We start from the raw sequence: 72,089 nt of genomic DNA, 5'->3' as shown, positions 1-72,089 counted from the left end.
GTTTAACTAGGGTGACCCTATGAAAAGGAGGACAGGGCTCCTGTATCTTTAACAGTTGCACAGAAAATAGAATTTCAGCAGGTATCATTTGTATATATGGAGAACCTGGTGAAATTCCCTCTTCATCACAATAGTTAAAGCTGTAGGAGCTATACTAGAGTGACCATTTTAAAAGAGGGCAGAGCACCTGCAGCTTTAACTGTTGTGATGAAGAGGGAATTTCACCAGGTTCTCCATATATACAAATGACACCTGCAGAAATCCCCTTTTCAATACAACTGTGAAAGATACAGGAGCCCTGTCCTCCTTTTCATATGGTCACCCTAGTTTAACCTTGCTGAAATCAGTGTGTGTGTGTGTGTGTGTGTGTGTGTTTCTACTCATGATTGCAGCCTACAAACTTTATAATAATGATTAGTAATAATATCATAAGCAAAACCAAGGGAGGTTCAACATTATATATAGTTAGAGCCAAATGGATTTAATAGAAGTTTGCTGCCTAAGCATAAAAATTAGAAAGCCAGCATACTGTATAGATTTAAAGGCTAGATGTTTTCACTCTTTGTATCTTTCAAGAAGGAAATCCCAGGCATATCAAATTTGCTCTACCTGAAGAGGATGGATGGAGCACAGTGCTTCAGCCTGTGGTACCCAGGGCTTCCTCAGCTTCTCCTCATCTCCCAGTGCAGTCTGGATTCCCAGTTCCTCTGCTGGGACTAAAGTAGTCCGAGGGAGGGGACAAGGATATTGGCAACAAAAGTGATGACGTCGCTGGCTGCATATTTAAGAGGGGTTAGGCTGATGGGCAGGATTCAGTTTAGGCTATTTATGCATGAGCGGGGGGCGGGGGCAGGGGTACGTATTGATTTACATATTACCTTTAGATTCTTCCCAGCATACGGTTGCAAGAGTGCCCAGGAATTTTTAACTAGATTTTTTTCCTCCCAGATTTTTGTTTTTAAACAAGTTTATTCTGCTTCGAAGTGCACACAAGGGGATTGTCCAATTGCCTGGAATGTTCAATGTTCTTTGGGATCAAGGCAAGACTTTACTCAGCATTTCGACAATTGAATGGATTCCAGATTCTTTGCAGTTTACTTGATAAGTGCAGCCACCTGTTGCTGTCTTACATCCTTATTATAGTAGCCTCTTTGGCTTCTCGTGTTCCTGTATGTTGAATTCAAGATAGAACAGCGGGAGCAAAATATTCTTTGTGCTGAGAGATGAGTACTATTGTTGTAATATGCAGAGTTTCGCGTACTCCAAACATCTGTGTATTCACGAGTCCTATTTTACTATTTATCGTATGATCTTACCCTTAACCCATTTCTTAAGATGCATGTTCTAATAATTAAAGTACCACCAGTGTGCATGGCACTTTACAGATTATAATACGATAGGTCCCTGCCCCATGGGGGCTCACATTAGCTGTCTGGTTTGTGTTTTTAATGAAGAAAATATGGGCAGTATCCATCCAATGGTGTCATTTTGCAAACTTAAAGAATGCCAGCAGAGCCCTGCCAAATCTTTCTGTTGCGAAACCAGTTTTCCATTATGCTTGTGCAACTGGTTGTGCAAGCAGATTGTGCAACTGGTTCTGCAATGGGTTGCACAATGGGTCACACAAGAGTAATGCAAGAGTCTCTGCTGTGGCACCCCGGCTGTGGAATGAGCTCCCTAAGGACGTTCGCCTGGCACCTACGCTATATTCTTTCAGACGCCAGATGAAGACCTTTTTATTCTCTCAGCATTTTAACAGTCTATACATTTAATTTTAACTTTGTTTTTTATTTATTTATTTATTTATGACATTTCTATACCGCCCAATAGCTGAAGCTCTTAACTTTTAACTTTGTATTTTTGCACTGCTGCTGCTTTTATCCTGGTTGTGCTTTTATATTGTATTTTATATCATGTTTTTATACTGTTTGTTTTATACTTTGAATGGTTTTAATTTTTGCGAACCACCCAGGGAGCTTCGGCTATTGGGCGGTATAAAAAATGCAATAAATAAATAAATAAAGCACAATGCTTCTGCAACTGCACTTGCACAAATGCTGGTGCAACTGCAGTTGTGCAAACATAACTGTAGTTGGATTCTCTTTTGTGCACAGGTTAGAACCTAGTTCCTGCTAGCACAACGTCATGACACAGTTGGATACTATTGTGTTGGTGTATCAAATGTGTTTGTGTCCATGTGTGGGCAGGGTGTGTGGGGGGGGGGGGGGCGGGAGTTATTCCTTTATTTTTTTAAATAGATGGTACTGCAATGGGGTTGTTTAATACTTCATCTCTGTGCTCTCCACCCCTCAGCATCTGCTGCCTGAGGCCGCGGCCTCACTCTGCCAAATAGTTAAACCAGCCCTGAAAACATGGTATTTATTTACTACAGCACCCAAGCTCATTTTCCATTTTCCAAAGTGACACAGGCTCCAAACCATGTACACGAATGGTCGTGTTGCATTGCAGCCTACTGCATTTGTGTCTCCCAGAGAGCACATTCAGTTCGGTTGTCATTGCTATGTGGTGTTTGGTTGCATGAGCGCCACACAAGCTAATTATTGTTCAATGATATAAGATCCAGTCCCTTCTTTCTATATGCAACTTTGCTAGCCTTTCTTTTGGCGATCCTTTGGAAGCTGTTAACTATCCTGGCATCTCATAGTACACAAGCCCAAAGTCAAGCAGATGGAAAGGCTTTGAAACAAAGTCTGGAGGATCCCTTTGTCAGTTTCAGCTTTGCAATGTATTCACGGGATCTAAAATGCATTAGAAGCTGACTTAGCTCTTCTCCAGACAGTTATCCATTGATTGTTATTAGCCGCCTTGGGAGGGTTTCTGCCCGGAAGGGCAGCCAAAAAATGTTTTAATTCAAATAAAAATAAAATAAAATTATGCACATATTTTGCACAAATTATGCACATAGCTTAAGAACAGGGATGCAAAAAGTGCAGCCAGCCCACCAAGCCATTTCTGGTTGTTCACCAGGCACACACACCGCCCACATGTATCTGCCACCGCCGCAGCACTGCAGGGGTTTCCCTTGGTAGTACTGGCTTATCTCTGCCCTCTGATGAGAGATTGGAGGTAAGGAAGAAATTCCCTTACTAGTGCTAGCGCTATAAAGAGAACCCCAAGGCGTGTGTGTATGTGTTGTCCCTGAAGGTGCCTGATGCCGCCCTTGGGGCCAAAAGATTTGTGCGCTCCTGTCTTAGAGTAACTCCCAGGAAACCAAAAGCCTTAGTAAGCAAGGGTGGCACCTGGTATCCGTGGCCAACTGGCAGGTCTCACTTCTGAGGCCTGCCTTGAATTTCTCTCCTACCATCCTCCCTGGCATTCTGGACATTGGACAGCTAGCTGCCATATAAATCTCCCATGATGCCGCCATTATCCTAAGGCATTATGGGAAATTGAAATGGTGGCTAGACCCAGAGCAGGGATGCAATTTAACATGCAAAAGATTGTGGGGTTGGGGGAGCTGACCCCTCTCCTTCCTTGTCCTTCCCTCACTCGACACAGGACATTCCTCCGCCCCCCCCCCCCCAGCTGAGCTCCAATGCTGGAACTGAGCAGCTATGTGGAGGGCTGCAGAAAGACAAATGGTAGGTAAGGGGAGTATTCATTGCTCCCTACCCACATGTGTTTTGTGCTTTAAATCACATTCATGTACCTTCCACATAATTAGGGGAGACTGATATTTGAAGATTCAGTCCTAAGAACATAAGAACATAAGAAGAGCCCTGCTGGGTCAGACCAAGGGTCCATCTAGTCCAGCGACAGCGGCCAACCACCTGTCGACCAGGGACCAACAAAGCAGGACATGGTGCAACAGCACTCTCCCACCCATGTTCCCCAGCAACTGGTGCACACAGGCTTACTGCCTCGAAAAGAGGAAGTAGCACATAACCATCAGGGCTAGTAGTCATTGATAGCCTTCACCTCCAGGAATTTATCCAACCCCCTTTTAAAGCCATCCAAATTGGTGGTCATCACTACATCCTGTGGTAGTGAGTTCCATAGTTTAACTATATGCTGTGTGAAGAAGTACTTCCTTTTATTTGTCCTGGATCTCTCAGCAATCAGCTTCATGGGATGACCCCAGGTTCTAGTATTTTGAGAGTGGGAGAAAAATGTCTCCCTATCCACATTCTCCATACCATGCATAATTTTGTACACCTCTATCATGTCTCCCCTTAGCCTCCTTTTTTCCAAGCTAAACAATCCCAGTTGATGTAACCTTCCCTCGCAGGGGAGATGCTCCTGCCCCTTAATCATTTTAGTTGCCCTTTTCTGCACTTTTCCCAGTTCTATAATATACTTTTTTAGGTGTGGTGACCAGAACTGTACACCGTATTCTCAGTGTGGTCACACCATAGATTTGTATAAGGGCAGTATGATACTGGCCGTTTTATTCTCAATTCCTTTTCTTATCATGCCTAACATGGAGTTTGCCTTCTTTACCGTGGCTGCATACTGGGTGGACATTTTCATTGAGGTGTCCACCACAATCCCAAAATCTCTTTCTTGTTCGGTCACCACCAGCTCAGATTCCATTAGATTATACTTGAAGTTGGGTTTTTTTGCCCCAACGTGCATCACCTGTACAATTGAACTGCATCTACCATTTGGATGCCCACTCTCCCAGTTTGGAGAGATCCCTTTGGAGCTCTTCACAATCCCTTTGTGTTTTAACAATCTTAAATAATTTGATGTTGTCAACAAACGTGGCCATTTCACTGCTCACTCCTGTTGCTGCCACAGGTGGCTCTTTTATTTATTTGAAATACATCTAGGCCTGCTTTCAGGGCAGGAGCCCTGCCAAGGCGACTTACAGCAATAAAATCCCATGTAATAAAAACCCAGACAATGATAAAACAGCAAGCATTCATAAAAACAAGAAACACCAGTAATAAAACATTTGGCCTAGAAAGTGCTAATTGAAGTTCTATCTTTTGGTGGATGGCGTAGAAAAGGTCTAAGGCAGCCTTCCTCAACCTGGGGCGCTCCAGATGTGTTGGACTGCATCTCCCAGAATGCCCCGGCTGGGGCATTCTGGGAGTTGTAGTCCAACACATCTGGAGTGCCCCAGGTTGAGGAAGGCTGGTCTAAGGCATTCAAGGCCAACAAGATTGATCTACTAATTTCCAAAGTTTCTTATAAGTGACAGGTTCCTGGATCACTTGGGGAAATTTAGTATCTTAAATACTTCCCCATTGTAGGTTTTTGTTTTCCATCTCTAAAACAATTTTAAATGCTCTAACCTTTAAAGAAAATGCCTGGCTCAAGGTCCATTCTAATGCCTTACATATTCAAACTTAAGACACTGATCTATATTTAACAACACTGCATTTGTGGCAAATTATTCTTTGACAACACATCAAGTAGCACACAGTCCTTCCTTGTAATCTTATCTAATTGGAATTCTCATAATGTTGAGGAAAATCAATCAAATGCTCTGAGAACATACATACATACACACACACACACACACACACACACACATGACATACGGGTTCGTCATACTGAATATTATTTTAACATTTTGTCCAACCCCCAATTGTCTGATTGTATATAGCCCTGATTGGCTGATCCTTGTGTCAGTCATAAAGCATTGTACAGACGAGTCCCTGTGGAAGTACTCTCACCACTTTTCTATAAGTATTTTCTTTTTGCCCAGACTGGGATCTAAAAGAACCTGTTCTGATTTGTAGCAGAAACTGGATTTTCACAGGCCTCATTGGCTGGCCCTTGTGTCAATTGCAAGGCAAATCTCCCCTCCTTGGAATGGGATTGTATATAGCCCTGATTGGCTGATCCTTGTGTCAGTCATAAAGCATTCTCCCTGAGCACTCCCAATATTGTGAAAAAAAACTGTTACCATACTCAGAGAACCAACACTGGAATGGATAAACATGGATGCTCTTACAAAAGAAACCAGAAACAGAAATATAGTGTGTATGTGTAAGGATGGCCAAGTATCCTCTTTTACAGAGGACAGTCCTCTAGTTGAAGGGGTGTCCAATTCTTATTTTTAAAAAAAGATCCATAAGAAGTATTTCCCATCTACATATGGCACCTGGACAGCAGGCTTAACAGACAAACACACAGGCCACCTGCTCAGTCTTCCCCACTATGGTGAGATATATTATATCTCTATTTAAATTATAATAATTATTTCTAAATATGCATCTATAGATATAAATTAGCATATGCAAATGCTATGCAAATACCTTTCCTCTCTTTTCCTCTTTTTTTTTTTTTTTTTTTTTTTTGGTGATGCATTTCCTCGTTTTGGGTGATTCATAAATGGCCAACCTAGTGTGTGCAGCAGTCAGCTTTCCGTCTTGGCCAAGGGGAATGTTGTCAGTCCAAGTGTGAGGATGGAAGAAAACAGAGTGAAAATGGAAGAAAACACAGCAAAAACAAACAAACTCATCCAGGTCTGCACACAGGCTATGGTGTTGGAAGATCACTGGAACTAGAGTGTAAATAACTGCAGAGAGGTTCATAGTCCAGGTATGTCTCTGTGAGATTGAACCTCTGTGGTATTTTCTGGTACATTTCAGCAGGCTGCTTCCCATTTCACAGGAATGGGAAAGGCATGCACACAGCTTGATCCTTGGGGACAAGCTGCTGATGAAGTTGCCTTGAGGGAAATCAAGCTCAGAGATAGCATTTACAAGGTTAGATCTCAGAGGAAGCCAAGGCTTATTAGTGACAGAAATCTTAGTCAGTAGAAACATAGGCTGGGTGCAAACAAAATGTTTTAACAGGAGTAGAGGTGGTTATTTTTCACCCACAGGGTGAGTCAGCACCCTCCTGTAATGGACAAATACATATCCCAGATACGTACAAATACTAATGCAGTTTGCAGTCTTGCTCTGGGTGCACTGCCCAGTTTTCCAATATTATTCTTAAAAGTGTCACATTAAACATTCAGTGTTGTTGTTGCTGTTGTTGTTATAATATTATTGTGAGGTAATAGCTAGAGTGTTGGACTGGGAGTCAGAAGATCTGGGTTCTAGTCCCCACTCGGCCATGGAAGCTCATTGGGTGAATTTGGGCCAACCACAGACTCTCAGTCTAATCTATTTTAGACGGTTGTTGTTTTGAGGATAAAATGAAGAGGAGGATTATGTATACTGCGTTGGGTTACTTAAGAAAGAAAAAAGGTGGGATGTAAATGTAATAAATACATTATTATTATTATTATTATTATTACCGTATTTCTTCGATTCTAAGATGCACTTTTTTCCCTAAATAAACAGCTCTAAAAATGGAGTGAGTCTTAGAATCGATGGCATCTTAGAATCGAAGCAATACGGTAAGAGGAAAAGAGGAAGCTCCTGCAGCAGCCTCGAGCCATGCGAGCGAGGAGGAGCTGGTTGGGTAAGCACCTGGTTTTTTGTTAGTCAAATTTATTCGTAAGTCCCATCGATTTCCATGGGACTTACTCACATGTCGTCGTCCCCTGGTGCACAGACAAGTAAAGAGCTGGACTGGAGAGTTAAGCATTTTAGCTCCTTACTCTCCCCGCCCGAAAATATTGTTTACTCTTTGTTTCAACGCCCCCCCTTCTTCCCGCGCAAACGGTGGTTTCTTCTCTCACAGAGAGAAAAAAGAAAAGGACACAATCATTAGAAGAAAGCGCGGAGGGGAGGGGAGGAGGTTGGCTGGGCGGTGAGGGAAGTATTTCTTTGATTCTAAGATGCCCTTTTCCCCCAAATAAACAGCTCTAAAAATGGGGTGTGTCTTAGAATTGATGGCATCTTAGAATCGAAGAAATACGGTATTATTGAAGCATAATAAATTTTAAAATATTGCAGAATTGCTCTTGGGATGGTGAGGTGGTTGGTGATGCCACAGACTTTACCCAATCAGCACTGTGCATATGTGGCTTCTGCTGAAACTTCACCAAACTCTGTGTACACAGATATAAGACCTCAGTATGAGGTATGAGAACATTTTCCCCCTTCTAGGATTCTTTATATAAGAATTTAACCCTCTAGTGGAAAGAAAGAGAGAAAAAGGAGAATCTGATGGTTCTCTCCAGAATCTGCAGATATTTGGTTCTGCTTACAGACTACACAAAAGCCAAGCCTGAAAGAGTTTTGTCTGAGACATTTTCTCAAGGCTGATCTAAATGAGCTGATATATTCCTGAGAGAATAAGCCTGCACTATTTTAGACTGCAGGTGCCTTGCAGATGTTTTGGACTACAGTTCCCAGGATTCTAGACCATTGGCCATGCTCACTGGGGCTGCTAGGAGTTGAATACCAAAACATATGGGGAAGCTGCCTTAAACAGTAAAGGGAATTGGGATATTGGAGTGATCCTGCCCATCCAGGCTACCCATTGACTTTTCCCACCAGAAGAGGCCAATAAAGCTTCCTATTCAGGCTGGGACTTCACAATAACAGTTTTTACTGGGAGTTGGCTTAACTCCCAGTTCCTGATTGATGTTCAACTCTGATAATATCCCCATGACCAGAAGAGATCAGCACCATGGAAAGCTCTGAGAAGCACTGAAAGCCAAACAGAATTATCTGTATGTTGCTCCAACTAGGAGCAGATCAAAACTGAGCCTTAAATAAGAGTTTGACGTGTTTAAGCTGATTGGTTCCACCTCCACTCTGGCTGAAAGGGGCCTAGTATAATTTAGGAGCAGCATCATGGAAGGTGCTGTGCCAGGCTAGTCCAAAATGACAAGGCAACTTCCTTCGGTTGCAGGGATCTAACTCATGGTTCCTGGAGATGTAGAGGCCTGGTGATGCCTTTCCAGGAGCAAATCTTCTCCCTGGATACACAAAGAAAGCTTAAGGAATAAGAGTGGGGAGAGAATCTGGAAGCTAAGCTGTACTTGAGGGGATAGGTACAGTAAATTCACTGTACCAATGTATAACGCAAAGAATATCTAATGTTGACATTCAGTGTGTGCCTGAACATTTTGAGCAATCTGGCCTTGATCTTGAATGTGGCCCCAAGGAATTACAGTATTAATAGAAGGAGGCACTTATTTTTGGTATAGGCATGCAGCTTCTGTCATGTCCTCCAAGCCAAAGTTTGAGAGAAGCTAATGGATAGCAGTCTTATATTACAGAGTGTACGCATAGCTTTAATCTATAGCTGATACTTTCCTAATCCTATTCCATGTGGGGTACAAACAGGGATATGCCAACAACATCGTGCCAAATGTCACAGCTGTGTTTCTCACTTCTCCGCGGCTGATTGTTATCCACCAGATCATGTTGCTACAGTCAAAATGGGAACTCTGTAAGCAGATGGCATATTTTCTTGTATACATATGGCGTTTTCTAGCATACCACAGTTGCTAAGTAACTGCAGGACAAACTCCCTCACCAGCTCTGGCTGAAGTTGGAAAAAGTGGCGGCAGCAGTGTTTCAGGGTAAGAGAGGAGAAAGGAAAGGTTCACTGAGAAAAATAAGCAGAGGAGAGCTAAGACATATTCAGAGCAGAGGAGGAGGAAGAGGAACAGTTATCCTGCAGCTGATTTTCTGCTTTATGTTATTCTATTTGGGGGGGGGGCTATCTTGATGTCATCTTTGCCCCAGGGTTGCTCCAAATCCACGCTGTGTCAGCTAGCCACCCAGGGCAAAGAGGTGTGGCTGAAAAGTCAGGGATTTACCTTGACTTTTCCAGCCATAGTGAGGTCAGCCTGGCTCTTCCACTGGTCTGTCCTTACTCCAGATGCATTCCTGGGCGAAAGGCTACCTATTGGTCTCCGGAAGCCACAGGAGGAGGAGGGGGTGGTCCCAGCAAGCCTAATGGCCGCTGGAAAACCCGCACTGCCTCCCCTCATTAGATCAACTTGCTGCCACCCCGCACCAGCGGAGTGGCACCAACCTGGGACCATAGAGATAGCCCCTGGGTCAATACATATATAGGAATAACAACTTCCACACATTTCCCAGCACTGTGCATGCATTCATCAAGCTTTCTCACAGGTGTGTGTGTGTGTGTGTGTGTGTGTGTGTGTGTGTGTGTGTATATATATATATATATATATATATATATTGACCATAATAATTTGTTACCCGCCTCTCCCTCTGGATCGAGGCGGGGTACAACACAAATGCAAAGCAGGTTGCAGTGGTGAAGAGGAGAAGCAATTCCAGGGAGATCTTGCCCGTGGGACCCTGCTAGCGCATGGGCCCTTGGTGTGTGCCCAGTGATGCTTACCCCTGATGCTGGCCCTGCCCATGTGTTTAACAATTTGGTGATACACACATTGGATTTTATGGAAATGAAGACAGTGGAGGGCAGCTAATCTGGCTGTTGCTTGTCCTCAGTTTGTCAGTATCATCTCAGGGTTGTGGAGTTCCCAGTCTAGGCAATCACCTTCTCCCTGCCTGGAACTTCAACATAAGAGATAAGGAAAAGACTGCAGTAGAACCAAAGAATATAATTTCAGGGTTTGTGTCAGCCAGGCATGTGTTTCATCATCTTGTTGCACTCTTAATTCTAAACCTGTTGGAGGCAGAATGCTGAATCGGCTGTATGAATAATGTTGATTAAAATATGTATGTTTTCTAGAAGGGGGCAATGAATAAATGCATCAATACTTTGGTCATCCATTTTGAAGCTGCTGGTAAAGAACATGAGCTGATACTAGCCCACTTCAGGCACTCCATTCTTAAAGCGTGAGGCATGTGCTCCTTAGGTCTGATTCCCATCACTTGGCCCTGCCATCCTACGGGATATAAATGTAATAATAATAATAATAATAATAATAATAATAATAATAATAATAATAATTAATAATAATAGATTGCATTTCTATACCGCCCAATAGCCGAAGCTCTCTGGGTGGTTTACAAAATTAAGACAATTCAAAGTATAAAACCATAATATAAAATACAATATAAAAGCACAACCAAGATAAAAACAGCAGCAATGCAAAAATACAAATTTAAAATACAAATTTAAAACAGCAAAGTTAAAATTAATTTATAGACTGTTAAAATACTAGGAGAATAAAAAAGTCTTCACCTGGCGTTTAAAAGAATATAATGTAGGTGCCAAGCGAACCTCCTTAGGGAGCTCATTCCACAGCTGGGGGTGGGATGATGATGATGATGATGATGATGATGATGATGATGATAATCCACATGTGCAACCTCCGGGCCTCCAACAAAACCCAATGTGGAAGCTGAAAAGGCTGTGCACCCCTGGTGTAGATAGCACTGAGTTAGATGGACAAATGTTCTAACTAGGTATTAGGCAGCTTCCTATGTTCAATGTGACTTTCCTACGCTTGGATGAGAAGGGTTGCACCCAAATCTCTGCAGTCTAGTGGGGTGCATTTGTTGATGCCTGATTGCCATGCGTTGCATACATCCATGTTGTTTAGACATGTATGGCCGTCCTAACGCTTGGCTATAGCATGATAGACTCCATCTGTGTACAGTATATGAGCTTGGAGAGTATATTTCACCTCCCAACAAAAAATGCTATACTTTCAAAAGCTTCGTGATACCGCCAAGAAAGAGGTGGTGATTAATTTGACATCTTTTCAAGGTGAAGACAGACACCAGCAGATATTTATAGTACAATTGAGGCCATCTGTTTCAACCCATAATCAGACATCTTGTTCTCTACTATCTTGAGGCAACTGGAGGCCCTTAGGAGATCTTTTGACACATTGTTCAAGAATAGTTATATTTCTATGTACTCAGCTTATTATGTTCAGGTGCTCTTCTTGTACAGTCCTTATTCTTCATCTTCCCTCATCGAGCGGACAGCTTGATTAACATCAAGAGGCACTATCATGAGACTCCGAGGGGATGCTGGCCAGTGTGTATGTTTTATTTACATACCAGTTAACATGGCCTACAATAACATTACATCAATACATTGAGAAACAGGCCCCAGATGGCGACATGATGAATCTCTCCCATAATGCCATTCATGCAGTTTCTACTTGTGAAACTAGACTGATGCATGTTCTCACTAGGATGCTCCAAACAGATTTAATGCAGATTAGGGCCCAGTTTCCCAAAGCAGCTGCTCCTGCCATAAAGAGCAGGAAATAAAGTCAGAGAGAAAGAGAAAGAGAGAGAGAGGCTTAATCTACACCAAGCAGGATATTGTACTATGAAAGTGGTATATAAAAGGCAGGAGCCACACTACTACTTTATAGCGGTATTGAAGTGCACTGACAACTGTTGGAGCCCACTGAAACATGCCATATATTGCTTTCATACCGCTATATCCTGCTTGGTGTGGCTCCTGCCATTTATATACCGCTTTCACACCACTTTCATAGTGCAATATTCTGCTTGGTATAGATTAGGCCAGAGAGAGATTAGATTGCCACTTAAAATCTCAGGGGTTGATTCTATGGGCTCATCTACACCAAGCAGGATATTCCACTATGAAAGCAGTATATAAAAGGCAGGAGCCACACTACTGCTTTATAGTGGTACTGAAGTGCACTGACAACTGTTGGGGCCCATGACACAGACCATATACTGCTTTCATACCACTTTCATAGTGTTATATCCTGCTTGGTGTAGATGTGTCCTGGGTCCCAACAGTTCTCAGTGCACTTCAGTACCACTATAAAGCAGTAGTGTAGATCCTGCAGTGCACTTCAATACCGCTATAAAGCAGTGGTGTGGCTCCTGCCTTTTATATACCGCTTTCATACCTGCTTGGTGTAGATAAGCCCTATGTCTATAGAGGAAGCCAATTTGCTTGGGTATCGTGGTCCTGAGCTGTTTAGGGCTTTGGATGTCAACAATAAAATCTTGAACATGGCTCTGAATCTAGTAGGCAGCCAGGGCAGTTCTTTAAATGCAGGTGCAATGTGTGTATTAGCTAGGTGCTTCATGAAACGTCCTAGCTACTGCAATCTATACTAGCTGCAGTTTCCGAACTACCCCTTAACTATGGAGATTCTTTTCTATTTTATATGGGCACATGCAGGCATTCTCAGACCAGTTGTTGATTCAAAGAACCGAGGTGGTAACACCCCCACTGAGATTTTTTAAACCTTTTGGGGGGTGCTATATGACAGCCCAGAAAATAATTGTGGGTTGGACAGGAGTTTAAAGGAATAACACCACAGCCTCATTCAGTCCCACTTCCCTCCTGCCTCTTCGCGACTATAAATCGCCCTCCTGACAGTACTGAGAAGCAGCTACTGAGATCTCTCTACACAACAGCAGCAGCATTATGTGTACTTTGCATCAGAATCGGCTAGAAGGTCAGAAAGTGGCCATTGACTAAATATAGGAAGGAAAGAACGACAAGAGCCTTAAAGCAGGAGGACAGAGATGATTTTCAACACAGAGATGATGTTTACAGGAGCTTTTGTAACTTGACCTACTTATATTTTCTTGAACTAAGAATAGAACATTCCAGGCTTCTTGCCACATACCAGGATTGCCAGAAGTTTAAGAGAGCAAAATCCCATGCACTTTACTAAGGGGGGGCGGGCGGAGGGGGGGCAACGGCGGGTGTTGCTTACTGAGATCTATAAGCAACCTGGATTGCCTTACAAAAAGCCCTGTGTGGGAACTGCTTCCCCTGGTGCAGTTCCCATGCGGCTGCCGTTACGCAGACACATGGGGGCAAAGCTGAGTATGTGGATCTTTCCCACCCATTGACACCCTCCTTCCTCACCTGGTGCCAATCAGGTGGTAAAGACCAATGTGGTTGGATCCACCCACGCAATTGTGTCATTCACACGTGGCCTATAGTGGCATGGCCAGTGGAGTCTGGTGGCGCTGATATCAGCTATCCAAGGTCCTCCTTTCGAGTTCTGGCTGAAACCTGGAGCAGATTCACTGCCCCCACTGACATCGGAGCCACCAGCCCCCACTGGACATGGCTGCCACAGCGCTGCAGTTATAGTCATGTGTGAAGGAGCTCTTGGAGTAGTTCAGCCTTCCTTCACCCTGTTGCCCTCAAGATGTGTTGGGCTTAGGGTTGCCATACATCCCGGAAAACCGGGAATGTCACGGTTTCCAAGCATTTCCAAAATGTCCCAGCCAGTCAGTCAAGAATCCCAAATTCCAACCTCCAAAATGGTGCCTTGAGACTGCTCAGTGTAGTGTAAGTCTCCATACTGAAGTCTCCTCTAGCTTTTGAGAACTAGTGGAGAAATGTAATTTAGTGTCATTTTTTTCTGTTTGTTTGCTTAAACTGTTCTTTGCCTATTATTTATTTGCAGGTGCTTAAGTACTTTAGGATGCAGTCCTACGCATACTTACCTGGGAATAAGCCCTATTTAACTTAATAGGATTTGTTTCTGAGTAGACACACATAGGATTGCAGTGTTAGATAACCAAAGCTTAGATAGCTTTCTTTCTTTTCCTAGACCTTTACATATTGCTCAGGGTGTTGTTGTTATTGTTGTTGTTTTTAAAAATCCTTGCCCTCCCCCCCCCCCAAAAAAAAAATTGGCCTGGTTTTGAGGATTCAGAATATGACGACTCTAGTTGGGCTGCAACTCAGATCAACCCCAGCCAGCATGACCAATGCTCAGGAATGCTGGGAGTTGAGCTTGGAGTCCCCGATCAGGAAAAATATGTCGGTCTTAGCTAAGCATTCTTGCAGCACCTGCTGAAGAGGATTAACAAAGGTCCAGGAGCTCAAGCGAACTGCTTGATCACAAGAGATGATTCTGACTTGATGTTAATGAAGCGTTGAGCTCAAAGCCTCAGGCACGTGCAATCAAAACATGTCTTCTGTCTTTATTCTCCAGTCACAACAGCCTTTGTCTGAGGCATCAGGAGCAAAAGACTGTCCTTAAAAGCATTTTTAAAGACGAATTAAGTAAATTGGTTGCAACTTTCACTGCTGCCCAGCTCATTTGAATTTGGCAATCGCATAACCTTGTTCCATTTGTAGATTTGCTTCTTTAACCACTTAATTGAAGCAAAGAGGAGCTGGGATTTGGTAATGAAAACCTCCGGGGGTGGGTGGGTCAAAATGCCTTCTAAATAATGAAATGCTCTGGGTGGAACTAGGTCTACTAATGCCAACATTTCTGTTCTGGTACGTTTTCTGGACTGTTATTATACGCAGCAAGAAAGGTAAAATTTAGGAGGTGATGTTTGTGTTAATCTCCACACTTACACAAATGTATGTGAAGCACATTGATCAATCTAAAGTGTTATATCAGGGGTAGGGGATTTCAGGCCAGAGGCCAAATCTGGTCTTCCTGGGGTTCCCCAAATGACCCCCCCTTTCCCCCAACCACCAAATTTGATGGTTTCTAAACTTTTGTGCAAGTTCTTTCCCATTCTGAAAGATTGAAATATCTCTCCTAAGGGCTTAGTTGCTGGCAGTGAGAGCTTTAAGCTGCAATATCCTGGTATTTAAAAACGTAAGAGCCCTGCTGGATCAAACCAAGGGTCCATCTAATCCAACACTCTGTTCATACATTGGCCAACTAGCTGTCAACCAAGGACCCATAAGCAGCTCCTACCCATGTACCCCAGCAACTGGGGTATGTAGGCTTACTGCCTTTTTATTATTTGTTTTAGTATTTTTGACCCAACTCCATGTTACCTTTCTCTTCACCTCCTTTGACTTCAACTCCACAACCACTGAAATGTGACCTCTGAGAGCTTTGTTGAAACTGAAAGATGGTGCAAGAGGTTCCCCGCCCCTGTACTAATGCCAATCATCATCATCATCATCATCAATTTTGTTGTTGTTTACCTGCTAAAGATCTGCCTATCATGCGGTTGTTAAAGGACATGAGTCCTTTCACAAAAGAAAGTTGTCACCCCAAGCTTGGGTAGGTCATTGAGCTTACTGTTGGATACTGTTGTTTAACACTGTTGTTTTTATTTTTGATGGTTTTAACTTTTGTATACTTTTAATGTTCACTGTTTTTAACTTTTGTAAACCACCCAGAGAGCTTTGGGTATGGGGCGGTATATAAATTTAATAAATAAATAAATACCCAGAGCTGACATTGGGGTCAGCATTTTTGGCCACCTGCCAAGCCCCACATTGCAGCAGGGGGCCCCTACTAACTTCCAGCGCCATCAGACCATGCTCCTCCTCCTTCTGGCTGTTGATGCCTGCTTACCTGTCTTCTCCAAGCATGTTAATCATGACCAGAACCAACCCGCCCCCCCAAGGCTTGAATCCAAAGATAAATTAACATAAGGAAGTTCACAGAACCTAACTTCTCATCCCATCTTCTCCCACCCTTGCAGTTACCTGTGCAAAATCCCCTCTCTGCAGGATTGGAGGGAGGTCTTCTATTATGATCTGGTTCAGACGACACGTTAAGCTACAGTGGTTAAGTATTTTGAGCTAAACATTATGGCTTAGCGTGCCATCTGAATCATCACTTAGCATGTTATGTGAGCCATTCCTAACCATGGTGACTGCATAACTACAGTTTAAACACACGCACTAACCATTTCCTGCAAAAGGGTTAGTGGCCTAACCATGGCTTAATAGTGTTGCCTGAACAGGCCCAATTTCAGATTGGGTGTAGGGGCTGCTGGAGTAGGGGGAAATCATCCCAAATTGGGCTTGGGTCCTAAGATGTGAACTTACAATTCTTTACATATCTATTCAGAAGTAAGCCCCATTGAGTTCAATGCGCTTTTCTCCCAGGTAAGTGTGTATAGGATTGCAGCATTCAGGAACTTCAGGGGAATATACAGCAGAATTCAACGGGGTGTTTCTGTCCCTGCTGATTCTCCCCTGCCCTGCCAATTCCGTTGAGCAAGTGGCCCCCACCATTTGCGAAATGGCAATTTAATGCTTCCAGGACAACCCAAACGGGCAGAAACACAAGTGTCTGGAAGGAGGCAGGTTGATGGAAAAGGGTTAGTGGTTGCATAAGGGAGCTCCGCCAACCTGGCTCCTTCCAGAAACTAGGGTTTCTGCTCATTTTGCAGCTTCCCCTAGGAATCGCTAAATCTCTCTTGCATAACCTGTGGGTCCAGCAATCAGCAGGACCCACCGCTTGCAGAAGGGAATCGGCAGGGGCGTAAGTGCTCCATTGGATTCTGCCCAAAGTTTCTCAACCTTCATCCCCTCCAGGTCCCATCTCACATTGTTCAGGAGAGGCTTTTTCAGAGGTATAGGTGGGTGCAGGTTAATGCATCTTAGGATCCAAGCCCATGTATATCCAACCATATATATGGGGCAGGGGATCTCATCTGTCTGCTTCAAACTCACATTGTAGTCTGTCCAATGCTATAATTTATGAAGGAGAAGTCAGAAACCAGAAGCAACTAATTGTCAAGCCCTATTAAACTAATGTACAGCCTTAGAATCTGAATTGTATTCCGAGACAGCTCAGCTGGGGCAAGAAGTATATTCCAGAAAGGTTAGATGGAGAGAAATGATTGAGGAGGATTTTTGTCCTTAAACAATTATGCAGTATTAATGCTACAGGCCTCTTTCTTCCTTTTATAAAAACAAGTTGTCAAACGAGATGCATATGATGAAAGGGCAGCAAATATATACCCTTTGGATGCCTACGTCCTAGTTTTATGTATTCGGTTGTGCTCAGTACTTTTGAAGGGGGATGGGGGGGACACAGGTTCAAAGAAATCACAATGGAGTGACATGACAAACTTCGGCTTCTTTTCAGACTTGGCAAGTTGCAGTTACATGGGATCTCACATATCTCACAGCAGAGGTGATGTATGAGTCACCGTTTTGCAGGATGTACCTAGAAGTTTGAAAAGTAGAAGTGCTAAAAATTGCTTCTGCTTCTGCTACTATTCCTTTGAGGTCTGTCAGCATACCCACTTAAATTAGCAGTTATTCCCTCTTAAAAGAGAACATGTCAGTCCTGTGAGAGCTGGACTATAGGTCTTTAACAGAATTCTCTGAAACTCACCAAAATACGATGAGAGTAAGATCTTAACGTTTCTCCCTTGTATGCCAATATCAGTATATTGGCGCTATATCCCATATACTCAGACCCCAATTTAGTGGACATCACAAACAGTGGTGTAGTGGAACCAGGGCTCACAGGGACACAGTACCAGCTCCATTTTATTAGCATGGATGCTGACATCATCTGCCCCTAACCCTTGGTCCCTTAGACTTGCCTGTCTGCTCTGAGCTTAGCTACAATACTCAAAGTAGCTGAGGGGAAATTGTTGTTATTAGTTGCTGGGGAAATATTTTCTCCCAATAACCATATATTGTTCCCTCTTGTAATGCAAAGTATTTTGGGGCGGGGTGGTCTTGAATGGGAGATTAAGACCCATTAGTGTTTCAAAACACCTGTGTCTGGTGGAAATAAAAAGTACTAGAACAAGTTTGTTGATATTGGCCCACGGAGATGCCTCCATTTTTGGACTCTCCTTTGAGATATAGCTATGGGAGATGAGATGATGAGCTGTCAAAATTTACCACTGTCCCCATAGACCACAAAGCATCAGAAGGAAACTTCACTGTGTAGTGGGGGGCTGGGGATCATGGCACATGGGAGAGCAATTGTACAACTGCAGTCATTGTCGTGTTTCCCAAAACCTCCTGCCTTATTGGGAGACAATAAAGAGGTCTGCCACATAATCTACAGCGCTTTATTCAGGCAATAAGCATCTCTTCCCACCCGAAGAGCATCTTAGGTCTAGGAACTTTCTTCTCAGCAAAACTATGCAAACTAAGCGAGACAATTGTCCTTTCAAGAATAACGCAAAGGTCTTTTCCAGAATGCTTTAACTTCAGGGAGACTGGTTCTGGAGAAGCCATTGGTGAGAGGCTAGCTGGGCCGACCTTCTCTTACCTTTCTTTAGCTCTACCCATTTTAGTCTGCAGCGTACTCTGGGATCAGCTGACCTTGAAGTGCCCTCCCCCTCGGAAGAATACTGATTTCCCACAGACTGTGTGTTGTTCCCATTTTTAGAGATAAGGTCTGGCAAAAGTTCATTCCCAGCTAGTGAAGTCACCTCCTCCACCTGCTAGTACGTTTCTGGTGCCGTCTGTTCTGCTTCAGAATCTGATTCTGATTGATCACCTGAAACTCCTTCCTCCAGCCTAAGGGGAACAAGCCTAGTCATGACAGTCATTCAGCCAAAAAAATGATTGTGTGAATTGGTTCTTTTACTTTTGCAGGAAAACCCCGTGTACACTACTTGATCTCCTTGGAAGAAAGGTCACATGAACATGGAATAAATAAACATTGACTAAAGTTAGGGAGACTCAAACAGTTTAAAGATCAACTTATGGAATACCCTAAAATTGCTGATTTATGCCATTCCACCTTTGTTTTATTACTTCAGCAGGAAAACAATTGGCGCCCAAAAATTGGTGCCCAAGTATGGACTACATTATATTTCCGTAAATGTTTTTGAGCATCGTAATTCATATCTCCTTAATGCCCTCTGCTGGCTTCAAGATTGTGCACAGTTAGCTGCGCTGTGCTGCACCCAGCTTGAGTAAACATCAAGCAAACAGAAGGTGTAGCCCACAACATATAAAGATTGATTGACAATATTTGCTGGGGAAGTGAAATGCTGCGGACATCCTTTGATAAATAAAAGCTCTCCAAGGTACCGACCCATATGGAGGGAAAACCCCATCCTGGGATTACTCCGTAAGTGTGAAGTCATATTGAAAAGAAAGCCCTAAAGCAGCAGCATCAATAATTGAAATGCCGCGTAATTAAATATTCATGCTGTTTGTTTATAGCATTGGGCTTGTTTACAGCCTTCCAAAGCACTTGACTGGGGGCGGGGGGGGGGGGTGCCGCTCTTGCTTCCGATGTAAACTGCTTTAGAAATAGCGCAGTGTGTTTCAGAGAGCGGGAAGGTGGTCCTAAGAAGCCTCTCAGTTTGCTAGGAAGAAAGGGAAGGGAAGTCCACCATTGTTTCCGCTCGCCAAATTAGGATCCTTGTCTCAGTGAGTGAAACACGCACATTCCCCTGGCATGATCCAATTGTTCAGAACATGAGGAGGGCCAGGATCTCTTCTCGATCCTCCCAGAGTGCAGGACACGGAAGAACAGGCTCAAGTTACAGGAAGCCAGATTCCGGCTGGACATCAGGAAAAACATCCGGACTGTTAAAGCAGTACGACAATGGAACCAATCACCTAGGGAGGTTGTGGGCTCTCCCACACTAGAGGCATTCAAGAAGCAGCTGGACAAGCATCTGTCGGGGATGCTTTAGGGTGGATTCCTGCATTGAGCAGGTGGTTGGACTCGATGGCCTTATAGGCCCCTTCCAACTCTACTATTCTATGATTCTATGTTTGCATTTGCCCAGTAGGACTAATGAGTTATTCAGGAGAGGGAAGACTGGGCTGGACTTCGCCCTCTTCACCCCATACCCCCACCTATCTACCAAAAAATGGAACTTAAGGTGGCTTACAGGATTACAACAATAAAATAAATAAAAACATATCAGTTACAGAATAAAATAAATAAAAACAACATGCAACCCAACAGATCCACTTATAGGCCAAAAGCCTTCTTGAATAACGTGGTCTTTGCCTGCCAGGGAAGGACAACTGAGAGGGAGCAAATCTAGTTTGGGAGGGAGTTTCACAGCCTGGGCGCAGCCACTGAAAAGATCCCTTCCCATGTTACAGGGACGAGAAAAAGATGACTTGTACATCTGTGGATTCAACCAATAATGTAGGAAATGTTAAGAGAGAAATTAGAGATTTGGATTTGACAGTGATAGAGTAAGAAAAAAATAACAACGTTGTTATATATTTTTGCTGGGGAGAATATTGGAAGAACATTTTATTTTTGTGTTTTTTGTTTGTTCGTTTTTTGCTCTGAAATGTCTTTTATTTATTGGTGTTTGAAAATAATAAAAAGATTAAACCGCCATGTTACCACCAAATACGCCTCTGAAGGTGGTGGTCTTGTATATATGGACAACCTGGTGAAATTCCCTTTTCATCACCACAGTTAAAGCTGCAGGTGCCCTGCCCTCTTTTAAATCTGGTCACTCTAGTATAGCTCCTGCAGCTTTAACTGTTATGATGAAGAGGGAATTTCACCAGGTTCTCCATATATACAAAGGACACCTGCTGGAATTCCCTTTTCTATGCAACTGTTAAAGATACAGGAGCCCTGTCCTCCTTTACATAGGGTCACCCTAGTAATATTTGAGTTTATATACAATATATACAGCATAGGTGGAGGCACATCTTAGCAATTCAACAGACAACAAGATCCACTGTCCTGCATCAGGTCTACAAAGAGACAGACAGCGCCCCAAAACACTTGCAGAGCCCCCAAACTCAGCACCTTCTGTCTCATTCAGTCTCTCAGTCTGACTCAGTCGGTCACGGTCAACCCTGATGGCCAGCTCTTAGTTTCTGTTAAGTTAGCTAGAGGTGATATGTTACCATGGGAACTAAATAGTAACCTAATTGGCTTCTTGATATAGGATTGTTTGGTGAATATTCTGAACATAAAAATCTAATAGAGAAGGGGGCACATTTTCTCCCCTTCCAGCAAACGATGAAGATACTCAAGGTGTCTGTTTATCAGGGTGCAGAATCGCGATGCTGGATTGTTCTTGGGGGCTGCATTCCAGTGGTAAGTTGGGGCCAATGATATGGGACTTTCCCAACCAATGGCCGCCATCTTGTTGGGAAAAGGGATAGATGGAAAATAAGCTTTCAATTGGCCTCACCTGTATGGTTGCTTCAATCAGGCTCACTCCTTAGCAGCATCAGATCATAACAGGAGGAAATAATTTCCCCACCTCTCTAGATATGTGTGATGTGGCAGTGGATCTCAGATGGCCTAAACTGTATAACAGGGACAATTTGGGGCCCTCCAGATGTTTTGAACTACACCTCCCATCAACTTTAACCAGCATAGCCAATGGTGAGGGCTGATAGTAACTCTTGGACAAAACATCTGGAGTGCTGTGGATTACCCACCCTATTCATAGAATCGTAGAGTTGGAAGGGGCCTATAAGGCCATCAAGTCCAACCCCCTGCTCAATACAGGAATCCGCCTTAAAGCATATCTGACAAGATGACTGTCCAGCTGCCTCTTGAATGCCTCTAGTGTGGGAGAGCCCACGACCTCCCTAGGGTCGTACTGCTCTAACAGTCAGGAAGTTTGTCCTGATGTCCAGCTGGACTCTGGCTTCCTCTAACTTGAGACCATTATTCCGTGTCCTGCACTCTGGGATGATCAAGAAGAGATCCTGGCCCTCCCGTGTGACAACCTTTCAAGCATTTGAAGAGTGCTATCATGTTTCCCCTCAATCTTCTCTTGCAGACATATGTCATCCTTTTTCCTTTTAAAAAAATTTCTGGATTTTCTTTTCACTTATGTATGAAGAGTGTTGTGTAAACCAAGCATCGGCTGAAACGATAAAGGTATCATCTCTCTTGCTCTAGATTTAACATTGTTAAGTGAAGCAGAATTGTCAGCCAGTACGGTCAGAGTTCCGTGGCATGTTTATGTTGACACCGTGCATCTGCAATACCTCGGTTTCCTGTTTTTATCTGAGAAGATGGACTGTCAAGCTGGATTAATTTAAAAACCATTGCAAACTCTATTATCATTGTGGAATTTAAAATGCTATGTATCATAGTCAGAAGCAAGCCCTGCTGTTTTTGTTCAATGGGGCTTATCAAGACTGGTGTCAACAACAGGCATAGTTGGGCCCCTGACAAGAGCCCACAGCCCAGCAGGGGCCCACTGGGAAGAACCACCTGGGATTGCTCCTTTTTCTTCACCATGGCAACCTGCTTGTTCCTCTGCTTCTTGCTCTGGCCCAGACAATAGTGGCAGTGAGAAGGTGGATCAGTAGTGCCATTGCCTGCTTGTGGTGTGGAGGTAGACAGAGGAGCCCCACTGAGGGCTTTACAATAAAATTACAATAAAAGAACACTGACATTATTATTTATTCTAGAGAATTCCATTGTATTGGATATATTAGCAATGATGTAGTTTTTGAGCTGACTGGCTCATTAGGGGATTTATTATTTATATTTCTTTCATTTGAAATTTACAGTAAAACAATAAAATGGACACTGACATTAGTAGTAGTAGTATTTATTACATTTCTATACTGCCTCATAGCTGAAGCTCTCTGGGCGGTTTACAACAATTAAACTAGAAGTAGTTTACTCCTAGGGCTTTAGCAAGGCTCATATCTATGATGACCCACTCCATTGGAATGAATTAAATATTTAATTCAACCTATTGCAACTATCTGCAGTCACTCTAATAGTGTCTGAAGTGCACAGTGTCATACTGACAAAACTGTGAATTGCTGTAAATTACGTTATAAAATAAGATTCCTTTTAGAAATTGATCCATAAATTACAAGGGCATCTTTGAAATACGTAAATTATGGTCAACCTAACATAATTTTTGCTGCAGAATCCCTGCGTCGGTAAGTCGGTTTAAGTACCAAACTCAAGAAGAATCTTACAACAAGGGCCAGGTATGGAGGTGAGATCATGAGCAGTCACAAGAAAGCTGTATGTTGCTGGTAGGAATTTTTATGGCCTTATTTTCACAGCTTTCTGCAGCAATCCAGGTGTTGTTTACATGCATTTAGCCTTTTAGCTAAAATTATTTTTCTCCTCTTCAAAATTCTGCAGCCTTTTCCGTCCCACATCACAAATCGCATGGAATCACTTAATTCTGGTGATAGGTGCTTTGTTAAGAGAAAATGGTTCTATGGGTGCCACCTAGTGACCACAAGTTGCTATTACAAAATACTGAGCACCCATCAAATGTGGGATGTCTGGCCCAAGCACATATAAAGTAGGGTGACAATATGAAAAGGAGGACAGGGCTCCTGTATCTTTAACAGTTGCACAGAAAAGGGAATTTCAGCAGGTGTCATCACAACAGTTAAAGCTGCAGGAGCTATACGGCTTGGGACCACAATACCTGACGGAACGCCTCTCCCGACGTGAATATACCCGGTCACTACATTCAACATCTAAGGTCCTCCTCCGGGTGCCTACTCCGAGAGAGGCTCGGAGTGTGGCAACGAGAGATAGGGCCTTTTTGGTGGTGGCCCCCAGACTGTGGAATGAACTCCCTGATGAGGCTCGCCTGGCACCAACGCTGCTATCTTTCTGGCACCAGGTTAAGACTTTCCTCCTTGCCCAGACATATGGCGGCACATCCTAATTACCCACATGTTTAGTTTTTAATCGGTTTTTAATGCTTTATGTGTGTATGTTCTGTGTTTTAGAGTTTTAAATTTTGTATACTTGTTTTTACCTCAATTTTTAGAATTTCTGTAAACTGCCCAGAGAGCCCTGGCTATGGGAGCGGTATATAAGTTTAATAAATAAATAAATAAATAAATAAATAAATACTGCAGCTATAGTGGTTGTGATGAAGAGGAAATTTCACCAGGTTCTCCATATATACAAATGACACCTGCTGAAATTCCCTTTTCAATACAACTGTTAAAGATACAGAAGCCCTGTCCTCCTTTTCATATGGTCTAATATAAAGGGACACGTAAGTTCACATGGTTTAGTCTGGCTGTTTTGGGACACTGTATTACTGAGGATGGGAGTGTTCACTAATAGTGCTAGTGCAATCCTACATTGTGAACTACACGCTCAAAGAAGATATACATTTTCCATAATGTAATGTTGGTGTTTTTGATGTATTCTTGAACTAAATTCTTGTGAATGCTTAGATATATATTTGACATATTGTACTAACCAATCTCACAGGGTTGTTGTAAGAATAAAAGAGGGGGCCCATGTACACTGATGAGCGCTCTTTTGAAGAAAAGCACGATATTTTTTTAAAAGTTTAATAAATTAAAGAGTCCACTCAGGTTGTACTGAATGTCTCTTTTATTTTTTGACCTTTAAACAAAACCATCTTACAAATTAAATTTTCATTTTAAATGTGCTGCCACACGAGTATAACAAAAAAGAAAATCCCAGATTATTTCACTGTTTATTAAACAGCATAACTTTCTGTATAATTTCTGGCATACTTTTCCATTCATATATATTAAAAAGTTTGGTCAGTAAAGATAAACCTTTCACTGGAAGAAAATTCAAGAGCAGGAAGACAGGGAGAATATTTAGCACTTTCATCTAAGCTCGTTTGAGAATTAAGGGAGCAATCCTGTTTCCCAGGAAGGTAGATATGGGACTTCGGCCACCAGTATTACCGCCTGGTGCATCAGCAGAAAGCTCCAACTGCCAGAGGTGCCCCATGGAGTCCATCAGGGGTGGTGGCTGAAACAACAGCATTCCATGGGTGGGGGTGTCAGAGGAGACTAAGCCCCCCTGTGCCCCTGACACCCCTCTGTTCTCCTCCCTAAATCCACAGGTTCCTAAATTCTTATTCCCCTCTCACTGACTTCAAGCAGCATTTGCATTGCAATCCTATACATGTTTAATCAGAAGTAAGTCCCTTTGAGTTCAATGGTATTTACTCCCAGGTATAGGTTTGCAGCCTTCTAAAAGCAGGGTGCAGCTGCCTCTGAATTAAAGGAGGTTGCAGTGTGCCACTGATTGGCAGGTCACATCCCAAATCTTTCACTGGTGAAATGAGGGACTCTTCTCTGATTCTAGTAAAACTGGGATAATAATTTCCCCCACTTATGCATATGGCCTAAAAACATTATTGCTGTGGCATTTGATCAGTTTCAATTACTTATTAACGGTGATCAGTTTGAATCGTTAAAAATATGATGATGTTGACGATGATGATGATAACACAGTTAGAGAACAGGCTGCACAAAAAAACATAAGCAGTTGCTACAACTGATGGGCCAATAAAACAGCCATCTTGTAGCAGGTTTCATACAAGGACCGAGATGGGGAACTTGTGTTCCTCCTGATATTGATGGACTGCAACTTTCATTGTAGCCAATGATGAAGGATGATGGGAGTTGTGGTCCAACAACATCTGGAGGGCCACATGTTCCCCATCCCTGTTCTAGGGACCATCGTGCAAAACCCAAGGGAAGTAGGATTACTCTTATCCAGCAAGATACATCCATAGATGGAAACAGGGTTATATTTGCGGATCTGCCTTTGTACCAGTTCAAAAAGCTGCTGCTGCAGCAGTGCATGGAAGTGGTGGTAAAACCACATATCCAGCACTAGGGGGAGTTCAGGGTAGCTCTGCATCTCCAAATGTCACTGTCACCAAACGCTTCGCTAGTGCCGATTATGAGGGGTGGACGGGCCTCTGAACACAGCCTAGGCACCGCCTTCCTCTAATCCTTCCGACTCTCACAACAGGTGTTCAGGGTTACCCGAACTGATTATGTCATGCGGGCACACAGCCAGCCTCTAGCTGTACTTGAACCTCTTTGCACTTGAAATTCTCCGGAGTTTCTGAAAGAGCTGCCAATAAGCCTTGATCCAAACCACAATGCTTTCAGGGCTACACACACCAGAGTTAGATACTTCAAATACCACTGATAAACTGATTGGTAGAGAATGGAAAACAGGGCCTAAATCCAGCACCCGCTCCCCGTTCTGCATAGCTGGCCAGAAGTATTCAAAATACTTACTGGAGCTGCTGCTGGAGTGGATTTGGGAATTGTGCACCCAGAAGCCTTCTGTGCCTTTTCTGCAGAGGCGGGCAATGTCTGGCCCTCTAGACAGTTTGGACTCAAACCCCCATCAGGCCTAGCCAGTATAGCCAATGGTGGGGGATTATAGGAGCTGTAGGCCAAAACATCTGGAGAGCCACAAATTCCACCACCAGCCCTGCTTTAATTCAGTCACTTAGGATACAGGCATGGAGATCTACATGTCCCAATCCCTAGCTGGATTCGGGCACTAATGTTTATTATGTTTCAATTATACACTTCGTTACAACAGGGCACAAAGAGACAGTCCTGAAACTAAGGATATCTTGTAGTTGCAGAGGTGTTCATCATTAGGCAGTTCTTCAATTAATTGGTATTATCTTGACAAATTAAGAACTCAAGGATTATAATCATGTTTCCAAAGAACGGATCTACGCACAGGTTTTGTATCCCACAAACAAATACACACGATTTACCTGCTGAGCTCCCTGCCACCAAAAGGGGCACAATCTAAAATATATCTGAACAGGTGGGGGACTCTGCGCATCCTTTAATTTAGCTGGGATCAGAAAATGGCACACATGTTCCTTGATTAGCATCACTGCCAATGATCACTGCCAATGTAAATTATACTGGTCTCCAAGGGTGAAGGTGCAATTAAATTATTGCAAAGATTATGTATGGTCTCTGCATGTTCACTGTGTAAGAACAGGATCAATTCACTTTTCCAGGGGAAAACCAAAGTTTTAATCCTCGTGATCTAGTGGTCCGAAGATAGGCATTCTGGATGCTTCGCAGATGTGTTTCTCTCTCTTCCTTTCAGTTCACCGTCTCTCTGACGCTAGTTGTCATCTAAACTCATCTCTATGTTTGCCTCCACTTTTCCTCTCTCTGTCCTTTTGCTAACCTGTTCCTTGCTCCCAAAATTTCCAGTCCTTCAAAGTGTAAACCTTAGAACCGAAGAAATCACTCAAAATAAGCTATTAATTTATTTTGAGTGCAATTTGGTTTTCTTAAGTGTCGATTTTTCTTTCTACAGAGTACACTGTTAGTTAGCCATACTTACTATTCTTCTGTCAGCCCTTAATGATAGAACTCCAGTGAACATGACTTAATACCGGCGACTCAACGAAGGATCTAGCCCTCATTATCCTGTGGTGGAATTCCAGACTTTGGCATGAGCACAGATTCCACCACACTTGTAGCTCCAGCTTATCCGCCCTAACGCAGCATGATGTTCATTATCTCTTGTTTACTGACATTTCCAAGGTAATTCCGGCAGCTGAAAGGCTCCATGTTTCACAACGCTGTTAGTTTTGTCTCTGGTGTGTCCCCCGCCTGACTTTCTTCTTTGTTGTGCTGTGCGGCTGAGCCGAGAGCTGCGTCCAGGTGGTTTTCCTCAATTTTTAAGGCAAAGTTGTCAAACCCCGTGCTGGCTGCTAGCGGCACACTGGTTAAGACAGCCTCTGCGGTGCGGGTTGGTGTGGAGCAATACAAGACGAAGCCCACCATGATGACCACGAAGGACAGGAGATAGAGCACTGAAAACTGAACAATACAAGGGAGAAGGGAACAGACATGTTTTAGAATATGTCTCCTATATGAATACAGGCAAATGTGACTTTGGCCTTGTAGATTCTGCTTCAGCTTGGGCACTACTTAGCATTTTTTTAAAAAAAGTCTGGAGGAAGCAGAGGTGTTACATCCAACAATACCCCTGGATCACAACCATTTACTTACAGTTTAATTATTCCTGAGCTAGCTAAAGTCCTGAAAGGTTTGATGAACAGGAAGAGATGGAAAATCCCAGCCCTTTCCCAGACCCCACTGACTACCTTTACCCCTATTTTTCCAAACTTGTCCCTGTCCTCTGTTCCCCCTAAACCAGAATTCTTCACAGCAATGGCCAAAGGCCTCATGGGGATCCCAATAACCTCGCCACCTTTCTCTCACTCACATTCTCTCTCTGTCTGCAATAGCTACTCTCAGGGCTCATCTCCGCCAAGCAGGATATTCCACTATGAAAGTGGTATGAAAGCAGTATATAAAAGGCAGGAGCCACACTACTTCTTTATAGTGGTATTGAAGTGCACTGCAGGATCTTCACTACGAGTTTACAATAGTAATGAAGTGCACTGACAATGTTGGGGCCCAGGACACATCTACACCAAGCAGGATGTAGCACTATGAAAGCAGAATATGGTATGTGTCAATGGGCCCCAACAGTTGTCAGTGCACTACTTTAAAGCAGTAGTGTAGCTCCTGCCTCTTATATACCACTTTCATAGTGGAATATCCTGCTTAGTGTAGATGAGCCCTCAGTCTCAGCAGCAGCTCTCTAACTTTGCCTTGTTGCGTGCTTTAATGGTGGGCTGGTTGCTGTGATCTGGGCTACTCGAGGAAGCTCCGGGGGGTGGGGGAGGCAGAAGACCTGCTGCTCATCAGCTACAAGGTGGCTGGGGGTGCAGCAACAAGCCAATTAGCTGTCGTGAGAGAGGAGCCCAAGAGGCAAAGCACAACGGGGCTGGCTTGCTTCAGTGGTGCACTGCGCAGGTGGTGCTGGTGAAGAAACTGAATGTGCGGATGAGAGAGCGAGAGCAAGAGCACAATGTGTAGCACTGAGCAGAACAGAGCATTCTCAGTGATGAGAAAAAGATCCATTTAAAACCAGGGACCAAGTCAACCTGTTGGAATTTGCCTCATGGGTCCGAAGGCCAGACAGCGCCTGCAGGAGTCAAACCACTAACATTGCAAACGTGAATTTGTTTGATGGGTGACAGACTGGTGACGCATTGCTTGAAGGGATTTGGGAGGAGAGGACTCAAAAGGCCTCCCCCTGAGAACAATGCACAGCACTGCTGATTGACTAGAAATTGGGGGAAAGAAGGAAGGGCCCAGGTAGCCTTAGCAGCAATGCCTAAAAAAACAAAGTGACTTCTGCTTGAAAAATAGTGTCCTAAACGAAAAATCTTTAGGACCTCCAGGGGTTAACGCATTGTCAAGTCTGCTGGTACCATCCCGCAACTGTTATGGTGCAAAGGGAAATGTTTTGAGGCCCTCTGAGGGGAATTGACATACTATTGCTTTTATTTGAATTCTTGCACACCATCTTGATGACATCTGTGGAAAGGTGGGGTACAAATATTACAACAGAACCAAATAGAACAGGATTTGTTTGCACCTCCTGAATCTAAATCTGAACCTAAACAATTTGGATCCTTATTTTTTCATCTTAAGCTTCCAAGAAGCTTTGGGAGAAGTGTTAGACCTAACAGTGCTTTGCCTTCAAAATTTAATCAAACCCGATTAAACAGTGTGGCCACAAAAGGAAGCTCATGCTGGTAAGAAATTGGTGGCAGCCATCTTAGCTGCCACTCTTAGTTTTAGGGTCAAAGCTGAGGTTTATTGCTTAGATACAGACAAATTTGGTTTCAGCAGACCAAAACCTAAAATAACCCACTCAAGCAACTTCCACTCAAAATCTTAGAGAATCTCTCTGACTAGCAGCACCCAGCTGTCTGGGACTAGCAAGATAATGGACAAAGTCTCATAACACGAGTAAATGGTTATCGTCCTAAGATGCCAAACCTCTAACACACAGAGGTGATACTATATCATCTTCCCATGATGTTCCATAACATCCTAACTGGAACCCATCCAAATTAGGAGACAACATGTGAAGCCATTCTTTCCAACATGATTGGTTAATTGCTGTTGCCAAGCAACAACGCCTAGAGGGCAGCCTTCCCCAATTTGGTAGTGTCTAGAGGAAATTTTAGTGTAAAAGAATGTGTGGTTATGTGTAGGTGTTTATTTAAATACTAGACCTACTTGGGTAGGCCTTGTTTTTCCTTTCATAGGAATATCTACTCTTTAACTGGAGGTGGTGCCCTAATGGGCCACCCCATTTGGTATTCAGTTTGGTAGGTCATAAGTTTGAGGGATGCCTAGTTGATAGACTACATTCTGGTTGTTGGGTTGAAAGTAGTACAGGCTGTTATGAGGGTAGGGGGCATAGCTCAGCGGTTGCATGCAGAAGGTCCCAGGTTCAATTCCCAGCTTCTCCAGGTAGGGCTTGGAAAGAACCCTGCCTGAAAACCAGGAGAGCCAATGCCAGTTAGTGTCAACAATACTAGGTTAGATGGGCCAAGGGCTAGAAGAAACAAACTCAGGATAAGCTTCTTGTGTTCCTATAAAGTTCTCTCATTTGGCTAACAGAAGCTAAGAAGTATAGGAAGTATAGAAAACTAAGTCCTAATTCTCAAAGAAACTCTCTATTTTGACAGTAAGGCCAGATAGTCAACGGTGGGGTGATAATCAACTCAACAGTTGTTTATCTAGGGGTTACTCCCCACACAATATGATAATAATCAACCATAGCATGGATTAGGATCAGGGCTGAGTTGACTATTAGTCCACGCTGAGTTTATTCACTCATCCCCTGCCCTCTCTGCTCCCTCAGTCCTCCTACTAATATCCCATCAGCCATTGCTAATGAAAATCTATCCTGACAGTTGGAGTAGAGCGGCAGCCACCGTTTTGTCCACTCTAACCAATGGTGGCTGAGAAAATAACCAACACTGCCCTCCACACAACACAATCACCAACGATGGTTCAAATAGCCAACTCTGCACAGTGTTGGTTATTTGCATTGTTTATTTTGGCCAAATAATCAACCGGTGGTTTAAAAATTCCCTCCACACAACACAATAACTCATGGTGGGTTAAATAACTAACCATCGGCTAGTTAAACCACCACTGGTTATTGTGTTGTCTGAACCCAGCCATTGGCAGGACAAGCTAGCTTTGAATGCTTTGCCATTAATTAGCTTAATGTGTCTCCCATGGATTTGCCACTTTCAGGAAGGTTTTGCAATTACATCAAACAGCTCAATCCATGAAGATGGTTGGTGAGGGAGCATTTCAAGTACCTTCTATGTAATGATGTGTGATTAACTTACTTAGCCATCATTTCCAATATAATTAACTTTTTATTGTCAGAGGCAATGATGCACTCTGTCCATAAATTAAAATCTGTAATAAGACCATTAGGGGCAATTAAACAATTAAAAAGTGGTAGGCGGTATTGAGTGCAGAATTCAGCTTGCCAAGAAATGCAACTTTCTTTCTTCACCCTTTCCCTTTTTAAAACCATGTTTCTAGCCCTCATGCCTGCAAAGATATACTGGTATTATGTGAGTCAGAGGGATGGGGGTGCTAAGTAACTTTTCCAGGGCTGAGATTCTGACTTCTGTATTCAGTACAGATCCTTGCCGTGCAACCCCAGATTAAATCATGCCAAGCAGTACAAATGGCAGAATAAAATATGCTAAATAAGAGGGAATTATGCAAATGTCTACTAATAGCATAATTCGAGGAAAGGGGGTTGCTTGCGTGCAGAATTGTAATTGCTTTTAGCACAGAATATAACGATTCCTGGCTAAGACATTTACCCGCTATGATAACTCTTGAACAAGGCCAGTGATATGGGCTTTGCTTACCTTGTAGCCAAACAAGAAGAGCCCAAAGAAAAGACTGTAGAGATCAGCTGTCAGAATGCCCAAGTTGACGGAGGTTGCGCTGGTAACTTTGATCACTAGCGGCATGAAGCTGTACAGCCCGAACATGCACAGGGCAAACGCCAAGAAGAGCAAAGCTGCAAGACAAGACAATGGCTTAACATTTAAGGCACCGACTGTGCAACCCTATGCAGATTTACGCAGGAGGATGCCCTACAACTCCCAGCAATGCATAGGATTGTGCCTTGAATGCTACCAATACAGCAGTGGGAAAGAGAAGGACAAATATTCTCAGGGGCCTTTAAGAAGCACTATAAGAAGATAAAGAAGAACCCTGCTAGATCAGACCAAGGGTCCATCTTGGCCGCCACCCAGAACAGCCAATCAGATGCCTCTAGAAACAGGCTGAATTAAATGCATGTCTCTCTTAACTAGTCCCTAGCACGGTAACCGCCTCCCCCCCCCCGCCCCACCGCTATGGTTCTTAATATGGCAGGAGATGCCACCACAGAGCCATTCAAAGGTTATTAGCTCTGGTACTTCAGAGTCCACATACCGATTTTCCAGTTCCACTGAATATTAGCTATGTCTTTATGTTCCACAATGGCTCTAAATAGAAGGCAGGGAAGAAGGAAGAGGAGAGAAAAGAAAAACAAAAGAAAAAAATGCTGAAATTAAAATTTGGGGGGTCGTTTCCAGAATCAAGCACAGCCTTCCCCAGTCTAGTGTCCCCTCAATGAACTACAACTCTCATCATACCTAGGCAACATGGCCAATTGCTATGCCCAGCCAACATGACGAGGTTGGGGAAAGCTGATCTAGCAAATGATAATTACTAGCTAGTGGCAACAGATATATTGGATGACATCCCAATACTGTGTATGTTTACTTAAAAGTATGTCCCACTGGGTTCAGCAGTGCTTACTCACGAGTCACTGAAATTACAGCCTTGATGGTCAACACATACAAAAGAGACTTTTGGCACCAAAAGACAATCAGATTTTATTTATTTATTTATTTGTTACATTTCAGTACCACCCAATAGCTGAAGCTTTCTGGGCGGTTCACGAAAATTAAAACCACAAAGGACATTTATGATAGCATAAGCCAGCCTTCTCTAACCTGTGACCTCCAGATGTGTTGGACTACAACTCCCATCATCGGCCATGCTGGCAGGGAATGATGGGAGTTGTAGTCCACCACAACTGGAGGGTGCTGGGCTGGGGAAGGCTGACATAATCTCTTGTGGACTAGAGCCCACTTCGTCAGATGTAATCTAATTTTATCAAAATATTTATACCCTGCCTTACAGCTCCTTAATGGAGCCACTGAGACAATCAACAGCTTCAGTAAATCAAGCAATAAAGACAATCAGAAGAAAACAAAGATCAGCAATCAAAGAAAAGATGCAGTAGGCAGCCTGCCACTGGGTTGAAAAGTTGAGCACTGATCTCCTGGTTCTGACCAGCAGGATTAGGATCACTGGAATTCCCAGGACGCTCACACAAATCCCATAAAACAGCTTCGAGCGCTGCATGCAGCTTCCAAAACTAGCTCCATCCTGATTGATCACTACAGCGTTTGGCTGGAATTAAGACTTTACTAACTGAAACATGTTTACTTGTGGAACCATTAGTGGTTACCAGTATTGTTTGATTTCAACACATGTAACCCAAATGTTTTTCTTAGTTGTAATTAATGCATAAGCCACTGTAAATAAATGCTTTTTTTAAAATGTTGATCTAATCTCTTGTTGATTATACAACTGGATACTGCAACAAAATGTGTTCAGTTCAGTGTGCTAGCCATGCCTTTCCAGGAAGCTCCATTCAATTCCCCTGTGGTTTTCTATTCCCACCACCACCAGTCATTCAGTATTCCAGGCTCACTGAGCCTGCTCAGTCCTCAGGGTTTTCCCCTCCCTTGGGTTCTCCCCTCAAAGAGTTTTTGTACTTCTACAAAGCCTGGAGTTTCCCCAAGACTGCTGATTCCTCCCTCTTGTGCATGGATGTGCCATTCTGGCAACATGGGAATCCACACTCAGAGAATGAGTTCAGTATTAGTAGACAGGATTACTTTAAGAAATGGTATTAAAGACATTTTGCCCGCGATGAACTCCATAGCTTCCAATTTCATTGGGAAACTGGCTTGTGGACAGACATCACTGCCTTTAACACTTATATAGTTGGAAGCAATCAATGGGGTAAACTGTTACCATTATGGAGATGTAGCAATGGACAGAGTAGTTGGGTTTTTGCTTGTTATGCAGCTGCTAAAGTTTGCAGATCTCTCTCCGTAAAATGGGGACAATGCAATCCAGAAAATGGAGATGCCAGCCTGCCAATGATTAATCCCACAAAGAGTCCTTAATCCTATGGCTAATTCTATGAAGGTCAAGTAGATTATTTGCATGAATAACCATTTACAGGACTTGGAATTCCAACAGACAGCATGATCAGCATGTAAGCTACAAGAAGTCAATATGAAAAGAAAGCTAAGTACACACCAAGTATGAGAAGAATGAACTCGGTCAGGCAACCAAATAAAAACTTAAATGTCTAAGGTAGTCAGGTCACAACCTGGAGATTCTCCCCACTTCATCGTAAGTTTATGCCCTACTTGCAAGGGAAGGTGTGGGAAATATGAAAGGATAGCGGGGTTGGGGAAATGTGTGAGAGGGGTCACAGCTAGGCCTGGTTTACCAATTTGGTAGTTCATTTGAACGTAAAGAAAGATTCTCCGGGTTGCAGCCTGGCAACCACACAGAGGTCCATACTCCCAAAGAGGTTAATGGCCATGTTGGCAATGGATAGTTTACACAACCCACCAATTCATGGAAGGGAAGAAATCATTCTGTGGTGTGGATGGTTTTCTTAATTACAATTAAAGTACATATAATAGATCCTTACAGCTGCAGACTGCTGATAATAGTCCCAAACAAGCCCACCATTCCTAGAAACTCCACTCTGCTCAGATTTTTCACAATGTATTCCTCACTCACATTCGAAATGGCATACAACGAAGCACCAAGGAGGACTAAGACATCTCCTATCACCACGTTGTTTCCTGTTCAGAAGACATAAATCAACAAAAAAGAAAAGTGCTGTAAAATAAAACATGTCGCTACGTTTAACGGTAAAATTATATGTAACTATATAGGTAATGTTTCCAGCTATTTGGCATCTTTCATGGTAGAGGAAGGAGCAGGTGTGATTAACTACAGTTTGACTGTAGTTAATTTCAGCGATGATTTCAGCGATGGTTTGTAGAAACAAGCCACCAACATAAACCACAGTTAGAAGTTGGCTTGCATCAAACAAAAGAAAGTTAAGTTTATCCAGAGGTGTGGTTAATCAAGGAAAAGTCTGGTTAATAAAAAATGGAAGCAAAAGCTTCTGAACCGCTCGGAGGAAGGCGAGGCATTTCTGGCATTTCAGTTGATCTGCCAACAACACACCTGAGGGGCCAGCTGTGCTGTGAAACTCACTCCCAAACTTGAACGAATGAATTTCTCCACAGGGGAGAAATGGCCAGAGGACTTGCTCAGACATTCTCAGGGAGTGGACTGGGAGCACAGAGAAGTTAGACAGATGTTCCAGAAAACAGTGCAACAGAATCTAGATGTATCCACAATTTGGGAGCACTGAACTGAGGAGGTCAAGAGCAGCAGCCAGAGAACAACCAGGAGCAGGCCAAAATTGGTACAGATGCTGAGAACAGTGTTTGGTTTCAAAATGCATGACAAATGAGTTAAACTTTTGAAAACTAAGCAATGGGCTGAGTGAGAGAGAGAGAGAGAGAAATGAACCAGGCTGTTCTTGTTGGGACCAAATCCCCAAATTGTCCTACCTTCCACTTCCTGCAGCAGGGCCTTTTTCTTTATGATGTCTGAGATCAAGCCCAGTATCTCTTAAATGGTGTGCTGAAGGCACGAAAGAGCACCCCGCTTTCAAAGGAGTCTGCCTACTGCTCTTCCATGTGAGTCATTGCTCTGGGCTCATTGCCTTCAAGCAAGGAAATATGCCCAGATCAGTGACTCATGCAGAAACACAGAAGGTGGGCTCCTCCTGAGATCAGGTCATTCTTGCTCTTATACATCTTTCCTGCAAAAGAGTGGCAGTACCTTTTTAGAAACTTTCTCTCTCTCTCTTTCACACACACACACACACACACACACACACACACACACATTAATGGACCAATTTATCTCTCCACAAAAATCAATAGATTGAACTCTGTAGGGGATGGACCAAGGTTCTGCATTTCAGAAAGTTCCTAAATGGAAGCTAAGAGTATGCTAGCATTGTATTTTATTTCTGAGGCCACGGGAGGTAGCACTTGTTTTACTGGGACTTACTGCAACATGATTCAGTTGAGAAATCTTGGTCAATATCAATTCAATACTCAAATTGCTGCTCTTATGAGCTTTTTACCCTGACAGGGCTCTGTTCCTTTGAGAAGCGAAAAATTCAGCAAGTGAAGCTTTTTTCCACTGCTGCACTGGCATTTCCAGATAAAGAGAACCCTGCTAGATTTCTGCCTGTGTCACATGGCAGTCAGATGCTCTGCAACTCTGGCCCATATTGAATGGATTGGCTTCATCTAGGATGTAACCTCCAACCTGAGAAAAACCTGTGAAACTGGAAAAAACAGGTGAAAAATATCTGGCAGAGATGATAGCTGGGTTGCATCCATCATGGCAGGAACAAAACCCTCACCCTGATCCAGATAAGGAGATGCATGCAGCTTTTGCTGGGTATAAATTTGATAAAGATCCAAATATTGTATATCTCAAGGATGGGGAACATGTGACCCTCACGATATTGTTGGACTGCAACGCCCACCATCCCTCACCATCAGCTATGCTGGCTATGACTCATGGGAGTTGCAGTCCAACAGCATTTGGAGAGCTACACATTCCTTTTTCCGTACTGCAATACCTTTAATTGAATATCTGCATCCATTTCATTATTATATTACAATTCTACACTGCCATATAGCCAAAGCTCTCCAGCCAAAGGTTAAAACATGGAAAATATTATATAATATAAAACCATTTGCATATAAACATATAAAACAATTTTGTACCATCAACAATAAAGATCCCAGTACCCATTAAAAATCTTATCATATGTTGTCAAATGCCTGAAAGTAGGGGACAGTCTTAACTCAGAACTGGAAAGATGATAATGTTGGTGGCAGGCAGACCTCACTGGGAAGAGTGTTCCACTGGGAGGCCACCACCGAAAAGGCCCTCTCCCTTCTTGCCATTCTCCAAATCTCCCTTAGAGGAGGCACTCAGAGGATGGCCTCAGATTATGATCATAGTGTCCAGGAAGGTTCATACCAGGAGAGTTGCTCCATCCAGAGACATTATGTTACTGAACACCAGCTGCTGGTGAATATCAGCAGGCAAGGTCTATTGCCTTCATGCCATGCTTGTGGATTCCTTGGAGGATTCTGGACTGGATGGACCTTGGACTGATTCAGCAGGAGTCTTCCTATGTCTCGCCCACAATCTAATACAACTAGTTATGCATAACTCCATGTGATTAGATTTGGATCATGGTGCCTGCCTAACAACCAGTTTCTACACTCCAACTAAGATAGATACCTGTGTATTGCAGCTTGCGATGGTACAAACATTGCCAGTTCCAGCTTTGGGGGCAGCTCTGGGCTAAGTTGGCCCCATAATTCCCTGGCAATGAAAGAGACATGGCTGACTGGAGCCTTCTGCATGCAAAGCTATGGTCCTCCCAAATGCAAGACCGGTGACACACTTAATACAGCGGGGGTGGGCGACACATCGCCATGCGCCACATGCACACACACCCAGTCCTCTTCTGCTGTCCCTGCCACCCTTGTGCTGCTGAATTCAGTGTTGTGGTGGAGGCAAAAAAACCCAAACCCTGCTGGTTTGCCACTGAAATTTGGGGTGTGTGTGTCACTATAGAACCTTAGAAAGATTGAATTCAGCTTGTTTTCTAGCAAAATTTGGACTTTCTAAGGCTCTGTAGTGGATTTCTGGTGAGTTTCGGTGGCAAAGAGCTAAAAGTTTTGGGCGGTGCAGTGACAGGAGTGTGGCCCCAAAAAGCAGGTCTGGGGGGCGAGAAACCACCTCCCGAACTGCCTGCAGTTGCCCATACCTGCACTACTGCATGCATAGAGAAGCTGTGCAATTGTTTCACCGACTGTGAAGTCGTACCCAGCAAATGCTCAGGGAAGCATGAATGGCCCATTCAGCAACATCACTCCTGAACTGTTAGCTACTCTTAATCCAGCACAGTAGTCCCATGACAAGCCCTAAGAACACTCTCTGTTCTGGAGCCCACATGGTCTTGGCACAACAGCGGTTCCTCATGAACAGAACGGTGACTAACATCGCTGATCCCACATTCCTGCCACTGTACGCCCAGTCTGTGCCCACTTCTAAGGTGCTCTCTGCCTTGTACTACAATTTGCAACAGGGTAGCTGCAATGGTAATGTTACACTGCCTTGAATGGGGGCTATGGAGCACCAGCACAAGAGGACCACGTGGAACATTACTAACAGTAAACAATGAAAGATCCTTTTGGTTCAGTCTTAGCCATCTCAAACATTCCTTGATAGATGACAGGATCAGGCTGCCGGAATCTATACTTATTGTGTTGAGCAAGGGACAAGATTTCAAACATACACACCATCAATTCCATTAATAATAAGGCCATTCTCAGGTGACATCCTCCCTCTCACTTCAGCTGAGCCAATGGCTCACGTCATGGGTCACAAATGCCGGGTGTCAGGCAAACATGCGGGGTCCTGTAAGTGGAGATGCCAGGATCTCGATCTAGGACTTTTTAATTAATTTATTTATTTATCATATTTATACCCCGCTCCTCAGCCAAAAAAGGCTCTCAGAGCGGCTTACACTTAGCAAAAAAGACAGTCCCTGCCCTCAGGCTTACAGTCTAATAAAAACATGACACATAAGGAACAGGAGTTCAGGAGGGAGGGGGGAGGAGAGAGAGAGAGAGAGAGTCCAACAGGAGCAGGCCATGATGTTTCTTCTGCCTGCTCCTGTCCCTTTGTTCTTTTCACTTTTCACCTGCGAGGTCTGAGCTACACCCCTTCCCCTATAAGTAGAGTTAGCAACATATATCCAGGCTCAGGTGCATCACATCTCCTTTCCATAAGATACTAGTTCCTGTGGCTGAACAGACAGGCATTATGAAGTACTACTATAAATGGATGTCTGAAGCTGCCTTCTACTGAGTCAGGTCAATAGTCTGATGAGTATGCAATGCATTATTGTCAACACTTGCTGGGAGTGACTTTCCCAGAAAACAGATTTTTTTTTAGCCCTGCTTTTAAAAAAACCCTTTTAGCTTGTAATGTCAAGGATTGAACCACTGACCTTCTAAATGTAAAATATATCCTCTAACATGAAGCAACGTCTAGGGTGACCATATGGAAAGGAGGACAGGGCTCCTATATCTTTAACAGTTGTACAGAAAAGGGAATTTCAGCAGGTGTCATTTGTATACATGCAGCACCTGGTGGAATTCCCTCTTCATCACAACTGTTAAAGCTGCAGGAACCCTGCCCACTTTTGTATCTGGGCACTCTCAGGGCTCCTGCAGCTTTAACTGTTGTGATGAAGAGGGAATTTCACCAGGTGCTTCATGCATAAAAATGACACCTGCTGAAATTCCCTTTTCTATACAACTGTTAAAGATACAGGAGCCCGGTCCTCCCTTTCATAAGATCACCCTGGCAATGTCCCACTGCGGGCTAAAGGGAGAGAGGGCAATACACTGTGCTAAAGAAGTGTGGAAACCTTACTTTCAAAGTCTTTGGCCCTTTCTACACCTAAGGATTATCCCAGGAAAATGGAGGGATCATCCCTGCCTGCTCCCGGGATCCCCTGTGTGTCATTTGGATGCACAGGGATGATCCCGGGGGGACAGGCAAGTGTACAAACGGCCATAGACCCTAAAGGAAGTTAACTTAGAGAAGTTCACAGAAGGAAAGTTTCCCATCTCCTTCTCCACCCAGTATTCCTTGCACCCATCCCAGATTTCTTAGGAAGGCTCCCAACCCTCTGGTGAGGCGTGGGGTGGGTGGGTGCTTATGGCTGCAGAAGGGAGCAGGGGAAACTTTCCTTCCATGAACTTCCTTAGGATAATTTATTTTAGGAACCAACCAGGCCTTTTCTGTAGTGGTACCTACTGTCTGGAAAACCCTCCCTCATTCAGTTCTGGAGGCGAGAAATGTAATATCCTTTCATCGCCTCTTGGAAACACATATTTTCACACATGCTTTCCCTGGGCTGTAACTGCTGCTGTGTTTATATTGATTTTACATGGTATTTTTAAACTTTTAAAGCTTGATATTATGTTTTCATCTGCTGTATTTTATGGTTTTAACTGGGAATTGCCCAGAGAGCCTCGGCTATTGGCAGTATAAAATGTAATAAATACATAAACAATAAACAGAATGTACATTTCACAACTATGTAGTACTTGGCAATACATATTTGGACATTTAGATATATCACACATCTTTTTATTTTTTCAAGCTGGTATCCAACAGTTCAGCATTCAGACTTCCTAAACTCAGCATTTAGTGGCAAAATGTTTAGATTTTCTACTGAGACAAAGAGACTGGTATTATTTCTTCCAAATAGACACATTCTGTTTCTGCTGAAGGACACATTCCAGTAAGTACCAATCTGATTCACACCAAGTATTCAACATACTGAATTAGTTCCTTGTCACTATCATGGTTAGAATTTTTTGCACATTTCACCAAGACATTTTGCCTTACCTTCACCATCTTGCCTCCCAGCTAATATATCTGCACCAACCATGGTCCCTACACCCAACAGGCAGACAGCAACAGCAATGAAATGGATCAATTTGTATCTTGCATGGAGGATGAACCACGATAAAGCCATCAGCACAGGAATCCCAAAACAGTCCAGGAGCTGCCATAGAGAGAAGGAAAGATAAATCGGTCAAAAAGAAGAAAGAGTCACAAATGCTCATTTCCGTATCAGATAGCAATTATTCAGGATATGCAATCTAACGAGCATAAATGCAGTTGAATGGCCTATGTGCACAACCTTGCTGAATTGCATCCTAAAGTCTATATTTGCACTTCTACATAGATCTTCTAGCTACTATTGGCGGCTTCTTCTCCTTCTCCTTCTTCGCTGTTGCTGTTATTTATTACATTTATATACCGTCCCACAGCCGAAGCTCTCTGGGCGGTTTACAAAGATTAAAAAATTGAACATTAAAAATCAATATACAAAAATTAAAACCATAAAAACAGCTAATATTTAAAACAATTTTTAAACACTCAACCAGGCCAAAGGTAGTTTTGGAGTCAGTTAAAACTCAACAGATGCTGTTAAATGCCTGGGAGAAAAGTCTTGACCTGGCGCTGAAAAGATAACAATGTTGGCGCCAGGCAAACCTCATCAGGGAGATCATTCCACAATTGGGGGGGCCACAACAGAAAAGGCCTTGTCCCTTGTTGCCATCCTCTGAGCTTCCCTCGGAGTAGGCATCCAGAGGAGGATCTTAGATGCTGAGCTCTGATATCACAGTGCGGCCATGAAAACCTCAACCAAAAACTGCTGCGCTATTAATGGAGACTAGAGGGAACCTTAGCATTAGGATTCCAAGATGCATGAGCAATTTTTGGCAAATTAAGCCTAAACACCACAGGCTTTTGAATGACACTCGTTGGACAGATCCATCAAGTAGTTTCACAGCCTTTTGATGAAAAGGGCAGACAGCACTTACGTTGTATAGGATACCTTTGAAACACAGCATATATTTTACAATTAACAGTAGTCTCCGGCCCTCCTCTGCTTTTTTTCCTATGTATACAGGAATTGGTTGACTTTCTCTAGCATTAGCTACTAGATCTGTTGATGTGGGGGCTGCAATGTAGCTATTTTCAGCATTAGACAGGTTAGTGGCATGGAGAGCTGACTTCAAACAGCCTTCTGGCAGTAGCTTGTTCCACCGGGACAAAGCCTGACCCAGAATGGATATCCCTTTGGCAAAGAGAAGTTGCAGCCTTTTCATGTTTCTTTTACTGCCTGACCCTATACATGTTTACTCGGAAGTATGTCCCACTGAGTTCTGTGGGGCTCACTTGCTGGAGAGTGTGCATAGGATTCTCATAGCTCTAATTGCTGGGAAACAGCACTAGCCGTCTCGCCACTATCAGCCTCAAAAAATCTACAAAACACTTCCTCAAATTGAAAACAACCCAAGAACAAAAGCCAAAATATTGCTCTTTATTTCTTATCCAAAGAGAGCAGCTGGAAGACTCCCACAGAGTGGAAGATGCCAGATGGGGAGAGTGCTTTGGTGTGATTGCATTACAAATAATTAACAATTTTTTAAAAAAGTAGTCCAATTAACAGGGGAGACCTTTTAAATCGATCAAAAGGATTTTAATTGATTACACAAAAAGACTAATCATTACTCTTTCAATTTTAGGCAGAGCTCTGCTAGATGTTTACCCTTGAACATTTTGGAGTGAAAAGTTGGGCTTTCAAGAGGGGCAAATAGTCCTGCCCCCCCCCAAAAAAAGACACCCTTCTATTTTTGTGAAAAAACACATTTTTCATACCTATTCATTTCATTTATTATATTTCTCTACGGCCCCATATCTGAAGCTCTGTGAGCGGTTCATAAAAATGAAAGACCATTAAAACTTCACAGCCTCAATCTATTTGTGCTTTGTACAGTTATTAGTGCTTCATTTACCAAGCAAGAATTATATAATGAATATGATGTCATAATGCTACACAGCCAATCAAATCTGGCTAAGCGATAATGTCACCGAGAGCAATGTGCTCCTTCTGAATGGGCAGAGGGAGAAGCCCATTATTGGGGCTCAGGCAACCACACCACCACACCCTTTTTTGCTGTGCTGCAGCATAGCCTATCAGGGAGCACCATCCCAGGAGACTCAGCAATGCCTCCCCACTACCCAATCAGAGTGAACACTATTCTAGCACAATGGTCACACACTTTCACCCCCTTTTGCAGAGCCCCTCCAAAACACTGCCCAACATTTAACGCATTTCATGGCTTGTACATTACATTGTACAGCAAATAGAAAGGGCTGCCTTACCAGCATAGCCAGTGGTGAAGGATCACAGGAATTGTGAGGGCCACAAGTTGCTCTAACCACCCTGCTCTAACCACTACACCCCCAGCTCATGACACAACAAATGCAGTCACTGTTAAGGTGCCACAAGGCTTTTTCTTCTTTTTACCTGGACACTTGTTAGGGTGGTATACTGGTAGGCTTTTACAATGGTGTAGTTGGCTTCAACGTCGGCCAATCCAAGCAAAATGTACTTCCACCATTTCTTCTTCAGGATTTGCAAGAGGTTGTCGCCGTCTGGAGAGAAAGTAAACACATAGGCCAATATATACATATGAGCCTGCTCACCCATTCAGCTCTTCTGCAGAGGCTCTCCCTTGCCGGCTATCATCCAAATTGCTTTTGACTGGGATGAGAGAAGGCCTTCTCTGTGGCTACGTCTAAGCTCTGGAACTCCTGCAGGGCGTTCCTGCAGCCCTACCATTACCTGCATACATATAGACATACCAGCCCTACCATTAGGCAAAGTGAGGCAACCAGCTCATATGGAGTGTCATAAAAGGACAGCAGACTGTTGGTTGTTTAATGTATTGTTGTTGTACTTTTACTGCCAGGAAGGGGAACAAATGTTTATGGTATTTTCTGCCTCAGGTGCCAAAATAACTTGACTGGTCATGGGTACCATGGACCTCGACTGGTTGGGGTGTGTGTGTGTTCTGCATACATTGCTCTACCTCAAGCAGGAAAATATCTTGGGCCAGTCCTACTACTAAGGTCTTTCATGGTCTTTCTTTTTCCGTGTAAATTTCTTCAACACAAATTGGGCCTTGGAGGGTTATTTGGAGGATAAATGATTAAGTTTTTAATTTCCCTAATATATTAGTTGTTGATTATCAGCTGTCAATTCCCTCTTTTATTTCTTATTATTAGCTTGTATTTTAATTGTCTAGTTGTACTGTAAGGTGTCTTGAGTGGTGTTGTTATTTTTAAGGGAAAGGCAGGCTAAAAATATTTTTGACTAAAACAAAAGATAAAAGCAAAGCCCGGCTCCAACTGTGTAAATCACTGGTTTCCAAATTCCGTCCTTTCAGAGAACTTTTTTCAACACTGGAACATCTGCCACAGAACCTCTGCACATGGGGGGGGGCACTGCACACACACACCTGACAGAAGAAAATTAACAAACTTGTTGAGCCTCACTGTCACCCCATATGAAGTGGGCATGTGCCTAGAATACACCTGACCCTTCCCTCAGGCTGAATCATGCAGGAGAAGACCAGTAATGGTGAGCAAACTGTCTTAACTACCATTACTATTTTCTCAGGTGTGGTCTGCACATGCAGGATGAAGTTTCAAAATCCTCTGTTGGTAAAGTGGACGGTATCATTGGAGAATACAGGTGGAATCTGCCACTTCTGAATGCTTTCCCATGTTTAAAAAAATCTAGCAGGTAGAAAACGAGCATGTGTGAAATAAAGTTTCTATTATTGTTATTATTGTTATTTATTACATTTATATAACTGCCCCATAGCCGAAACTCTCTAGGTGGTTTGCAAGGATGATCTCAGCCTACTTCTTGATATGCTAGTTTTCTAGTAACAGGAATTTGATTGTTGTTTTTTAACAAAGTGGAGCATTCATAAGTGTCATTCTTTTCCTGCAGTCTGAAATGGTACAGGCCATTTTATCATCCCAAAACTCCACCTCCTTATTCTATTACATGTGCAGACCAGGGATCACTAGATAGGTTTTCAGAGCACCTCAGGCTGTCCAGAATGCTGTTTGAAAACTGCTGCTTTAACCTGAAAACATTCAAGCAAAACGTTGGATTATGTTCCATAATGGTTTTCTCCACCATTCCCTCCATTTCCAAAGTTCAGAGATGAGTGTTGATCATTTGTAGCAAAAATGGCACCATCTATGCATAACAGGAAAGTATCAGTAGGCTTAGCAGAAGTACAAAAACTATTTAAGAAAATAAAAACCTAAAGGAGATAGGGAAAACTCAAAACAACCCAGGGAAGACTAAGGCTACAGCTAGACCTAAGGTTTATCCTGGGATCATCCAGGGTTCGCCCCTGCCCGAGCACTGGATCCCCCGTGTGTCACCTAGATGAACAGGTTTGACCCCTGGATGATCCAGGGATAAACCTTAGGTCTAGCTATGGCCTAAATATGCTCAGTGGTCATAGCACTGCTGACTATTGGGGTAGAAACAGAAAACCAGGTAGGGGGAATGGAAAAAAGTATCCTGGAGGAGGGCATGGCTGACTGTCTGAAACACAGAAACGCTCCACACTGCAACATTTTGTTACAGATCCCTCTTATACCTTTCCGAAAGGCCAGGGTCATCGTGTATACCAGAAAAAGCAGGCAATAGTTGATGAAGCTCTGTAGCATGGGAGTGTTCACGTTGTACTTCTCAGCGAGGAACTGGCTTGTGACTGCGGTTCCGCATATGAACAAGGAGAGCATCTGACCCAGGGCCAGCGTTTTCACAGTGTGCCTGTGAATGCAAAACGAGAGGACTTTAGAAGGCCTTTTATTTTACTCACCCATTCATTTACAGAAGGCAACTCTTCGCACCCCGTGAAATCCGGAAGCACTCCTGGTATCTCCCTTCACCAATAAGGCAAAGCGGTGTTGTGCCAAAGTTTGGAACCAGCCTTGGCAGCTGTTTTCCCAGTTTGTGCTGTCAACAAAGTTTAACAACTTTCTTTTAATTCAAACTGAGGCTCCAGCGGCCCAGTTATTTGAAGGACAGTTTGATTTTAGAAGAAGAACGAAGGTCAGTACAAGAATTCTAGCAGTAAATATCAGCGCTACTTGTTTGAAGATACCAGCAGAGCTGGCGCCAGCATCTAACATCCTTGGGCAGCTGCCAGGGTCCCAGCACCATGGTGGGGTCTGTTGATAATATCTACCGTGGGACCCACTTATTTTTTTTCGGTCCTTGCAACTACTGTTTTTGCAAAAGTGTGTGTGTGTGTGTGTGTGTGTAAAGCACTTTTCAGGCCACAATACATGGATGGTGCACTGCGTTTTGTTTGATCTGTGCAGACTTTTTGCAAGGTTGCTCATTCGGGAATTTGCAACAGTGTCATAAGTCAAAATACCAATTATTTTTAAAAGGTATTTAGCACTCAGTACATGTGTATTTATATGCATACACATTTCCTGTCTACCTTTCTTCCCAAGTATCTGAGTAAAAAGGTTTTGTAATCACATCCATGTTTTGTTTGGTTTCAGCCTCATACTGGCTGGGAATGATGGGGATTGTAGTCCAACACGTCTGGAGGGGACAAGTTTGGGGAAGGCTGGTCTAGGGGATGGGGAAAGAACTTTCTACATCATGCTCTGTCCCTACAATGTCTTCAGCAGTAACTACTGCCTTTTATTAAAATAAAATATTAATATTAATAATAATAATAATAAATAAACTTTTATCTACCTCTTAGGCCTAATCTACACCAAGCAGCATATCGCACTATGAAAGCGGTATATAAAAGACAGGAGCCACAATAAAGCTTTTGAGTGGTATTGAAGTGCACTGACAATTGATAGCTTATCCATGTATACACATGCATGCCAAGCCTCAAGCAAATCTCATCATCCCCTGATTTTTGGCAGGGATTTTAATCTTTAAAGCATCACCCCTAACCCCAATTCACACCCCTTTTGATATCTCCGTCAATTTTCACATTAGAAACGTCAAATTAGGCACCATGACACCTGATCCATGTATATACATGCATGCCAAGCCTCAAGCAAATCCAAGCATCCCCTGATTTGGGGGGGATTTTTGAAAATCTGACACCCCATTTTCAGAAATGGGATTTACTCGGACATTTTTACAGATAAAAACTTTGAGGTGGGCACCCTCACAGATGCCATCTAGAGCCACATTCATGGCAAGTTTCAAGCAGATCCCATCATCCTCTGATTTTTGGCGGGGGGAAACCCTTTTAACTCACCCCAATTCAAGTCCCATGCTAGAAGTCCATCAATTTTCACATTAGAAACGTCAAATTAGGCATCATGACACCTGATCAATGTATACACATGCATGCCAAGCCTCAAGCAAATCCAAGCCTCCCCTGATTATTGGGGGATTTTTGAAAATCTGACACCCCAGTATCTCAGGGATTTTTAAAGCTGCAGACAGCTCAATGGGCTTTATTCATGGCCATTTCAAAGGAAATCCCAACATGCCATGAATTGGGGAGTAGATAAACCTAAATATGAATCTTCTTCCACACTTGAAAAATTTATTTGGAACTTCATAAAGTCTAAGTGAGCGCAGGAAGGACTTACCCCTGAGTCAAAGCAAGACACACACAAACCATCCCTGCGAGACGGGCACAGAGGAGGACAGGCAGCACTGGGAGCAAGCATGCCAGAGGCTTGTGGGGTTGAACCACAAAGCCCATCATGTAGTACAGCTCCCAGGCACCAGGTGGGCAGAGAGGCAGGCAGAGATATGCCATAGATCTATGGGGAAGTCAGTCCCAGCAGATGCCCCACCACAACAGCACCCAGGCGGAGGAGGGAAGGCAGGCATGCAGCAGACATTTCTGGGGGTACAATGAAGTGAGCCAAGGATTGTTTCAAAGCCAGTAATGCAAACCATCCCTGCGAGGCGGGAGCAGCACAGAGAGATGCCTTTTCTTTTGCATCCCATAACTAGGAGGCTAGGAGGATAAGAGTAAAGCTTTGTGATCCTTGCTTCAGAGTTGGTTGACTGCATTGTGATCACAGCCATTATTAAACAACAACAAAATAATAACATTAATAATAGCAGTACTAATTAATATTAATAGCAATAACAACAACAACAACAAAGAGTTGAACCACAATGAAAGCCTGCCTGACTTCACTGAAGAGGAAAAGCCAGGAGAGCTTGGGCTATGGGGTGTATAAAATATAAAATGTAATAAATAAATAAATCAACAAAGGAGGGGTGGAATTAAAAGCAGCAGTGTTGCTGAATAAACAACAATATTTTTTTTTAAAAGGCTATGTCTGTCTTTTACCAGTAAGAGGAAAGTGGACGTGCCCAGGGGGAGGGGGAATTATGCCAATTTGACTGGCCCTAAGTAAGTACCGGTCTTTAAGAGGCTACCTGACACTTCAACTCATGACAGGCATAGCTTCTCCACTGGTTAATCTTTGGAGGGTTCTGATGACCCTCCAAAGACAGGAGTGTGTGCACTGGGCACGTCCACATGCCCTAGGGGACCTCATCCCCCTGCACCACATCTATTCAGTTGTTCACCAAGGTTAGGGTGCGTAGCAGTGCTGTGTTTCCTGTCTGTTATTTATTTGCTTAGTATATGATTTCAGGTTGTGTTTGTGCGTTTGGTGGGGCTACTGTTTAAAAAAACACTGGGAAAAGTCCGTTCAGAGACTAAGAAAGAAAAGTTTCCCAGTATCCCAAGTTACTAAGTATCCCATTCTGCTTATCCCCCTCCAACTTTGGGATTGGAGGATGCTTCATCAGGTGATCATGATTGGGAGTTGAATCTGCCTCTCAGCACTTCAAAAAGGTATCTCTCCTGCTTTTTTAACCCTATTTTTAAAAAAAATATAGCAAGCAAACCACAGCACGCAAAGTGCTGAAAATAGGCTCAAAATGACCCCCACCCACGACTCTCTAAGCACAGCGAGTTTCAAATAGATAGCTTGAAAAACAAAAAAGTTATCCACTAATCTTTTCTGCAATGCAATCCTATGGGTGAAAAAATCCAAAATGGCGGGCAGAGCGCTCCGCGAAAAGAGAAGCAATCTGCTTATGGTTGCTTCTCTTCGCCATGCTTCTCCAGCCCCCCGATCTGCTTCTCCTCCGCCTGTAGCGGAGGTGGATCACCCCGATCCGCTTCTGCTTCTCCAATCCGAGGAGAAGCGGATCACACCCCTACCAAATATCACATACAAGTTTTGCTGTGAAATTATACTGAGGCATTTTGATGCGCGAACTTGTAGCATAATGAATCCTTTTGGCTTGCAGACAAACATCAACATAAAGATGTTTTAAATACGTAAATAAATTAGATTATAAAATGATGTGCCTGTCAGAAGTGCTGTAGAAATGAATAATAATAGTAATAATACTATATATTTAATATTAGCATGAATAATAATGTGATACAATTCATGTTCGTCAAGACAAGCGTGTGCCATTCTAGAGAATGGTGTTAAAACTTTTGGAGGGCAGGAGGGAAATTATAAACATTTATACTGTAGTGTATCCTATCTCAGATCAGTAAAGCTGTAAAGACTAGTCTCTTCCGGCAGGCCTACCCAGATGAATTTTAAACCTAAGAATTTTAAGTTCTGATTGTTATTTTAATATTGTATATGTTTTATATGCTCTTTTAACTAATTTTATGTATCATATTTTATTTAGTGTTCTCCCTCTGGATCAAGGCAAGTAATAAATAAATAAATAAATTATTATTATTATTATTATTATTATTATTATTATTATTATTTATTAGCAGGGGTCCTACTGCCATCTTAGAACAGAGACAGCAGCAGGGTGCCCTCCGAGGGATTTTCTCCAGGGGGCGTGGCTTGGCACTAAGCCCAATCCTGGAGGAACCTGAAGAGTCAGCGAGGGCTGGATAGATCTGCATGCCAGAGATTTGGCATCCCTGATTTACAGGGTTAAAACAATTGCCTAGAATACCTAAAGATCGTCGTTGAAATGTTGTTTTCCATGTGGAACGAACACTAAAATGTCCTTGCCATAACACTCCTCTCCCTCTTCGCTAATTTCTCTAATTGTGCTACTGGGATGGCTATTGATTGCCGGTGTTCTTATCAATTATTTATCGGCCCATAAATAAAAGAACGATTCCCTTTACCCTTCCAGCACTTGGCTGCATCTCTCTGGCCCACTTTGCGGTGACACTAAAGATTAATTTCTTTCTTGGATGAGGTAATGGAGGTGATCTCAGACAGACTTTTAGTTAGACGTTGCATGGGCTTGATTTATTTTGCTGACCATAAACCACAAATAGAGCAGCTCACTCATTAGCCCTGCATGTATATACCGTAAACATGGAAGAGTGGACCCCCAACATCTGCGTGTCCTCCAGAACTGCCCTTAGATGTCCGCGCGTTCATTGGAATGGCTTCTGCAAAGGTAAGGCGTGTCTCACTAATCTTTTAGAGAGTGTCAGTGTGTGGATACACTACCAAAGGTATATCCATGGAGAAGGAGTTGTAGATTTTCCCCTGGATAGCAACATAGTGCAACGGTGGGCAGAAGATAGATCTGAGTGATCTGAAGTAGATCAGCAAGGATTCCTTGCTCCCAATTGTTTAACAAAATGACCACTCCCTTCGAAATTATACTGCTGGAATGAAGAAAGCTGGGAGTAGCAATTAGGTGTGGGTTTTGTGTGTGAAAGGACTGTGAGCTCAGTTGAGCTCCGGTGTTCCTGGGCTCTGTATTCTTTCATTCTAAGTGTTCGTTTCTTGCATCCATCCCCAGTTGGTGGATCTCGAGGTTCAATACAAAAAAAGCAGGTTCTACAAGCCTGAAGTCTGCCCACTAACATAGATCTCCAGTTTCTTTGGACTTTAATTGCCAGAGTTCTTGACCATTGATCAAGCTGGCAGGGGTTTATCAGTCCTGCACTCCAGAACATCTGGAGATCTACCTTCATCCCACCCCTGGCATGGGAGTATCCACAGCAATACCCTTTTCAATAATGTAGGATTTTATTCCAGGTATTTATGCCATGCCTGTATATCCATAATCAATTGCTTGTCTAGTCTCATGCTCCCAGGACAGTCAGCTCCACACCCCGGTTTCAGCACAGTCCTTTTGGGTCAGTCCTGTCTCTTTCTCCTTCTCGTCCTCTTCCTACATCAGGGCAAGGGCCTTCCTGATAGGCTTTACAGAGGAGAAGCAAGTAGATTGACAGGTAATCTCATCCCATCCCTGCAGCCCCCGCCTTCTGACTCCATCTGGATGATGAACAGATGGGAATGTTCCATACAACTAGACCAGCCTGCATTGTTTGGATATTCACACATAGACCAGGTTTGGACAAATATAGTGTGGCTCATTGTGGATTATTTAACACCTGACGACCTACAGCGCCCGAGGCCACTACGTTGCATATGCACCCTCTGCTTGGGAGTTGCCGTGTCGTGCGAACCCAGTGAACGTGGGTTATGCCAGGGATAAACAATCCTGGCATAACCCTAAAACAGACTTTGGGTTATGTGAGGGTTATTTAACCCATCCTCGCTAGCTTCACACAACACAACAACCCCTGAGAAAGAGTTGCATCTTCAAAATGGTGCCCATATGCAACCTGCATGTACCTCACCCTCACTGTGGGTTCAATAATCCATGGTGGCCTGTCTTGTCATGCGACTAGCCCGATAAATTGCAGCTGCACAGGATCATACCAGCCAAATCTGCTCCCATTTCACTTCCGATAAGTGCAAACAAGGCCATTGACTGGGGCCATGAAACGATCCTTCACTTCCAACAACATTGCCTATTATCATTCTACTTCCACTTTCAAGAGATAATTGCAAAGCAATCTCAATCCTGCTCCAACTCTTTGGAAGGCAATATTTTAGACTGCTCTTCTGTTTAAAGAGCTTTGGAAAAAGGAAATGTCTGCTTGATTTTAAGTGAAAACAAGAAGTAACGAGTAACCCTCAACATTTAACACTCCCCCCATGCAGCCTATTCCCACTTCCAGCTCACCAGCTTCATAAACGTGTTTCTTAACTGGCAAAGTGAAACATAAATGTGTGATTGCAGGTAAATGTTTAACGATCAAGTTACTAGCAACACAGAGAGATTTCTGTAAATTAACAGGGTGTTCAACTGTTGTGTAGAGATGTGAAGGGCCAGGAAAAACCAGAAATATTTGGAAAAAACATTTTTCCATTTTTTTCTGAAGCCTTTTTGAGTTCCCCCCCCAAAATTGAAAAATATATATGAAGAAATATGGATTATGGAATGTTTTATTTTAGCATGAAGAATAAAATGTTTAAACAAGGTGTTCAAATGTTTACTTCTCCAAATGATTTCTAAAAACTATGTATAGGATCAGATTATCACAATTTCTGTGCACCAAGGACAAGGAAGTCCTAGGTCGCAAATTGAGACTACAACTGTCAAATGCAAGAGCAAGATACATTTCTGCCTCTAGGGGGCACTGCCATTGAAGCAGAGACTGAAACTGATAGTTATAGCTACAGCTCAGAAAATGAATCTGATTAAATTTCATGCATATTCATTGAATCTTGGTCCTCCCCTTTTCTCAGTTCTTTTTATGGTAATAGGTGCTTTATGTCTGCTTGACACTGTGGAGGACTAGCGGAAACATAAATAATTTTCTTTGTTACGAATGTTGATGGTTGCTTCTGTTGTTGTTGTTTTTAATTGTTTTTTGCCTGCTCCTCATAAACTGGCAAAAACAAAGAGATTGTTTGTAGAATCATAGAATAGTAGGGTTGGAAGGGACCTATAAGGCCATCAAGTCCAACCCACTGCTTAATGCAGGAATCCACCTTAAAGCATACCTGACAGATGGCTGTCCAGCTGCATCTTGAAGGCCTCTAGTGTGGGAGAGCCCACGACCTCCCTAGATCATTGGTTCCATTGTCGTACTGCTCTAACAGTCAGGAAGTTTTTCCTGATGTCCAACCGGAATCTGGCTTCCGGTAAGTGAACTTGTGTTCTGTAACCCTTAATTATTCAGAAGAAACTCGAGTTAACAGAGTGTATGAGAGAATGAATGTAATGTATTAAAGCAACGTTGCAGTGAGAAAATGGCTGAGAATCCCTTAGGAGTGTAAATGAATGTTCAGATTCCGTTTGCTTCATTTAAATATGTCTTTTAAGATGAAAGTGCAAGCTAATTGTTGAGAAAAACAAGGTTTAGAGTCCAGCTGGAAATCCCAATGTGCAATCTTTATACATGTTGATGGGACTTGCGTCTTTTGCTAAAGGTTTGAGAAATTCAGATTCTGTAAGAGAATGCTAGAAGACACTAGAGGTATGAAAAAGACTTAAATAGTCTAACTTGCAAAAAAAGCAGGCAGAGGGAGAGTTATAGCCAGAGGCCAAGAAAGTGAACTAAGTTTAGAAGGTGAGAAAAAGTCAGAAAACGTGTTAAAAAAGGGGGGGGGGGTAAGAATGCCGAAAAGAGGAGTACCCATACATGTGTAATAATGTAGAGTAATAACAAAGATTTTTCAATGTTCTGGGTCTCTGTAAATAAGAAAATGTAAATGTATTATTCATCACAAGAAATGTTTCTTGATGTCCTAAATGTGTTGTAGCCTCATTGCAAAGCGTAGTATGTGTGTGTGTTTTCCTGATTTCTCCTCATTCCAAACTTTCACTGTGTATCACCCAACTGATAAGAAACTTGTTATACTGCCAAAGAGAAACCCACCCACCCTATCCTCCTGATTGAAAGTGTGTGAGACAGAGTGGTTTCCAGAGGGGGTGAGGCAGAGGACGTGATGATCCTTCAAATATCCCAAATCAGAACAAGCCTGGCATTTGTCACTACTGTAACCAGCCTGGGCATTAGAAAAATGAGTGTCCATCCAGACCTGGCCAGTCTGTGGACACTGCATACTCTCCAAGTTCATACAACCCGCCTCCTACGCCTCCCCCATCCAGGCAAATCCCTCATATCCCTCCAACACCAGACAATGCTTTCCATTATTAGGACAGCTCGGGTGACTACTCGAGTAACTGTTTGGTGCCTTCTCTTTCTGTAGCCCAATCTGGTCCTGATGTCTTCTGCTCCATTAATGGGAAAACTGCCAAGTGTCTTGTCCATACTGGAGCTAGTTGCTCTACTTTACGCTCTGAATTTTTTTTTCTTTTCCTCTTTTCTCTAAAGTTATAAATGCAGTAAGAATTTCTGGCCCACAATATTGAGAAAGCTGTGAAGACAACTCATGTAGCACATCCCCCACCTTGGGGACCCTTTGTGAATATTCAAATAGATTCTATTGGAATGAATAAGTGTTGTGTGTTAGAATATGTTATTGTATTTGTGTGTCCATTCTCTGGATGGGTTGACACCCACCCCTGTGAAACAGCAGATACTGTCACTGGCCCCATTCAGAAGACACCTCATAGCTTTAACCATGGTGGTTAATCCAGAAAGCTGGGCTGTGTTCAGAAGACACCTTAAACCACAGCTTTAACCATGGTGGTTAAGCCAGAAAGCTTTATTCACCAAGGTTAAAGCCATGGTTTAAGGTGTCTTATGAACACAGCCTGGCTTTCTGGCTTAACCACCATGGTTAAAGCCGTGGTTTAAGGTGTCTTCTGAATGGGGCCACGGTGAGCAAGAAACCCCAAGAGACTTTATCCTGATTCGGAATACCTCTGTGTATTAACACTTCCCTGGACAAATTGTTGAAGAAATCTGTCAAGCTCTACAAGTTGAACACCACTTCCTTTGCTCTCATCATCCTCAATTGGCAGGCCTTGTGGAAATGAAAGATGGTGTTTTTAAAGAATGACAAAGATTTGTTTTAAAGAATAACATGTTTTAAAGAATAGCAAGGACTCCAGTGGCCAGATGCTCTCCCAGTGTGGTTTGGTAGCTAAAAGTGTCAGACTGGGAGTCGGGAGATCCGGGTTCTAGTCCCCACTCAGCCATGGAAACTCACTGGGTGACTTTGGGCCAGTCATAGACTCCCAGCCCTGCCTACTTCACAGGGTGGTTGTTGTTGGGAGGATAAAGCGGAGAGGAGGATTATGTACGCCGCCTTGGGTTCCTTGCAAGAAAAAAGGCGGTATATAAATGCAATAATAAATAAAATAAATGAATAAGCGTGGGCACCACCTCACACAAACAGACTGGACTTAGTCCTCATGAAAAACCCTGATGGGAAGATCGATGAGGCTTCCCACCTCAGCACCTATAAAATAACAATTTATTGACTTGCAGTTAACTGATGGAACTGTTCTAAGCTATTGCAAGGCACTAACGAAATCTGTTAAAGTTTTCCATTCGCAGGTTCAAGAAGCTCTTCCCTCCACTCCAATGGTCCAGTGTCATGACTTCCAACCAGGCGATTGGGGGGTATACCAAAGTACACCAGAGAAAGACATCTCTTGTGCCTCGCTGGAAAGGGCCGTTCCACATCTTCCCGATTACCAATACTGCTGTCAAGCTTCAAGGCGCACCTTCTTAGATCCACACCTCACACTGCAAGAAAGCCCTGCCTCCCTTGGATCTTGGTGTCCCTGACTTCGCTCCAGCTTCTGCTTCAGCATCACTCCCTGGGTCCCAGGATAAAGACACCCAGTGTCTCCCTCAGCCTGAGGTAGAAGAGACCAGCACTCCAGCATACAACCTGAGGTCTAGGAAAGGTACATACTAGCTTACCCACTACCCTCTAGTGACTACCTCAAGTGACACTCTTAAGAGGTCACTGAGAAGACAGGTTGTTGCCAATATCAACGTGAAGCATCAAAGCCTGCATACCTTGATTTGCGCAGCAGACTACAAGGAAGTCCCTATCCCAGAGGCAACGCACTCCAATCCCAGACAACGCAAAGCACAAACTGCATCCCCCAGAACTGAACTGTACTTTATGCACCCAACGATCAAATCTCCAAGTTGCCCATCTACTGGACTTTGTCCAGTATCTGAAAACATCTTGCCTCCCTGGTTTTGCTTGATACCCATTTTCTTCCTCCTATGTGCAATTGCCTTATTGTACGAAGTCCCAGCTTTGTCTTATTTCTCTCCTTCCTGCCATTTGCGATGAACTATGAGGACAAGGCTGTCTTGAAAAATGGCAAAAGCGATTGCTGAGCTAATGAACTAACTGTTGGGTTTGTAGTCACATGTCTGTTCATGGTCGTAGAGGGGTTTCTATGATTCCCATTCCATTGAATGAAACTCAGCTAGTGTCTCCCGGCTTTCATGGACTGAAAGCAAATGCAACATGGGATGCTATGGGCAGGAATAAGGCTGAAAATATCCAGTTGTATGCCAAAGTACCAGGGAAGTTTTGTTGGGGTTGCCATGGTTCTGCCTTTTGGATGGAGAGAAGTAACTGTGCATACGGAAAAGAATGAGTACGCCCTATAGGGGTTAAATTGCACAACCTCACAAAGGCCAAACACCCTAATTATACCCTATATGTGGGCAGAGAGTTTGTTCCAGATAAAAGAACCCTGCCCATAGCTTCACCCCATGAGTGCCCCTTTTCTCAAAACTCTGCTATGAATCAAGCTCAGAGCCATGTGATCTCAACAGCATACGAAAATCTGATTTGCAACATGAACAAGAGTATAACTCCAGATACTCTTAACCCTATTGAATTACCAGCACCTGCCAAGTAGATTTAGGACGGATATACAAAATGGCATAAACATACAAATCGGCTAAGAGAGGTTAACTACCTCACCTTATACCTCACTAGACAAGCGGAGTTGTATTTCCTTTGTGGAAGCTCTGCCACCATCCTAGAGAGAGAAATGCAACTTGAGATATGTAGTGCCAAATCACTAAAGAATTACACTGCCAACATGTGAAGAACTACAGCAAGTTTCATCATCGAGGAAAGATGAGAACTGCAATGAAGTATGTGTTAATTAGAACAGTCCTGCTTTTTAATAGCTCCATCACAGTCCAAATAGTCATTTGTTGTTGCATTTCCTGTTGTATAAAGAAGACTATGCCGACCTTTAACACTTCAGCCGTGAGGCAAATAGTAGTCCAGCAGATGACAGAAGAAAGAAACAGAGAAGCTGAAGTTCTGCAAGTAATGCAGATGGACATAAGTGAAGGTGAAGTGTAACTTTAAGTGTGTGTTTGTGTGTGTGTGTATCTGTAAGGGCAGATAAAAAGGGGGGAATTGTAGTAGAATTTCTAAGATGGGAACTGTAGTCGAGTTTCTGGGATATTGCAAAATGCACAAGAAGGTGTCTCTTGCTGATAAAGAATGTGGACTTTCTGATAAGAAAGGTGTTCACAGTACCTGAGCTAGAGAAAACTTTCTGCTAAGATAAAGGGAGGGGACCTGCAAAGGGATAGCTAGTTGTGTGTGTTACTGTATAAATGCAGGGGCGGGGAGTCGAAGCAGCAGTCAGTTCCCTTCCCTGAGCTGTTGGGAGCTCCATGGCCATAGTGGCTCTGTCTTGCAATAAAAGCGCTTTTGCTTGTGAATGCTGCTGCCTGGGTTGTGATGGTGTTTAGCCAATGACAACGAAATCCATGACAACCGGAGGTGCAAATGATTCAGCCTGGGAACACCTTCTGTATGCAATGCCTACCACGGATGCCTTCCCAAACAAAAACAATTCTTCTGAAAATTCTTTCTTCTCATTTCCCAATGCAACCGCCAGCACTTATTAGGGAACGGAAAACATGTTTTCAGTACTTAATGTAGTGGTGGTGGGGTTTCAATACGATACGAAATGAGAAAGAACGCTTTGAGCATGTACAGAGCGCTTTTCCCTCGCCGCTGCTCCCTTCGCTTCCCCCATCCCATCTAACAATCATGAGATTTCAAGAAGGGTCCCACGGCCTGTTCTCTTAGCCATAGCGAAGCCGCGTCCATTCGATCGGTTCTAAACTTTTCTTTTCAGGAAATAAACATCCTGACGAGGCATTTCAGGAAAGCACGTGTGCGATGGAGGCGGCACGTGTGAAGCCCTCTCGCCCGTCTGTGTACACCGCTTCAGATCGAGTTTAACCCATCGCCGTGTCGGGGGGGGTTTGGGGGGAGGAATGGGGTGTTCTCCCATCTTATTAGCAGCCTCTCCTTTTAAGCCTTTCTGCCTCCCACGTGTAACCGCCGCCGGGCTGCATCGGCAGTTCCTCCCCGGTCAAAGGACAGGTATTGCAGCAGCAGCAGCAGCAGCAGCAGCAGCAGCAGCACCGGCGCTTTGCCCTTTGTACTGAACTTACCAAGTGCAGAGTTTTTCCTTCGCGCGGACCAAGAGGCCGGCCGTGCAGCAGCGCCGAGGTCGCGCTGGCGGAGCAGCCCCTGCTGCCGCCGGCGTGGCGGCCAGGTTGGCGTCCTCCGGGTCCGGGCACGCGCCGCCGCCGCCGCCGCCTCCTTCCATGGCAAGCGAGCGATGAGATCAGCCCAGAGATCCGCTCTTGAGACAAGGCAGAAAGAAGGGACCGCGCAAGAGGAAAGGGAGGGGAGGAAGCGCAGGCCGGGAGGCGGGGCGCTGCTGCTGCTGCTGCTGCTGCAGGAGCAGCTCCTACTCCTTGCCTGAGCGCCTTCGCTCGGCCCCCTCTCGCGTGTGATACTGCCGCGGTTGTTGCTTGCTGGGCTCGGCTCGGCTCGCCCTGCATCAAATCGTTCGCAGTCAGCAGATCAAAGCACCCAAACACAAAGCCGGCGATCACAGCGCCCGCTGCCTGGGTGTTGGCGCTGTTGCGGCGGCACCTGCGCAACACCGAGAGCGGGAGGAAACCGAACACTCTCCAGGCGCTCCTCCCGCTGGCCGCGACACGGAGCCCTAGCTGGCTCGCTTGCAGGAATCAGGGCTTCCCAGGAGCTGAAGTCAAGCCACGAGGCGGTTGCCGGGCTCTGCGGCGCAGCAGGCAGCGAGATCATTTTGGACCGCCGTGTGTGGGAGCGAAGCGCACCGGGAGCGTTTCTTCTCTCCGCACCGCCGTTGTCCTGCGGTCCTGAGACTTTAAACAGCGCCCCACACAACCCCTTAACCTTTCTGGGTCTTGGTAAGGCGCATTTAAATGTTGGCAGTGTGTCGTGGGCACTCTCACAAAATGGGTGCCGCAGGGGGGGGGCTTACCATTCATAAAATGGCTGCCATGATGGAACAGAGTTGGTCTCAGAACAATCTTTTCCTTTCAAAGAAAGAAGTCCCTGGAGCCTTATGGCCTTTTGTAATGTTTGAATCTATTTACTACAGAGGTGGGCAACTGTGAAAGGGTGAGGGGGCAGATTAGAACCCTCTGGGGACCACCACCCTCCCCTGCCATAGCTGCTACCACAACAACTGGAAGTTGCGGCATGACTGCATTTTCTGGGAAGCGAGGCCCACAAGGAGCACACACCTTGTTTTCCAGCAGAATGGTGCTAACCCTGGCCTGCCAAACGAGTATTTATTTGGCTGGGGCGAGTGAGATTCTGCCGGGAGACAAGGCACCCACATCTGCTTTTATTTCCCAACAGAATCACTGGGAATCTGGCAGCCTGGCAATGCTGAGAGCTGCGCTAGTGGGGCACACGGTGGGAGCTGCAACCCACTGCATCTGGACTATGGGCCACATGTTGCCCACCCCTGATTTACACATGATCATATGTGGGGGCACAGATTAAACAATCCATATACAGGCACCTGTGAACTCTCTGATGTTGCTATTAAAATTCTCAGCTTACGCTGTGCCTCACTTGAAAACTTGTTGTTTCTAACAAGTTTCCAACTAGTAGCTCTTTCCCCTTCCCTTTGGCTAAAGGGATAAGTGGTACAGTTGAAGCATCTTCTCCAAAGATCTAGCCTTCCTGGGGCATTGACCTGTAATTTCACTAACCAAAGTACACCTAGCACCTTTGCCATTAAGGAACATTTGTGCATTCTAGACCCATTCACTTCCTCCTGTCCAAATCCCTCCCTTTCTTTCTTCTCTGCATACCACACATAAACCAGCTTACAACCAGTATAAACACAAATTCAGTGATCAGTCATGTAAAATCCAGTACAAGCAAAATCGCAATACAGAGGAGGAATAGGCTTAGTTTACATAGTAGGGGGTGAGAACAAAGGGGTTTGAAATGTTTCAAGACACAGGCTCATCATGCTGAATCTCGAAATGCATATGACACAGAGAAAAGAACTTTGGCATCCAAGAGTCCAAGAGAGGTGAATACATATGGAATTAGTAGAGCTCCCCCATGCAGGAGCAAGACTTGGCAGGGTTGAAAAGGAATATAGAGTTCATTCTGTGTGTCTGAATCCGGATGTCTTCCTTCCTCTTGAATGAATTACAGGTAATCTCCCCACCCCACCCACTTTTCTTTCAGAATAAGGATAAATATAAATAGTGTGGTAAGGCAAACACAATGCACAACATAATCTTGATTTTGAATCTCTCCCTCCTTAGCTTTGGCAATGCAACATTTATCATTCCTTGTTACAAAAGAGGTTTGAATTAATCACCTCCTGTTGATTTTGGCCACAGCTAGACCTAAGGTTTATCTTGGGATCATCCAGGGTTCGCCCCTGCCTGAGCACTGGATCCTCTGTGTGTCACCTAGATGAACAGGCTTGACCCCTGGACGATCCAGGGATAAATCTTAGGTCTAGCTATGGTCTTTGTTTCTCTGAATCATTGCAGGTCCTCCTTTCGATTTTCTCTACTGTAATAACAGGGGGAAACTTCAAACATTAAGAACCATGTGTGTTTTCTTCGTCAAATAATGCACTGACATCTAGCATCTTACCTAAAACAGCTGCACTTCATGGTGACTATTAATTTTAAAGGAGCATTGATGTTTTCTGCTCCTCTTGCAACATGTGTGCTGCTACTTCTATTTATATTTATTAATAATGGTATTTATAGGCAGCTTTTCAGGGCTAGCACTCCCAAGGCAGCTCACAAGATATTAAGAGATTAAAATTTCATTATAACATATTGCGATTCATAAAGCCACAGTCTAAACATCTTATAACAATATTATAGCAGCAGCAGTTAAATGATGGAAGCAGAAATAAAATTGTATAAATAGAAAAGTCAAGCAGCAACAAAGTTGCTTCCTCCATGTGTGTCTAATTCAAATAGGTGATCTCGCAGTAAAAGTCCGTGGCGGCAGTGGGACGGGAACATGTTTTCCAAAAGCACAATAAACTGGTAACATATTTTGAAATTCAGTGCTTATTTCCAGATTACCTTGGGGCTAATCGCCTCTTCTCATTATATTGTTCCCTCTCCTTTTGAATTTGTTTTGGGGTTTTGTTGTTGGTTGTTGGGTTTGTTTGTTTGTTTTTGATTTATACCCCCCCCCCATAATACTTGGAAAGATTTATTTATTTATTTATTTATTTATTGCATTTTTATACCGCCCAATAGCCGAAGCTCTCTGGGCGGTTTACAAAAATTAAAACCATAGAAACCTTTCAAAATATAATGTGTATACTAGGAGCACTCATCATGATGACATAGTACAGCAATAAAAAAGTAATAGAATTCCAACAATATCATTAAAGCGCTTTTTTTTTTTTAAAAAAAAACAGAACAAACAAAATGGATTGTGCAGCTTACTGGGGCTATCTTTGGGCTTTATGGCATGGCTGGGTAATGGGGTGTGTGGAAAGCAGATGCAGGAAGATTAACTTATTTATTTATTACATTTATATCACACCTTTTTTTCCTCCTGCAAGGAACACAACTTGGCTTACATGGTCCCTCTCTTCTCCATTTTATCCTCACAACAACCCTGTGAGGTAGGCTAGGCTGAGAGTCAATTACTGTCCCAAAGTCACTCAGCGAGCTTCCATGGCTGAGTGGAGACTAGAACCCAGGTCTCCTGAATCCCAGTCCAACCCTCTAACCACTACACCACAGTGGCTCTCCTTGTTATGTTAAGTTTCTCTGATACATATTTGCATGCATTGTGAGCACCCATTCTATGGAACTGGGCTTGTTGCTTCATGTTTGGACATGGTGCTTTCAAATGTATAGCGCCATTCCGAAACACTGGTAATAAAAAAGGTATATGCTTCCCACCTACCTTACTCCCAAATAAGTGACTGAGCTGTGCCTACCTACACTGCAGATCACTTCCCATGTAGATATAATATTCTAATGCCCCCAATCCAGCAATAACTGGATCAATGGTTCAAATGCACAACTGAAACCTCATATGACTGTGCATGCACACATTAACATGCACACACTACAGCTAGTGCCATCATGTCCATTGAAATGAACACAGGCTGGATCCAATTTTAGACCGACTTAGAGTAGATGCATTGAAATGAATGGGACTGAAGTTAGTCATGACTGGGACCTACTCTAGGTAGGACTAACCCTGGAGAACACCCAGGATTTCTTCACACGTAGGTACTCCAGTAGCACACTGCTGTGCCCACAGGACATAGGATCAGGATATGATTTGTGCTTTTAATGATATTCCACAACTGACCAAGTCCACCAACAGGGACTATGCAAAAGAACAAGGAAGCTGCATTTTGCCAGATCAGACTCTTTGCCCATCTAGTCAACTACTGTTTACTTTGAATGGCAGTGGCTCTCCAAGGTCTTAGGGCTTTTCTACATTTATTATAGAGACATTTATTATAGGTTCATCATTCCCCACTCATTATTTTTGACGTGTTCTTTAGCAGATGTTGTGACCCTCCAATTTTGCTTCTGTGTTTAAAGAGAACTTTTTGGCAAGGTTTTTTTAGAACAAGGAAAGTGCAGTATTTATTTATTTATTTATTTATTTATTTATTTTATTACATTTATATACCGCCCCACCAGCCGAAGCTCTCTGGGCGGTTTACAACAATTAAAAATAGTAAACATTAAAAGTATACAATTTTTTTTAAAAAAACATAAAAACAGTATAAAAACAACAACAGTATCCATTTAAAACAACAATTCTGGGGTCCATTAAAACAAACTTAACGTTATTAAATGCTGTTAAAATGCCTGGGAGAAGAGAAAGGTCTTGACATGGCGCCAAAAAGATAACAACGTTGGCGCCAGGCGAGCCTCATCGGGAAGATCATTCCACAGTTTATTTAATTATAAAAGTGACAGAAAATGGGTTTTTTTTTCCACTTGTGTATTTGTGCCCTTGTGCTATATCACAGTGTCACCTAGTGGCTGTCTAGCAGAAAAGGATATGCTCTTGGTGTGGTGCTTGGGTCTCAGTTCTGCAATGAAACCAAAAGTAGATACAGCAGATTAACAGCTGATTTACAGTCTTGCGTAGAAAAGCTCCTTCACATGCTACTTGATCCTTTTGACTGGAGATGCCAGGAATTCAGTGTGGAACCTCCTGTGTACAAAAGCACATCTTTACCCCTGAAATGTACTCCTCAATCCCTGACCATGCTTGTCCCAAGGCTGGTCTAGAATGAGCAAGTGAATTAAACCAGCATTGATTTACTAGGGTTACTTACATTTTATTGCTATGATGAGAAAATTGTCTATTTGCTTTTCTTTTTCTTTCTTTCTTTCTTTCTTTATTTTTATTTATTTATTTATTTATTTATTACATTTCTATACCGCCCAATAGCCGGAGCTCTCTGGGTGGTTCACAAAAATAAAAATTAAAAATTAAAATTAAAAACAATCCTGCTAATGTGTTAGATGTAATTCCCAGGGGGATTAAGCCCTGAGGCAGTGATTCTCAAGATGCATTTAATAGGGTGATAGAACTGAAGGGTGCCATGAAAAATAAATAAGGTGAATATTATGTGAGTCCAAAGTATGTTCCTATGGAGGAGTCTGCCCACTGTCTCTCCGAATGATTCAGTGCATTGCCTTTACCTAGGGTGACCATATGAAAAGGAGGACAGGGCTCCTGTATCTTTAATGGCATCTTGGGTTTTCCCCTCAATGTTATGTTGCATAAATAGCAGCCATAAAGGGGTCATTTATGCAACATCATAGGCCAACATTGTATCATAACATTTACAGAGAAAAGCTGCCTTTTTTAAAAAAAATAAAAATTGTGTGGCTAAATGGGTCTCATTGAGGGGTTGGGCGGCTGCCGGGCACTCACAGATCATGCAGCAACTTGGCAAATGGGGTCTGAGAGGCCGAGCAGGGGCAGGGGGAGTCTGCTAGACTCCTCCCTCTTCTCAGACTCTTGCAACATCCATATACCAAACCAAAAGCCAAACCGACCACAATGCTGCCTGGTTGGGCCTGCCAGAAAGCCAGCCTCACTGCTCCTTCCTTGTCCACATTCTACCAGTTGCATGGCAGCCACTCACAACTGAGCTCATTCCACGCCCACTCCAGGTTTAATTTGCTGACCTGACGTGGCTGGAGAGTAGAGATAGATGGGGCAGGCATGCGCAGCATGAGGTACTGTTGCCACTCTCAGAATGGAGTTACTGTGGCCTGGAGGAACCTGGTTGTGCTGTTGCCTGCTACTACCTCACTGGGCCCGTTCAGAAGACACCTTAAACCATGGCTTTAACCAAGGTGGTTAAGCCAGAAAGCCAGGCCATGTTCAAAGGACACCTTAAACCACGGCTTTAACTAAAATGAATAAGGCTTTTTGCTTTATTCACCACAGTTAAAGCCATGGTTTAAGGTGTCTTCAGAATGGGGCCTTTGCCCTACAATGACAAGCTCCCGCAGCACCAGTGAAATTCAAGGGCATCCCCCACGCCCACGATTAATTTACTGACCTCCTGCCCTGCCCTGAGCCTTTTCCGTGCTGCTGGAAACTGAAAGTAGAGATGGATGGGGCAGGCACAACACAGGTAGCCGCTGTAGTCGCTCTCAGAATAATGGCATAACTGGAATGGGGGAGGCAGTTGTACTCCCTTGCCCCTATGAGCGGACGCCCATGGGAACCATCTTGCAATGCCAGTGGGCTTTTGTTACTGAGTAGGCCCCAGCCGGGGTCTACACCTACCCTTGATGCCAGCACTGGGAGAATCCAAAAACAGCCCTATGAGATGCTTAGCAGTCACAGAAGGCTGGCTTTTGTGGAGGCAGGAGCGAAAAGAAAGTGGGAGAGGGAATAGAATGGAGGGGAATAGAATGGAGTATCTACCAGCAGGGCAAGGCTGACTGACTGGAACAATGAGCAGAAACACTCCACACTGCAACATTTTGTTGCAGAGCCATTTCTCATGCACCGAAAGCAAACCATTTCAGGTATAAGAATGTGCCACTAATTCTAATTCAGTAGTATGAGGAACACTGCTCTAAAGAAAAGACTCCCATGTATGTTCTTGTATAAAAGATCATGTTGCTTCTTGTTTGTCGATGAAGACTTACCGCTACGTGGAATGAATATATGAAGTCCTCATCCTCCTCACCCCCACCCTGTTCGCTGAGCATTAAAATGCAACGCACAACATGTCCTTTCTAACTTTGTTTTGTCTGGTTCCGGGAGACGTGGTCCTGAATTTTTATGCAACATCGTGTTTGATTGGTATAGAAATATTGTGCAAGATTTCTTTTTTCCATTAACATTTGTCAATCTGTGTTAAATATTGCTGGTAGGAAAAGCAGCTTGGAAGAGGTTACATTTAGGCTGGGCACAAAGCCAAAGTAGGCTTCCAACCACCACCACTCCCTCTGCCACCCTTGGGCCACCTATTACTGGAATTAGCAATAACTCTGAAATCCTTAATGTGCCCAGTGTATTTTCAGCAAAAGCTCACCGAGTCCTACCAGGCAGTTCCCCCCGTCATTTCTATTGCATGTTCTTATTGGAGGCATTTATACCAGACCTCTCCACCCTTTTACATGAACAAAAGCCCAACATCATGATTTGTTTGCTTGCTTAAAACATTTCTATAATCTCCAAAGAAGCTTAAGAAGAAGACAAAACAAAAATAGAATTAGATAAAACAGCAGACCCAAATAGAAAATTGATTAAGGGCACAATCCTATGCATGTCCCCCCCCCCCCCGTCTAAACATGCATAAGATTGTGCCTTAAGAAGACGATGACCCTGCTCACATGACATGCTAAGCCATGGTGGTTAAGCATTTTGAGCTAAACATTATGGCTTAGAGTGTTGTGTGAACCATGACAACACACTAAGCCAGGGTTAGGCTGCTAAGACTTTTGCAGCAAGTGGTTAGTGCGTGCGTTTAAGCCGTGCTTACTTAGCCACAATAGTTAGGAATACTTTATATGACACACTAAGTCATGGTTCACATAACACGCTAAGCTATCACGTTTAGCTCAAAATGCTTAATCATCACAGTTTAGGGTATTGTCTGAACAGGGCCAGCATGTCATGTGAACCATTCCTAACCATGGTGGTTACATAACCACGGTTTAAACACGCTCACTAACCATTTGCTGCAAAACGGTTAGCAACCTAACCATGGCTTTGCATGTTGTCTGAACAGGCCCAATAAAATAAAGCCCGGGAATAAGAAAAAGAGGGTTCTTTAGTTGTATGCCTGTATAGATCCTGAGATAATAAAACAAGGCAGTGTTTGTTCACTGTTTAAATACAGGGTTGGGAAACCTGTGGCTGTCCAGCTGTTATTGGATTTCAATTCCCATCAGCCCTAGCCAATGGTGCGGAATGATAGGAATTATAGTGTGGTATAGTGGCTAAAGTGTTGGACTGGGAGTTGGGAGATCCGGGTTCTAGTCCCCATTCAGCCATGGAAACCCACTGGGTGACTTTGGGCCAGTCACAGACTCTCAGCCCAACCAACCACACAGGGTGGTTGTTGTTGTGAGGATAACATGGAGAGGAGGATTATGTACGCTGCCTTGGGTTCCTTGGAGATGAAAAGGCAAGATATAAATGTAATAATTAAATAAATAATAGGGATAGTAGTTCATTAACAACTTCAGGACCCCACCCCACCCCGGTTTATAACATCCAGGCTTCTGGCAAGGTGCCATAGCTCTGGGGTAGAGCTATGCTTTGAATACAGAAGATCCCAGGTTCAATCCCCAGCATGTGTAAGTAGGGCCCCATCTGAAATCCTAGAAAACTGCTGCCAGTCAGTGTAGAGTATACTGAGCTAAATAGACCCCAGGTCATACTCAGAATAAGGCAGCTTGCTATGTCTATTATTTCTGAGAGCCCCAGCGCATAGAGACATGTCAATAGACAGGACTGCACCCTTGACCCTGCCACTGCAAGATTCCCAGGCTTTCCAGCGTCTGTCTCTGTCTACCATAAACCCACCCACCCACCCCCGCCGTTGCCATTTGTGGCATGGTCCCTGCAGGCTGGCCACATGTATCTTAGCATCAAATGTACATGATCAACAGACTCAAGGGATGGATCTGTTGCTGGAATGCACCACTTCAGTCTACAGGTGGGGAATAAACATTTGTATTCCGCCTCGTATAAAAAAACCAACAACAAACACATCCCTGCATATACAAAAACAGCATGTCAGGGAGAACGTTCCAGTATAGTTTTATAACATAAGGGGATATTCAAATATTTGATTTCCACACCTGCAGTCTGAAGTGGTACAGTCTACCAACAGACACATCATGTGTTTCTTGTGTTCCCAAGTAGTTGTGGATTTCCCCGGTCCTTTGGTGGTATCATACAGTTGCCATGAATTAAGAAATACGATATATTTATTCGTAAATTATATGAGTTCTTAAAGCAGGGGTAAGCAATTTGAGGGGGGCTCCCAGATGTTTTGACCTAGATTTCCCATCATTCCTCACTATTGGATATGTTGACTAGGGCTGATGGGAACTGTAGTCCAAAGCAGGCTGCCCATCCCTGTTTTAATGAATAAATAGTGTTCTCATGGAATAAGCAGGAGCTCTATGTATTCATGGGAATCCAGATTAGGCAATGCCAGCATAATGGAGTGCACTGTGTTGTGCTGTCGCTTTTACCAAAGAGGTGAGATTACAGGGTGAGATGAAAATTGAGGCCTGGTTCACACATAGTGACAACCCAGAGTATGGGTTGTCATTGAATCATGGTTTATTGTTGAATTGTGTGTTGTCATTACATGCAAAGCGTGCACTATTGTTTAACTATGGGTCGTTAACCATGAACAATCCAGGAAGAAAATTCATGGTTAGTTGTTAGCTTGTGAACTCTGGGTTGCTGGTGACTAACAACCCCTGTTTAAACCATAGTGCAATGTTTGCATGCAATGACAACCTGTGATTCAATGACATACTCACCATGTACTCTGGATTATCGTTACTTGTGAACCAGGATTGAGACTGTAATAATTTATTTATTTATTTATTTATTTATTATTATTTATTGCATTTTTATACCACCCAATAGCCGAAGCTCCCTGGGCGATTCACAAAATTACATTTATATCCCGTCTTTTTTCCTCCAAGGAACCCAAGGCGACGTACATAATTCTCCTCCTCTCCATGTTATCCTCACAACAACAACCATGTGAGGTAGGTTTAGCTGAGAGTCTGTGACTGGCCCAAAGTCATACAGTGGGTTTCCATGGCCGAGTGGGGACTAGAACCCAGATCTCCTAACTCCTAGTCCAACACCTTAGCCACTATTCCTATCATTCTACACCATTGGCTAGGGCTGATGGGAATTGAAATCCAATAACAGCTGGACGGCCACAGGTTTCCCAACCCTGTATTTAAACAGTGAACAAACACTGCCTTGTTTTATTATCTCAGGATCTATACAGGCATACAACTAAAGAACCCTCTTTTTCTTATTCCCGGGCTTTATTTTATTGGGCCTGTTCAGACAACATGCAAAGCCACGGTTAGGCTGCTAACCCTTTTGCAGCAAATGGTTAGTGAGCGTGGTTAAACCGTGGTTATGTAACCACCATGGTTAGGGATGGTTCACATGACATGCTGGCCCTGTTCAATCCAACACCTTAGCCACTACACCACACTGGCTCACCTTTACTGAATATAACTGCAATCATTCACTCAATCCCCATTATCTCATAGGGATCTAGTTGGCACAACAATCCAGAGGCCAACCCCAGCTGATTGCTCAGAAACGGAGGGCAGGACTGCTTTTTAGATACTTCTCTCTGATGTTCATTTCCCCTTAAAGTTTCACTGGTTTCAGTGTATCATCCTTTTGATAAATGTTAAAAGAAATCACCTTTTGGGCATCTCTTTTCACATGTTGAAAACATTCCGGAATTCTACCACCATTGCATCAGATTCATTGGGCTTATCTTATCTTTGTGCCATCTTTTTCCTTACACCCATTCGTTAGCAGTGCTCTGTCACTTGCATTTCAATGTACCATCGTCAGCTTTGTACGTACACATGTCTAGTATTTCCTGATCTCTGACCTCTTTTCTTCTGGTAACTTCTTTTCACTCAAGTCTCAGGAACCCATTCACTCCACTGGGGCCATTACATAGGGTGACCATATGAAAAGGAGGACAGGGCTCCTGTCTCTTTAACAGTTGCATAGAAAAGGGAATTTCAGCAGGTGTCATTTGTATATATGGAGAACCTGATGAAATGCCCTCTTCATTACAACAGTTAAAGCTGCAAGAGCTATACTAGAGTGACCAGATTTAAAAGAGGGCAGGGCACCTGCAGCTTTAACTGTTGTGATGAAGAGGGAATTTCACCAGGTTCTCCATATATACAAATGGCACCTGCCGAAATCCCCTTTTCAATACAACTGTTAAAGATACAGGAGCCCTGTCCTCCTTTTCATATGGTCACCCTACATTACATAATTTTGTATGACATCACAGCAAGTAGGAGCAGTGGCAGCTGCTCGTCCTCCTTTTCAGCATCATGTTGTCTGGGTCAGAGTGAGAGGCAGGCAAACAAGCAGTTTGCAGTGGGGAAGAGGAGGCCCAACTCCAGGGGCCTCGTGTGAGTGGGCCACAGAGGGGGTGTGGGCCCTCAGGAGGTGCCCAACCACGCCTATCCTTCATGCCAGCCCTGATCCCACCATCATCCCAAAGCAAAAACTGGCCATGGGTTATAGCTTGCAGGCATTTATTACTACCACTAGAGGCCACTTGTTAACAGCAACCAGTTCAAATACAGCTGTAGTTTGTTTATATGTGTGCTTTAGTTTTGTGCCTGTCTTTGGCGCAGAGCGGTAAAGCAGCAGTTTCTGCAGCTGAAACTCTCCCCACGGCCTGAGTTCGATCCCAGCGGAAGCTGGTTTCAGGCAGCCGGCTCGGGTCGACTCAGCCTTCCATCCTCCCGAGTTCGGTAAAATGAGTACCTAGTTAGCTGGGGGAAAGGTAATAACGGCTGGGGAAGGCAACGGCAAACCACCCCACTATAAGGCCTGCCAAGAAAATGTCAGTGAAAGCTGGCGTCCCTCCAAGAGTCAGTAATGACTCAGTGCTTGCACGAGAGGTTCCTTTCCTTTCCTTTCCTTTTGATAGACCAAGCTGTGGAGGCTGGTGGTGACTCCACTCGGGGTTTCAGTCAGAACTCTAAAGGTTCTCCTTTGGAGTTCTGACTGGTTTACTGAAACCCAGAGAGGATTCACCACCCCACTGACATCGGAGCCACCAGCCTCCACAGCTTGGTCTATCAAAGACAGGCACTAAAGACCAACCAGCGTCCACTGAAAGCAGGTAATATTAATATTAGCAAGACACCAAAACAATACGACTGAAAAGAAAATGTCACCCTTAAATCCCTCTCTTTCCCTCTTTCTCTATCTCTGAGGGACCACCTATCTTTTGCTTTTTAACAATTTTATTATTTTCTACAAAGAAATAAGAAAAAAAAAGACAAGCAAAGAAAGAAAGCATAACAGAACATCGCTTACTTAACTACCAATACGCTACATCTAATAAAAACACATCTACAAAACATATAAGGCCATATTCCATTTGATGCAATCTTCACGTCAGACATATAGGCTGTCAATTACTTCACTTTAGCCAGCCCAATGTTATGTAAAGACCACAGATTATATATAAAACCCACAAATACATCATTCTTTTGCAACTCTTGTATATACTCTATCAGAGGTTTCCAGTCCAATACAAATGAGGTTGTTGGTTTTTCTCTTATTAATGCCGTAAGTTTGGCCATCTCCACCAGCTCCAAAACCTTAAGCAGCCATTCCTCCATTGATGGTACTTGTGGGACCAACTATCTTGATATGAGCCTGCTTGGTTATTAAGATTTGCAAAAGAGGCACTTTTGAAGACACCCTTCCTTGCAGAGGCCTGTTTCTCCGGCACCACAGGAATTAGTTTTGTCCTGTGTTGCTCCGAAACTCCCTTTCAACTTGCAACTCTGGCCCGCTCCCTCTGCATTCAGGGATGAGCTTAATTATTATTATTATTATTATTATTATTATTATTATTATTTATTTATTTATTTATTTATTTATATAGCACCATCAATGTACATGGTGCTGTACAGAGTAAAACAGTAAATAGCAAGACCCTGCCGCATAGGCTTACAATCTAATAAAATCATAGTAAAACAATAAGGAGGGGAAGAGAATGCAAACAGGCACAGGGTAGGGTAAGCAGGCACAGGGTAGAGTAAAACTAACAGTAGAAAGTAATAGTAGAAGTCTGCACAACATCAAGTTTTAAAAGCTTTAGGAAAAAGAAAAGTTTTTAGTTGAGCTTTAAAAGCTGCGGTTGAACTTGTAGTTCTCAAATGTTCTGGAAGAGCGTTCCAGGCGTAAGGGGCAGCAGACGAAAATGGACGAAGAAACATGGCATCAGAGGAGCGAAGAGCACGAGCGGGGCAATAGTGTGAGATGAGAGAGGAGAGATAGGAAGGAGCTAGACCGTGAAAAGCTTTGAAGGTTAACAGGAGAACTTTATATTGGATTCTGAAGTGAATTGGAAGTAGGGATGTGCTCCGCTCCGATTAGGAGCGTAGAAGCAGTAGCGGATTGGCCTGCTCCGCCTTACCCAGAGGCGGAGTAGGAGCGGACCGCGGACCCCCTAGAAGCAAGGCGAAGAGAAGCGCCCATTTTTCGGAGCTCCGAGTTCAGGCGGAGCGCTCCGGTCGCCATCTTGAAAACATTTCGCCATAGGATTGCATTGCGGCAAATAATCGCGCATAACTACGTTGTTTTTGAAGCTATCATTCTGGAAATTCTTGTGCACAGAGAGTCGTGGATGGGGGTCATTTTGAGACCACTCTCAACTTTCTGCGTTGTCTGGGTCGCGGGCTATATTTTTGTGAAAATCGGGTCAACCGCGCGGCTCAAACTGCGTTTTCGGCTTTTCGCCCATAGGATTGCATTGAGGGAAAGAATCGGGGATAACTGGGGGGGGGTTTAAGCTATCGTTCTGGAAATTCTTGTGCACAGAGAGTCGTGGATGGGGGTCATTTTGAGACCACTCTCAACTTTCTGCATCG

The 72,089-nt window shown here is 43.5% G+C and overlaps 2 protein-coding genes across 2 annotated transcripts in view; both read right to left on the bottom strand.

Annotated features, from left to right (window-relative positions):
* The window catches only part of SLN (sarcolipin), a 5,659-nt gene extending 4,879 nt beyond the window's left edge, over positions 1–780 (bottom strand). The window contains exon 1 of the mRNA XM_063127829.1: positions 610–780. The gene's annotated coding sequence lies outside the window, so the exon portion shown is untranslated. The remainder of the gene's footprint in view (positions 1–609) is intronic.
* Positions 781–27,533: 26,753 nt separating this feature from the next.
* Positions 27,534–58,204, bottom strand: SLC35F2 (solute carrier family 35 member F2). Its single transcript, XM_063127732.1, has 8 exons — positions 58,047–58,204; positions 45,444–45,619; positions 43,283–43,410; positions 40,804–40,963; positions 34,907–35,063; positions 32,554–32,606; positions 31,980–32,134; positions 27,534–28,026 (listed from the first exon to the last, which is right to left on the bottom strand). The coding sequence occupies exons 1-8, from the start codon at positions 58,202–58,204 to the stop codon at positions 27,778–27,780; spliced, it is 1,236 nt and encodes a 411-aa protein (XP_062983802.1). The 3' UTR covers positions 27,534–27,777.
* Between the last annotated feature and the right edge of the window lie 13,885 nt (positions 58,205–72,089).

The sequence above is a fragment of the Elgaria multicarinata genome, chromosome 5, assembly GCF_023053635.1.
Source record: "Elgaria multicarinata webbii isolate HBS135686 ecotype San Diego chromosome 5, rElgMul1.1.pri, whole genome shotgun sequence".
NCBI lineage: Eukaryota > Metazoa > Chordata > Lepidosauria > Squamata > Anguidae > Elgaria > Elgaria multicarinata.
This window is presented reverse-complemented; position numbering and strand designations above follow the sequence as displayed.

Excerpts from the sequence above, each read along its gene's own strand:
- SLC35F2 (XM_063127732.1), bottom strand. The coding sequence starts at position 58,204 with ATGGAAGGAGGCGGCGGCGGCGGCGGCGCGTGCCCGGACCCGGAGGAC. Across the intron at positions 43,411-45,443 it reads GACCCTGGCCTTTCGGAAAG|ACGGCGACAACCTCTTGCAA; the intron begins GTATAAGAGGGA and ends CTTTCTCTCCAG. Across the intron at positions 35,064-40,803 it reads TGGGAGGCAAGATGGTGAAG|GAAACAACGTGGTGATAGGA; the intron begins GTAAGGCAAAAT and ends TCTTCTGAACAG.